The sequence below is a fragment of the Nelumbo lutea genome, chromosome 3 (assembly GCF_056320005.1).
Source record: "Nelumbo lutea isolate HS-2025 chromosome 3, American lotus-T2T, whole genome shotgun sequence".
In the NCBI taxonomy this organism is placed as follows: domain Eukaryota; kingdom Viridiplantae; phylum Streptophyta; class Magnoliopsida; order Proteales; family Nelumbonaceae; genus Nelumbo; species Nelumbo lutea.
The window spans coordinates 48,903,587-48,964,534 of record NC_142686.1 but is presented as its reverse complement, the minus strand read 5'-3'; the positions used below and the strand labels follow the sequence as shown (position 1 = coordinate 48,964,534).

Below are 60,948 nucleotides of genomic sequence, written 5' to 3'. Positions count from 1 at the left end.
ATTAAACTATCAATAAAAGCTAAAATTCATTATTAAAATATATAATAAATATCAATGTTAGAGAACTGAACTGGGCATTGACTCGGAAAAAGGAGAGGTTCATAGGTTAGAGATTCAACCGAGGTCAAATTGTGATGGCATAATATATATAAATATATATATATATATATATATATATATATATATATATATATATATATATATATTCAATTTTTATAAGGCACCTATATTGAAAAGTTACCCAAAATAAAAACAAAGGTAATCCTAACAGGGCATCTGAGTGAAAAGCTATGCCCTTTAGAAGTTCGCATTAATGTGCTAAAACAATTTAAAAAAATCTGGTTTTCTAAAATCAGGACTGATTCACTAATTTTCCAGTTTGACTAGTCAAGTTAATAGTTTTGGCCAATTTTTTTACCCAATATAGTCATGGTCCAACCTGTCCAATTGGCCAATCGGTCCTATTTTCTAAAAAATGATAAATATTAATACAAACTATATTGATTCCTTAAAAACTATGGTATGCGTGCTTACACAAACATTTTAATCCTTTCATCATTTTTCAACAATTTTCAATTATGTCATGATATTTCACACTTTGTATAAATCATTGAAATATGTTTTTTTTTTTATGTTTAAATAGCTTCTTTATAGTCATATAGAATTCATATTTATTGTAATTAATATAATTTTTTAAGATTTATATGAGTTTCTTAGTGTATCCATGTGTATTTTATTGTAATTAATATAATTTTTTAAGATTTATATGAGTTTCTTAGTGTATCCATGTGTATCTTAATTTTTTGTCCGTATCCATGTATATCCTAAGCATATCTTGATACATCTCTTAAAATTGTCTTTTTGATACACATTGTATTTCTGATAGTTTGAACCTTTATATGTTAGTTCAATCTTTTAGGTCAAATGGGTCAACCCATTATGTCATAATTAGATAATATTAATTAAAAATAGATAAAATTTAAGCTATAGAAATTTTGTAAAAAAATTACACAAATTTTAATATTATATATTCACCATATTAAAAAAATAAGCATGACAAATAAGATCAATTTCTATCAATGATAGAAATGAAATACAAAATTTAAAACCAATTTAGAAACGGAAATGTTTTCCTGTTTGGATGGCAGGTTAATGGTTCAGCCTTTTAGGTCAAATGGGTCAGCCTATGGCATCTAATTAAATAATGGTAATAAAATTTTAAATGATAGAAACGTAACATGAAAAATTAGGGTAAATTACAAGACCCCGTTTACTATGGGGTCAATGAAAAATTCCCCCCTAAAATGCAAAATGTAAAACTAATTTTGAAATTAAAATGTTTTCTTGTTTGGATGGTTGGTCAGTCTATGACACCATATAATTAAATAATAGTAATAAAAATGTAACACATAAAACTGGGATAAATTTCAAAGATCCCATGTACTATGGGGTCAATGACAATTACCCCCCTAAACTTTCATTTGTGACAAAAACTCCCTTATACTATGGGGTCAATGACAATTACCCCCCTAAACTTTCATTTGTGACAAAAACTCCCTTATACTATGGGGTCAATGACAATCACCCAAAGTTTTTAAAATCGGACCAGAGAAGGAACCATTTTGGGGTTCGATTCCCGAGTCAAACAGTCTTACCATCTATTCTGAACAGACAACCCACTTTGACAAAAAATAAATAAATAAACAAATAGCCAAAAACTGTTGTTTGGGTTGACAGTTTGACGGTTCAACTACCTGAGTCAGCAGATCACTGATTAAATCAATGGTCTTTGACCAAAAGATGGTTTTGGGGTCAAACGGAACTGGTCAGGTGACCAGTTCCTAGTTTTTCCGGTCCGACCATCTGGTTTTGTAATAAATACCTCCCTTTGTTAGAGTTTTGTTAATGAATGTTGAAATAGATTCTTATTCAGCTGTTTAAACTTTTTAAATCCCCTAATTACCCTATCCTTATTTATTTGAACCATTTATATTTGATTAATTTTTAAATATAATATTGAAGTGCCCTTGATTGCTCTAATAGATCCTTGCAGATTTTTGGTTGGATTCAATATTCAAATGAAATGGTAGAGGTTTTTTTGATTCATATAAATTTAAGATTTCCTTTTGTTTTGTGGATATTCTTTATATTTTAAGATGAAGAGTGACATTCATGTTAGTTAAATGAAATAAGAATTTAAAGAAGCTTGTTTTCTATTCTAGTGAAATGATTCTTGTTAGGTGTTACTTTAATAGGTTTCATTAAAATGGGGGTAATTTTTGGGTCAATTAGGGTTTAAGAGAAAAAGCAAGGAAATGAAAATAAGGAAAGATCATGTGGGTATTTTGGTCATTATATGCATTCTATCATCTTACTTTACAACTAGGGGATATTTGGCATAAAGTAAAAGTTCATGGTGGTCTTTGTTGCAAATGAAAATTTAGGGGGTAATTGTCAATGGTCCCATAATACATAGTGATCTTTGTCGCAAATGAAAATTCAGGGGTTAATTATCACTGACCCCAATCCCCATTGTGTAGGGAGGTCTTTATAATTTACCCAAAAAATAAAAAATACAAAAATTGCATGAAAAAACATTTGGGCACATTTTGAATATTATATATTGATAATATAAACAAAAATAAGGTGATAATTAAGAATTCTTTTTATTAATAATAAAAATAAAATACAAAATTTAAATCGACCAAGACACCATTTATCGATTACTTATCTTTGTTCATGAGTTATGATAAAGGCATTATTATTAATTATTATTATTATTATTATTATTATTATTATTATTATTATTATTATTATTATCATCTGACATTTTCACATGCAATGCACAACCGGCAAGAAAAAGTGGGTGGATGGGTTCATAAGTCATTAAAGCAATAAATGAGCATCATCATTCTACTTTTCACTAGGTAATAACTTAATAGGATAAGACCCACCCGGTGGTGGTTACGATCTTGTAATATCTACATGATACTAGAAAGGTATGATACCAAAACTTTGATCAATCAAAATCCACATGAATTTTGATGAATACAAGTTGATTGATTACCACTTGATTGGTTATAAGTTTTTCAGGTATTATGCTTTTTTTCTGTTTCATAGTCGAAGTTCTAAAATTAATACATGCCAGGTGACAAGTTGTGCAGCGCTAGCCCATAATGTTACTGTGTCTATGCTCTATTACAAAAGTTGTATTTTTTACAATTGTTGTTTCTACTTGAAGCTTTTTAGCTTGAACAATACAAAATGATGAGAGATATGTATTGTATTGTCTATTTCAGCTCTAATTAAATATTCTATTAATCAACACAAACCTATCAGGTGGAAATATAGAAATCGGATTTATTCCTCACAGAGTATCACAGGCGTCCAATGAGAACATCTCCCTATACATAATGTTACTATTCATGGGAAGTGAGGAAGATATTCTCAATGCACACTTACCATTCGCTGTGAAACATGTGCAATGCGAGTCTGAACTTATAATATAAATGGAAAAAGTACCAAACACAACCAAAATAACCAACTTGTCAAACTCAGACCAGCCAGACCAAAACCGGGACCTATACTTCCAAACTTATTAAGTTTACTAATCAAACTTATATATAATATATATATATATATATATATATATATATATATATATATATATATATATATATACACTTAAACTGACGGATAATGTTATATAAATAACATTAATATATATTACCAAAATATCTTTTAATTATATAGTAAATTTTTTTATATGGAATATAAACCATTAAAATATACATACATTGGAGAGATAGCACTTTTTAAATTAAACAGTAAAAAATATTTTTAACAAAAAAAACTTAGTTCAGCATAAATGAAAACATGAAATGCATAATATAAAAAATCTAGAATCAAAATATAGGGTTAAAGAAACTTACTTATTTAGTGTCAAAAGCAAAACAAACTTAGTGGTCTATAAAACAAAGAGAATTTGCAAAACAAAAAAAAAGAAAATAGTATATATGATAAACAAATTTTGATTAATTAAGCATTGCTGATGTAGTATGTTTAATCAAATGTCACTAATATATTTTTATTTTATATGCATGTAAAAATCTATTACCTGTTTTTAGAAATGTTAAATTGGTTAATTTTATTTATTAATTTGGAGGTGTTAAAATGTGGCGTAGCGTGGAAGCAATGAAAACCGGGCTGGCTATGCAAGCATCGGGCGAACACCAGCTTTTAGCGAAACTAAACCTAAATCTCTAGAGGAGAGAGAAAAGGTGGCAAAAAACTGAAGTGTGTTATTAGCCTGGAAAATAACAATATTTATAGTACATCTGGAAACTGTAGAATAACTAGGAAAGAACAATTGTGATAGATCTCTAATTTGCTAAGATCGAACCCTTCCTGATCTTGATCTTTGTCTTGATAGGATCTAACACCCTTGGGCTTGATCTTCACTGTCTGATCTCCCTGGATCTTATCCATGCATGGGTTATTCTAATGTTGGTATGAATCTTGGATTATCTTGAATTCTTGGATTATCTTGGACTCTTTAATTCTTGATGGGTCTTGGATTCTTGAATTCTTGATGGATCTTGAATTCTTGAATTATCTTTATCCTACAAGTTCCCTTATCCTATGAACTGCCGCCCATATGGTGAGATGGGCCTCCATCAAAATGTACCATATACCTTATTATTGTTTAATTCTATTCAAATAATTTTTTTTGTAAATGATGAAAAATAATATTAAAAGATAATATGTAACTATTTTACTTTTATATTCTGTTTTTGTAAGGGCAAATTTCTTAAACTATTCCTACTATTTAGTTAATTGACTAACTCTATCCTTGCTGTTTATATGTTGTCTTAAAGTACCCTTATTGTTTCTAACAATTGTCATGACCACTGAATGTTAATGGAAAAACTGAAATATCAAATTTACCCCTTATTATTTTTCAAAATTTTAAAATAAAACCTAATTGATGAAAAATATTCATGAATCTCTTCGAGCTTCTTTATCTGTGTTAATCTCTCCAAGAAAAGTGAAGACACAGAAAAGGGTATTTCTTTTAATCAGACAGCCCTGTATATGATACTCTTCTGCAATTGTCATTGGTGCACTGCAACCCAGGTGGTGGACGGTTTCTTGAATCGGGAAAATAGGGAACGGAAGGGAGTGGAACGATGACTGAAACTTGGATTAGTTTCAATGGTAACTGCAGAAAAAGAATAGGGGGTGGAGGGTTGATCTTGGGTTTATTCAATCGGGACTGAGCAAGGATGAGGTTATAGAACCACTTGTGGGCACAGAAAATCAAAGCTCAACTTGAACAGACAAGGTCGAAGGCCATGTTTACCATGTTCGTTCACCGATTAAGGTCGAAATCCCCTCTTTTGTAGGGGCAGTGGTGGAGAGAAGAAGCAGGAAAAAACGTATTTTTATATACCTGACACATTGAAGGTTTTCTTAGATTCCAAAGTTGAATCTTCTTGAAGGTTTTCTCTCTTAGACGAAATAAGCCTTAAACCAGTAGATCTGCTTCTGATGGGATTTTCTCATGCCTTAGGACTGAACCCATTTTGAGATAGCAAGCACTGACACACCCCCTACGTTTCAGACAACAAGCACTGGCACCCCCCACATTTCAGATGACAAGAACTGGCAAGGGGTGAAGATGAGGGTATTACTGTCACTTTATCAAAATATAACAGTTATGTGGTGTGGCATGTGAGTAGATTATGACGGATTGTTACGGAACACTAATGGTAAGGGAGTAATTATTCAATGGTTATAAGTAATAAAGATACTTTAAGACAATATATAAACAGTAAGGGTAGAGTAATTCAATTATCTAAACAGTAGGGATAGTTTAAGAAATTTGCCCCTTTTTAACCATGGAATGATTGAACCATTTGACCTATAACTCAATCACTAAAATTAGGGTTGTCAATGGGGGTCAGGTTGGGTTTTTGAAGTTTTTGGGCTGGGCTTAGGCCTAGCCCTTAGATAGCTTGAACTCAACCCAAGCCTGACTGGATCTTATCCCAACTTAAGCCTGGTCTACTTATATACATGTATATAAGCAAATATAGACACATATTTACATGCATACATGTATATATGCATAGTTTTAGTAAACAATACATATACACATACATGTATAAATATATGTCTACATGTATATCAATTTTTAGTGTGGGCACCAACTTGAGCTCAAGCTAGGCTCGAGCCCAACCTGAGTGCATCAAATTTTAGTGTGAGCCGAGATCAGGTTGGATAATTTGGGCTGGCTCAGGCTTTGGGTTGAGGGTTGGACTTTGGTTGAACTAACACTTGACCCAACCCGCCTGACTTGCACTGTCATTCAAAAGTTATTGCTTGTCCAAAATTACCCTTTTAGAGATATATTATTATAAATATTACATATAAAACCAACAAACCATTAGAAATTTAGGCATTTAATATATTATATATATGTGATATAATCGAGAAACAAAATTTGAAATTGGAACCAACCCAGTGGTATAAAACTTGGAACCACAACCATTATAATCGATTCAATTGGCCCAAGTTTGTTGGGTATACTTGGCTACACATTGATAGCTAAGACTAAAATGACTATCTAGAACATTATCCTCTATATTATATATAAAAGTGCATATGCAGAGTAGAAGTTTTTTAGACTAAAATTATCCTCTATTTCTTTGTTTGAGTGAGGGTATAAAAGTCATTTTATTATAGGTTTAATTTCAACTTTAATAGATGCTAAAATGCCCATATTTGTCTATTATTTAGTCCATCTCTAATTGTAAGGATTGAAAATGTAACTTAAATTATTAATTTCCACCACATTTAAACCCCCTCATTAATGGCATGTTCGTTTGCTTAGAAGTCACATCTAAAAATGCAATAATTACATTAAGAGGTATTGGAATTGGTGAACTTTTTCCCCTCTAAACTCTGAATGTAGAGAATGTTGTTCTGAATTCTAAAAATTATCAAAAATCCATTTTAACCCCATATATGAGAGATTTGTTCATCTTTTTGAGGATATCATTGGAAAACAAAAAGGTCTATGATTTCACTTTAAGAAATAAGAGATAAGCGGAAATGAACACCCATTTTTCTCTTAAGTTAAAAGATTCATCTTAAAAGATAAGAGTTAAGAGGAAATGAAAATGCCCTAAGTCTTATAATTAATGTATTAACTCTCATTTTCTCTTATTAAATTCTATATTTATGTTATTTTTCACTAATAAGTGTTATTCATTAGATATATGACAATATTTTAACATACAAACCCATGTGTTTTAAAATTGACTAAAAAATAAAACCATTCTTTATTCAAGTGGTGGCTAAACAATTCAACCATTTGAATCAAATTAATCAACCTATAAAGTCATAGTTGGGTAATAAAAAATTTATAATATAAATAAATATAAAAAATTACAAAATGTAGAAAAAGTTAGACACATTTATGATATTAAAAAAAATGTAATAAACAGTAATTAATTTTTATTGATAATGAAAATGAAATACATAATTTAGAACTAGCCAAAAATGAAATTGTTTTACTGTTTGGCAAAGATCAATAATTCAACTTTTGGGTCAAACGTGTTAACATTTAATGTTATAAACAAATAATAAAAATTAATAAAATATGAAAATGAAAAACATAATTTTTGCAAAAAATAAAAAACAATTCAATCACATGTATAATATTATATAATTATCATATTAAACAAAAAGTAAGTGTGATGTATCAAAATTATTTTTACACATAGAAACACAAAATTATAGGAAATTTGAACACACGTCTATAATTCTATATTTATAATACTACTAAAAATATGAATAAGATTATAGAACTTTCTTTTGACTACAATACTTATTTTTTATTTTAGTCCCTATTTAATTGTGATGTTTAAATTGTAAATTGAACTTCTACTTTTCACCTCATTCAATTCCTTTTATTTAAATCTTACATTTCTTTAATAGTTGAACAAATAAAAAGATACACCAAAAAGATAAAACATTACAAAATAAGAATCTAACCAAGCAAACAGGCCCATCAATGATACTTGAAACTTCACAACTTGATCTGATTATCACATATTTTGATGAGATGTTTATGTAATCAAATTTGGATTTTGCAATTTCTATTCGATTAATAATAAAAAATAAAAAATAAAAAATACATATTTATAGAAATTTTTTGATACATTATTACCATCATTATCATCATTTAGAATTGCCACATACAAAGCACATGCACACTTACTAGTTTTCCAAGTGGCAATTTCAACTCTAGATTTATTGCCTAGGAGCGAGCAAATGGATAGGTTATACCCAAAACTAAATGGAACCAATCCTGTATTAGTCTTAAAGTGACCCTACCCAATTTGTTACTAGGAAGGATCTGGTTCCAAATGCTTAGATATAACCCCCACCTAGGCCAGTTTCAGAATATAGGAGTTTATCTTACCTAAACTAACCTAGATAACCAAACTTGATTGGTCTTCATGAAACCAACATGTTAAAATAAATTACCAAGCATTCATGATAAGTTTTGAAATAATTCTTATTATTATTATTATTATTATTATTATTATTATTATTATTAGGTTCTACCTTAGAATCGATCCATATTAACCCCTACTGCCCACGAAAACACTGTCCATCAAATATTATATACATAATCGGGAACATCTGCTCATAATTGACACGATGGTCCTGATGTGCCGCTGCATATCATATCCATCCTCAACGGTCTGGACTTTTTTCTTCTTTGAAATCCAGTGGGATTTATAATTTTTCAACGCTGCATGATGGTCCCCTCTTCAACCTCTCCTTCCTAGATCTGCGGATGAAATGAGGCCCCACCAAAGTCAGATATTAGAGTGGTTGTGAGATAGTTGAAGTGGAGATTTATTATTGGTTAAACAGCCCCAAACACAGCCGTCAAATGTGACTCCGGATGAAGAACAAACAAAGACGTGTACAAGTGGGGCGTTTTTATTGGTTAAACAGTCAGGAACAAAGCACACAGCCATCTGGTGCATCTCATCCGGACTCCTAAATCCAAGGGTAGAAAGCTCGATAGTCATTCCAGCTGGTAGATCATGGATCTAATGATACCAGTGATACAGTATGATTTTGTACCACTTGATCATATCTTTTGCTGTTTCAATAAAACTGTTTGTTGGGGTAGTTGTATCCTCCCATCTCCCTTTCCCCTCCCATGGTCACACGCCCTTTAAATCTTTTGTCACCTCTTCTTTCTCTGTCCAAACTCTCTCTCTCTCTCTCTCTCTCTCTGGTGTCATTTTTCTGAACAAACAGAAATGGCAGAGAAGAAACAAGAATCAGAAACGGAAACGACAACATTTCAATTACCTCAGAGAAGTAGAATCAGTAAACTTCCCGACTTTCTCCTATCTGTGAAGCTCAAGTACGTGAAGCTTGGATATCATTACGTGATCTCCAACGCTATGTATCTCGTTGTCGTAGCCCTCTTTCTTGTTGTCTCTGCACATCTCTCCACTCTGACCTCCGACGATATCATCCAGCTATGGCGCCACCTGGAGTTCAATCTTGTAACAGTGGTCAGCTGTTCGTCTCTCTCGGTTTTCCTTGCTACCCTTTACTTCATGAGTCGTCCGAGGAACGTCTACTTGGTCGACTTCGCCTGCTACAAGGCTGATCCATCTAGAATTTGCACTCGAGAAAGGTTCATGGAGCTGTCAGTGTTTGCAGGGACCTTCACAGATGAGAATTTGGCGTTTCAGAAGAAAATTCTGGAGCGGTCGGGGTTGGGCCAGAACACATACTTCCCGGATGCGGTGTTGAGGGTACCGGCAAACCCGTGTATGTCGGAGGCGAGAAAAGAGGCGGAGATGGTGATGTTCGGAGCCGTTGACGAGCTGTTGGCCAAGACCGGTGTGAAGCCCAAGGATATAGGGATTTTGGTGGTGAACTGTAGCCTCTTTAACCCCACACCGTCTCTCTCCGCCATGCTTGTTAACCACTACAAGCTCAGAGGCAATGTTTTAAGCTACAACCTTGGTGGAATGGGTTGCAGTGCTGGACTTATATCCATTGACCTCGCCAAGCGCCTCCTCCAGGTCTCTCTCTCTCTCTCTCTCTCTCTCTCTCTCTACATTATATTGGGTCAATCGATTTTGGTCATGCAAAATCGATTTAAATATGAACAGACGAATATTCCATTGATTTTTTTTACCGAATAATTGATCATATCTTTAAGGTTGTTTTTTGTTTGATAGAAAACAAGAGAGAAATTGAGAGTGAAAGTTCTCAACGAATTTTGTGAAACTTCTTAAGAACTTACCCTCAATTTTCTGTTTATCTCTTATTTCAGTCAAACCAAACACAGCCTAATTGTCAAAATCAAATTATATATATGCTAGAACAAATACCATACCATTCCTTGGACTGTTAATTATCTACTAGACCTTGGGAAACATTCTTACCAAAAACACAAGTCCTTGGGAAATAGTTCTAACACTAGAAGGTTCAATTTGATGAAATAAAAAGGTAAAAAAGAAAAGCTATAAAAGAGGAAAGTAAGTAATCTAATACGATCCAAACGATCCAATCCCACAAAAAGAACACAGCTCCAGAAGCAGTGATAGGCTGATAGCTATAGTTTGTGAAACCCAGAAAAAAAATGACTACTCTGGAATACCCAGTGGAAAAGTCTAGGATTTTTTCCCTTTCTATTCTTTTTCTTTTTCTGGGTAGGACCCTTTTGTTATCTTTGTATATATGCAGAAAACCCTTTTAAAAAAACAGTTCAAAAATAAAAGTTAAAAGAAAAAACAAATTTAAACCTAGGTAATTATTACTCCTGGACCAGAAATCTGGTGTTGTTCTTATATATGTTTCCAGGTTTTCATCTCACTTTGATCCCAGAAGCCCAGTTTCCTCTCATTATTAACTCGTAGAGGAGCTAGCTAGCTAGCTAGCAATTGTGTCTAATCTCTAATGTGAGTTAATAACATATCTTGCTTGTAATTAAAAAACAGGTGCAACCCAACTCCTATGCTCTGGTGGTGAGCATGGAGAATATCACTCTGAATTGGTATTTCGGCAACAACCGCCCAATGCTCCTTTCCAACTGCCTATTCCGCATGGGCGGAGCAGCCATCCTGCTATCAAACCGGCGAGCAGATCGGCGCCGCTCCAAGTATCAGCTGGTCCACACTGTACGTACACACAAGGGTGCCGACGACCGTTCCTACAACTGCGTCTTCCAGGAGGAAGATGACACCGGAAGAGTAGGAGTGGCCCTGTCCAAGGACCTCATGGCCGTCGCCGGTGAAGCCCTCAAGACCAACATCACCACGCTCGGACCCCTCGTGCTCCCCATGTCCGAGCAGCTCCTCTTCCTGGCGACCCTAATAGGGAGAAAGGTATTCAAAATGAAGATCAAGCCTTACATCCCCGACTTCAAGCTCGCATTCGAACACTTCTGCATTCATGCCGGAGGGCGAGCTGTGCTGGATGAACTGGAGAAGAATCTTGAGCTCACAGAGTGGCACATGGAGCCCTCAAGGATGACTCTCTATAGGTTTGGCAACACTTCTAGCAGCTCCTTGTGGTATGAACTGGCATACGCAGAGGCCAAGGGGAGGATCAGGAAGGGAGATCGGACCTGGCAGATTGCATTCGGGTCGGGTTTCAAGTGCAACAGTGCAGTATGGCGTGCACTGAGGACCATCAATCCTGCTAGAGAGAAGAACCCATGGACGGATGAGATTGATGGGTTCCCTGTTCCCGTGCCCAAAGTGACACCCATTAATCATACCTTAAACCCCACCAAATAATCCATTAATGTGGTAAATGAAAGAAGGTCCGGATTACAGTACTGGATTTGAATGATCCCACTCCCACCATTTCATGATAATTAAGGCCTTCTACATTTTTGGAAAATTGAATTAATAATTATCTCACCATATTCTTAGCAGAAGAGCTTTGATCAGGTGGGACCCATTGAATGGGGATCCTGCTCCACACCATACACAATTATGATCTAATTCCACACCACAACTATGGTTGGAAAATGCAATCTATATGCATGTCAAAAGGCCTGTAATCCATCTCTATTATCTTTTTAATTTCCAATGTTATTTCTTTGTTTTTGGTTTTTCATCATTGCTAATGCTAATGCTGTGTTTTGGTTTGAGCAAATCAGCTAATAGCTATGTGATTAGTTCCTTCAAATCCATTCAAATGAAGGGATCGGATCTCCCACCACTTCCTCCTTCTTTAGGTTCCATTTTTTGTGTTTGTGAGTTCAACCATGTGAGGGTTATCAATCTCCTGTACGAAGTGGGCAATTAAAGCCCTGTCAAATAAGTAGGAAGTTGTGTACAAGTTGGTTGATAATTATATTTGATGGAAAGCAACTTCATTGAGACTTGTATTGTTTTCAAGGAAAAAAAAATTATAGTGCTTTTCAATTTAGATGAACCTGCAAATTAAATGTGGTTGTTGATATTTAATTAAGGTGGATACAACTTGGTTCGTTGTTAAGTTAAACCATGCATTGTTATCTTTTATTAAAATTAGAATTTAATTAGAAACTACTTGAGACCTGTGCGATGCCTTTGTTAAAAGTAATTGTGGCAAAAGGAGCCTTGCAACAATCCCAGTTGGGTCATGTAAGATTGAGTCCAATCCAAATACTATATTTTTTTTATTATGTATTGCTGGTTAAATTAGTTTTAAATTTATTTTTCTGTTAATTTAAAACTATTTTTTTTAAGTCAATAATTTTTAAATATATTTATTATTAATTATAATTTTTAGTTTATTGTTATTATATTTATTGATTTTATCATTACTTTTAAATGAAATTTTAAGGGATACAAATTATAAAAATTAATTCCAAAACTAATAATTTCTTATATATTTTTTATTTTATTAATAAACTTGTATTAATTAGAATTAAAATGGATGGAAGATAAGTAGTCATGATCATGGGAAAGCTAAATCGGCCCAGGCTAGACTTAGTACATGTGATATCAATGTTTTAAAAGCAACTCGGATTCAGAACCGTTCTGGCCATCGATTTCTAGGTCAACAATTCAATCGTCCGGTTAGAACGGATGGCCCATTCTGACAAAAAAACTTAAAAAATAATTAAAATAAAAAAAAAGACCAAAACCGTTGAATGGGTCGAGTGGATTGATGGTTTGATTGTCCGGATCAACGATTCATTAACCAATTCAACGGTTTTTTGCCAAGGACAGGGTTTGGGATAAAACATAACCAATTGCCTGGACGGTTCCCTGGCCAAAGCGGTTCAACTGTCCAAGTCAATGGCGGTTCAAAAACATTGTGTGATATGGTTATGCCAAAAACATAAGGCCGTACCCAATCCTACATGGGCCTAGCCTAATCTTAGCAATTGTAATAAGGGTTATAGCTTAGGCCTGAATAGGTCCAGCCTTAAATTTGAGCCTATGATTTTTTTTTTGTATAAAATAATGAAATTTTATATTATATGTCATATAATATGTATATAAAATTATTTTATACATATTATAATAAAAAATATCATATTTATATGTATTATAAGTATGTATAAATAATATAAATATGTGTGAGCAATGGGGGGCCCGGGCTAGGCTTGAAGTATTAGGCCCAAACTAACTTTACAATTTGTTGTGCTAATATAGGAATAGACAGGAGAGCCAGGCTAAAAGTGATTTCCCCTAAATCTAAGTGAATTTTAAAATAATAATATTAATTTTAAAATAAAAAATTTAAATCTTATATATTTTTTATTTTATTAATAAACTTGTATTAATTAGAATTAAAATGGATGGAAGATAAGTAGTCATGATCATGGGAAAGCCAAATCGGCCCAGGCTAGACTTAGTACATGTGATATCAATGTTTTAAAAGCAACTCGGAATCAGAACCGTTCTGGCCATCGATTTCTAGGTCAACAATTCAATCGTCCGGTTAGAACGGATGGCCCATTCTGACAAAAAAACTTAAAAAATAATTAAAATAAAAAAAAAGACCAAAACCATTGAATGGGTCGAGTGGATTGATGGTTTGATTGTCCGGATCAACGATTCGTTAACCAATTCAACGGTTTTTTGCCAAGGACAGGGTTTGGGGTAAAACATAACCAATTGCCTGGACGGTTCCTTGGCCAAAGCGGTTCAACTGTCCAAGTCAATGGCGGTTCAAAAACATTGTGTGATATGGTTATGCCAAAAACATAAGGCCGTACCCAATCCTACATGGGCCTAGCCTAATCTTAGCAATTGTAATAAGGGTTATAGCTTAGGCCTGAATAGGGCCAGCCTTAAATTTGAGCCTATGATTTTTTTTGTATAAAATAATGAAATTTTATATTATATGTCATATAATATGTATATAAAATTATTTTATACATATTATAATAAAAAATATCATATTTATATGTATTATAAGTATGTATAAATAATATAAATATGTGTGAGCAATGGGGGGCCCGGGCTAGGCTTGAAGTATTAGGCCCAAACTAACTTTACAATTTGTTGTGCTAATATAGGAATAGACAGGAGAGCCAGGCTAAAAGTGATTTCCCCTAAATCTAAGTGAATTTTAAAATAATAATATTAATTTTAAAATAAAAAATTTAAATCTTATATATTTTTTATTTTATTAATAAACTTGTATTAATTAGAATTAAAATGGATGGAAGATAAGTAGTCATGATCATGGGAAAGCCAAATCGGCCCAGGCTAGACTTAGTACATGTGATATCAATGTTTTAAAAGCAACTCGGAATCAGAACCGTTCTGGCCATCGATTTCTAGGTCAACAATTCAATCGTCCGGTTAGAACGGATGGCCCATTTTGACAAAAAAACTTAAAAAATAATTAAAATAAAAAAAAAGACCAAAACCATTGAATGGGTCGAGTGGATTGATGGTTTGATTGTCCGGATCAACGATTCGTTAACCAATTCAACGGTTTTTTGCCAAGGACAGGGTTTGGGGTAAAACATAACCAATTGCCTGGACGGTTCCTTGGCCAAAGCGGTTCAACTGTCCAAGTCAATGGCGGTTCAAAAACATTGTGTGATATGGTTATGCCAAAAACATAAGGCCGTACCCAATCCTACATGGGCCTAGCCTAATCTTAGCAATTGTAATAAGGGTTATAGCTTAGGCCTGAATAGGGCCAGCCTTAAATTTGAGCCTATGATTTTTTTTTGTATAAAATAATGAAATTTTATATTATATGTCATATAATATGTATATAAAATTATTTTATACATATTATAATAAAAAATATCATATTTATATGTATTATAAGTATGTATAAATAATATAAATATGTGTGAGCAATGGGGGGCCCGGGCTAGGCTTGAAGTATTAGGCCCAAACTAACTTTACAATTTGTTGTGCTAATATAGGAATAGACAGGAGAGCCAGGCTAAAAGTGATTTCCCCTAAATCTAAGTGAATTTTAAATTAATAATATTAATTTTAAAATTAAAAATTTATTTTTTAAATTTTACTAATTTTTTCTATAATTCATGTTATATTATCAGTTAGTTAAGATTAATTAAGTTATAGTTAATTATATACTTCATTTTTAAATAAATTAGTTATCATGTTATGTTTTATTAATAATAAATTTAATAAATGTTGCCTATTGATAATACTTGATTTGATTATATGTGAGTAATAAATTATCCTTATACTGCAGAAAAAGCAATTATTAGTATCCAATAAAGGACCTTTTGAAAAAGTTACACCCACCAGTGCATCAAAGAAATTCTAAAAGAATGGGTCATTTTATACCCTCAATAAATGACTCATTAATTTTCCATTAATCTCTTTTTCTAAAGGGAAATTGTCTAAAACTCACAATGAGTTTTCAACATTTCCCTTAAACTCACCACAACTTTTCAAGATGTCTAAAACTCATAATGTCAACAAGTTATTATTTTCTAAAACCACCTTCCGTTAGTGCACTGTTAATGCTTCTTAATAGAGGTATCCATGTCAACACAAATAACAATTTTCATGACCAAATTACCATTGAATGGTGAGTTAAAGGAAAAATGGTCTTTTTCGGTTTTCAATTTTCTTGTTTTTTTTGCATTTAGTGTTTTGCTATAATTTCCAATGTTTTTTTTATAATTTCTGCTTCTTTACATTTTCTATTTTCTACAATCTATAAATTTTTCTGTATTTTCTGTTATTTATTTGTAATTTCTGTGCTTTTCTATAATTTTTGATATTTTTCTATAATTTTTATTTTCTGATTTTGTTTTTCATTTTCTATAGTTTCTATAATTTGAAAATAATTTTTTATTTTGTTTGCAATTTCTATAATTTTTTATATTTTTTGTAATTTCTATGTTTTTATGTATTGTATATTTGAAAATATTTTTTGAACCTTTTCCTTTTTTTCATGTCTAAATATTAAAATGGTAATATATTAACACCCATTAGTCTGTTTAACGTAAGTTAGTGACATGATGAGTTTTAGACATTTTGAAAAGTTATGATGAATTTAAGAAAATGCTGAAAACTCATGGTGAATTTTAGAAAATTTTCCTTTTCTAAACTGATAAGTTTCACCCCCCTAAACACAAAAGTCTCCATTACATGGAACTATATCGAATTAGAAAAAACCAAAAATCAAAAACAAAGGAGAAAAAAGATGGAGGCCACGTTAGACCGTTCTGTTTTAATATAATTTTTTATGTTATGCACAGGATGTTGTATTTCTAATTTTTTATGTAGAATAGCAGACAAAATAATTTTCTTTTCTTTTTTAGTAATTGAGCTTCAAACTTTCCTTTTTATATAGCTTATATATTGTGAGAAGTATAAACCAACTAATGGTGGCTCAGTTGATACCTTATAAAGCCAAAAAATGTGCTTGGCATGGAATTAATAACCAAGTTATAAAAATGATTTTAAAGTTGAACTGATGAAGATAACCAAAGATTTACGTTAAGTTCTTTCTTACTACATTTTATTATTGAATCATAACAATCCATGAAACAAATCTACATTAAATTAAAATAATAAAAACAGATGGAAAAACTTGAACCCAAGGAAAGGAACAAAACAGAGGGAAAAACCTGATAATCCAAGGAAAGGAGCAATGATTTGTTTACCCAACCCATCTAATTTATGCCCTATTTTATTAGAGAGAACGAAAAAGGGATAAAGAAATATTTAAGAGGAAAATAAGGATTTAATGGAGAGGGGAGATGTTAAAATAATAATTTATAATTTATAAAAATATATAAAAATTTTAGGATACTTATCAACCGCATATTTATATATTTTAAGTACTAAAATAATATTCTATTATTAATATTTTTTGTATAAATTTCTTTGATATTAAAAATTATTTTTGGATATAATTATGGATTTGATATAGTATTTATTCCATTAGTTATAAAACATCAATTATGAATATAATTCTTTTTAATTTTTAGTTGGAGTTATTGAACATACATATATATATATATATATATATATATATATATATATAGGTTTTTCTACCTTTCCAATCTTTTCCCTACTTTTTCCTTCAAACCAAACATAACCTTAAGGTTTGGATAAAAAAGCGATTTGTATTTAATTCACTCTAGGAGGGCATTTTTTTTAATAGAGAAACGGGACACAGGTGCATGGTATCATATTGATATTTCAAACGTTGAGTGCAAAAGAATTTCAGAATGTTGATGGGTTCAATTTAACTACAAACAAAAAATTATATGCATAATAGAAATAAAGGAATTTTGAGGAATGCATTTGGTTTAAAAATTGGTCAAAATATCTATTTATCATTTTTTTTTTTTATGTTTTGTGTTATTTAAATCCAAAACTACATTGGTGAGTCCTACTTGATATTATTTTAACTATAAAATTTGAACATATACAAAAAATTTACAAAAAGAATTGGTGCATCTCACATGTGAAATTTGAACATAATTGATGGGTTGTACATGAAGATGGAGGTCTATTATCCAACATTTTTCTTTATTAGTGTTAATAATTTGTTGGATGGCGTCCTCATCCACTTCTTTTTCGACATTATTATGGGCTTACATGTGGTCTTGGGCCTACAGCCCCAATCAGGCCCATGAATAGGACTACCTTATACTAAATACAAATATTTTGTTGTTATTTTTTAGGGGAGTTTCTTGGTCTGGGCCGGTGTAACCAATATATGTTTTGGAATTCACAACATCCTGTTATGTCTCAACAGATCTTGTTGCTATTATCACCAACCAGATTGCATTGCTAAATCTATCAATGGTTTACCATGATATGTGGCAATGAGTACTACGGCGCTTTGACAGTGTAATTACCAGTTTACCACTGACTTTTATCATCTAAAGATATTCAAGTTTAGGAAAAGTCTATGATGCAGAAAAGATATGATATGGAAAAAGTTTTCATCAATCAAAATTCACCCATGAATTTTGATATATAACACCTTATTTGTTATCATGTTTATGATTTCAGTTTATTGATCAGTTGTTTTTCCCATATCATATAAAAAAATATTATATTATCTTAATCATGTGAATAAATGCCCTAATTATCAACCATTTGCAATGTTGTCAGAGCTTTATGAACACCTATGTGGAAAATAAAATTTACCTGAAAAAAGTTTAAGGGATTACGAACAATGTCTCACCACTTAGAGAGAAATTATTAATGGTTTGTTTAGTTTGTAGTCAGAATTGGAATTGGAATCAGAATCAAAATCATTTGGAATTGGAATTCAAATGGTCTATTTGGTTCAGACAGAAAAAGAAATAAAAATTGGAATCAATAGGAATGGGATTTCATTCCAAAGGGAAGGACAGGGAATGGCCATTCCCTCAAATGGGGGAATGCCATTCTAGCAGGAAAAGGAATTCATGGAATTCCAATTCCATCCAACCAAACAGTTGGATTCTGATTCCAGACCCCTATTCCTATGAATTAAATGAGGCCTAATTAAGGGTCCATTTGGTTTGCAGTTGAAATTGGAATCGAAATCCTCCAAAATTGAAATCGAAATGGCCCATTCTCATAATTTGTTTGGTTTAGACAGGAATAGGAATGAGAATTAGAAACAGCAGGAATAGGATTTCATTCCTAAGGGTCTGTTTGATTGTTGAGAAAGGATGGGATGAGAAGAGGAAAATTTATTTTCTCAGTTAGTTATAATGTGTTTGTTTGCCGAGAAAATTTTTGTGAGAAAATCCACTTTCTAGTGTTTGTTTTGCAAGAAAATTTATAGGAAAAAAATCATGCTAAACTAGAAAAACTGCATGTAATTTACTTTTATGACAACTTGCACCCCCCAAATGTATGACACATATGATTGAACTTGCCACGTGGCATGATAGTTTTATTAAACTTGCTCATTCAAAAATTTTACTTAAAAAGAGTAAGAAATGCTTAATTATTTGGACCTGCTCGTTCATCATAGAATTTGTTCATAGGTCTATTCAATGTATTCATCCATAAAAAACCTATGCATGCATTCATAATAGAAACTACTAGGAACTAAAATTGCTCTATTATTTGGACCTATCGGTACATCAAAGAAGTTGCATTCAATAACATATTTCATTCAAAAAGTCATACATACATCAATAAAACATTTGAATTTGTCTTTAACCTGTAATTAGTTCATCAATGCCAATAGTTCAACCTATTCATTCCATGTAGTCATAATCATCCATATACCAATAAATCCATTGTGGTAAAATATAACCATTCATTCCACCTAATACAAGTACATTGACCATCGCAAAAAAAGGGACAACAATCAAATTGCCAATGCATCTCCAAAAAACTATACAAAATGGACGCAAAGGCTCAACCATCAAAACAAGTTTTTGTCATATAAATTAGTACTTAGTTTGTTAATAAATGTGAATTATAATAGTTTAAGTCTTTTATCCATCCCTTCAATATGGAGGCCCTAACTTCATAATCCATACAAGTTGTATATTTTAGCATCCATTTGTATATTGACCTGTTTTGATTCATCATCCATTTGTAGCTAAAATTGGGTGGAGGTAATTAGAAACAATTGGGCGGGGAAGAAAGCTGTAGAATCTGAAATGGAAGGGAAACAACTGAGAAAACTGGATAGGACAGAACTCCCCCAGGAAGAGAAAATTTTAAGAATAAAAATTGAAGCAATAGCAATATCAACTACTAATTCTGCTACTATTTATCTGTTTGGTGAATAGGGCCAAGAGTCCATTACAATCCATGTGCAAAAATCAATGTTTTTTTTTTTTTTTTTATCAACAGTATAGGATTGTTAACCCCGAAACCTTGTTATGCTCAAGAAAAAGGTTAGGTGGAAGACACCAACAGAATTCTTAATAATGTAAGCATGGCACAACCTGCGGTATTAATGATAGGTGAACATAAGTCTACATATGATTAATGTCAGCCTGCTTCTTTGAAACATCTATGGGCACAAAAGCCACTATTCTTAGTCAATGGGAAACTAGAGAATGCTAATGTTGCATAAAGTGCTATAGATAATTGATGAGGTAGAATAGACCTCAGAAATGTAAAAATAAAAGCAAGGCATAGTAAGCCATTCAATCCTCAAATATGGTTATGGAAGTGATACCCCATCCATAAGAGACAAATTCAAAGTCACAAAGGACATAAATATACAAATATGCAGGTTATAGTGGTCAAAGGATCGACACAAAATTGAATTAAGTATGGATGTTCCATGGGAATGCAAGAACATAGGAATGAACAGAAACCACAGTTCTGCCTCAATAATAGGTTCAGTAAAACTGTAGAATAAAGTGGATACAGGAGCAAAGGTAAGTAGACAAGAATCCAAATGAGAACTTCAAGGAACCATTTAGTCTAAAATGTATCCTATAAAGTAATACCATAAAAAACAATAAGAGACTACATTTTCATTGCCAAGAGGTACTTTTGGCAAACATACTCAATTATGCAACAATATAGCACATCGATAGAGGAATTCCAAAAAACTGAAGACTTTCTATGTTTCTATGCCCTTCTATGGCATTAACTACTGAAAATACGAAGTCAGTTAGAAACTGACTTGCGTTTATAAATACAGGTGATTGCACCCATTGAGAAAAATATATATAATAAGAGAGACTCCTCCATCAAATATCATAAAAAATCAAAAGACAGACTCATGAAATGCTTATGAAGCTTGGACTTAAACAACATGTAAAGAAGGATTAGGCATGTCTATCATGCAAATAACAATAACAGCTTATTAAAAACCAAAAAAAAGACATTCTTATGTCAGGACAAAGCCCACACACACTTTCCAACTAAACTCAGCCATAATCCCAACCATGTAGGATCGTCTATATGAATCATGTCCTATCACTCCGCTCTATCAAGAACCTCCACCAGCATTCTGAGTCAAATATATGAATAGAATCTTGACAAAGTAGAAAGAACCTTGTCTATACATGACTGGCGCTGACCAATCAAGCCCGATGCATTGGAAATGCAAATAAGATGAATATTAAAAAGACAAAAAGACATAAGAAACCTGTAACAAGGAACTGCAACCAATGCACATTATGATATTCTGAGAAAACAACAACAGAAAACTACAGAATTGACAAGGAAGCCAAGAGGAGGGTTGAATATATGGCCCTACAACAATTAGATGTAATAATTGCAGAGATTATTCCCAATTAGCTTTAACAGGAACATGATGAGTCCAAATGACAGAACTCCAAAGCTCTTCATAGAAGAAGAGAAGGAGCAATCAAGAGCCCACATCAGACTCTAAGGCTGATGGAAAGAACAGAAAGACAAAAAGTAGATGAATGAAGCGCAATGAGAAAACCCATGGAATCATGGACACATGTGAAGTTTAGAAGTTACATTATAATTAAAATAGAATAGCATTCAAGAAACAGAGAGAGGGCAATCTCTCTGACCACTCCCATTTTGACCAAAGCAATCCCAGAAAAAGAACACATGAAAAAGATATCATAAAACAACATAAGAGTAACTCAAAACAATGATACTACACTTTGAAGGCAATATCCAAAAACCATAATAGGGGTATCAGATTAAAAAAAAGTTACAAAATCAAGAGAGTTTTCACTGTACAATGAACGGGGAGTAGTTTGTAATTTGTACAATAATATGCTTCATTGCAGAGTGACAACAAGGCTTAATAAGTCATTCAGTCCCGAAAGATGGTATTTTGGGTACTGATATCATCACTGGCAACGCCATTTAACCAACAAAAATTCCAAAGCACTTTATGCTCCACTGATATCTGATACTATCCGATTTGAATCCACCAAACTGCTCGAGGATCTCTGTAGTAGATCTAGTAGATCTAGTAGATCTCGTCGCATAAGTCCTTTTATCTCCAAACAAGGATCTCTCTAGTAGATCTAGAGCCAAAAGAAAGCCAAGATCTTCTATTTATAATCATCAAAAACACATCCAAAAGGAAGCCAACATCTTCTAACTACATTTAACCTTCCGAACAAAAAGAAAAAAAAAAAAAAAGAAAAAGAAGAAGAAAAACTTGCCTGCGACGTGGAAAAATGTTCTTCGATTCAGCCTTCCGCTCTTCCTGCTAGAGAGAGAGAACTATTCGCTGAGAAGGGGCGGTGTTCAGCCTTCCGCTGTTCCTGCTCAGATCAACAATGGCATTAGAACACACTTCGTTGAGCAAGAATCATAGATCAAAAAACAACAAAAAAAAAAGGGTAAAACAGGACCGCTAGAGAGAGAGATTGATGGATCTTGTGTTACCTTTCACAGAGATGGCCGGAGAAGGTATCGGAGATATGACCGTTGGATTGCTACTTCAAAGGAAGAGGAGGTTATCGACGTCTTACTCTGACAAACCCAAGATATTTTCTTAGCCTTTTCTTCTCTCCGGGGTCGCACTGTTTTGGTGCAACCCCGCTCATTTAATTTTGGAAACTCACATCCCTCTTGTTTCTCATCCCAAAATACTGTTTACCCGTAAACAAACACAAGAAATGGAGAATCATTCGAAAATATTCTTTTTTTTCATCCCTTTTCTCAGCAATCAAACAAACCCTAAGGGATAGTTAGGAAATGACCATTCCCTCAAATGGGAGAATGTCATTCTAATACAAATGGAAATAGGATTCCGATTCCCCCAAATGAAACAGTTGGAATCGAAATTGCCCATTCCATTCCTTTGGCCGAGTTTTAGAAAATGGGCCCATCGTGAGTTCAAAAACAATTAAAGCAAAATTCCCTTCTACAAAACAAAGACGGGATCGCTTGTATTTTGGATCTGGGTGTTCTTCAACCCATGATACAGGTTCGACAAGGCATTTCTTCTCCATGGCTGAAGCAAACATTATGGGTGAGCTTTGTAGACAAGTCAAAAAAAAAAAACAAAGGAGAGAGGGAGGGAGAGAAAGTCTCCAAATACATAACTTGTAGACCCGTGGATTGTTAAATCCGTGGATTGTAGACCCGTGGATTGTTAAATCCGCCCACCAAAAAGTCTCCAAATACATAACTTGCTACGGGTTTAAGCATTATGGTCGCGACATAAGCAAGGACCTGCCCGCATGGAGAGTTTGATATCCATAGCCTTAGCTTTTTAAAAAAAAAGTTGGAAGAGACAAACCCAGCAAGGGTTTTCTTTGATTAGTGAGATACATTTACCCTGAAGTCTTTGGTTACACACTCAACCATGGGTTAGGCATTTCAGTCCTACCGCAAGCATGAACCAGCCCTCGTCGGAGGCATAACAGTGACCATTTATGCATGGATTCTCTAAAACAAAAAAATAAAGGGATAAGTATTCTGCAGCCTAATGCAGAATTCTGAAATTACAGCCCCATAGTCTACTAGTAACCCCCTTATAAACAGTAATCCACGGTTAGGATTCATTATTCATTCCTGTAGGGTGGGGCTAAAATATTCCAAGATGGGTTGATCAGTCATTCTCCCAAAAATAAACCAGTAATTGTGTACGGGCAAACACCATCACTCCCATCAATTCAAACCACAAGTTAATATTAAAGTAACTCTCAAAGAAAGAAGAAAAAAACGAAGGGAAGAAGTAGCTTTGCTTGATAGTCGTTGCATGAGTTGATGGCATCACTTTTGTCCAGCAAGATAAGAGAATAGCAAAAACAATACCTGATCTCTCAAATATGTGGCTGTTATGGCAAAGGATAGTGTCAGTCTACAATGCAACTAAAAGGAGGATGCCTAGTGAGAGAAGAGATTCAAATCTCAAACATTAAAAAAAACAGAAGTCATAAGTTGCGCTCAAAGCAGGGTGCAACAACACCACTACTTAATATAAAGTCCCTCCAAATCCTAAAAAGGGTAGTTGTAAAAAAATATAAATAAATAAATACAAATAGAAAGTGAATCTCTCCCTTCCATGTTTTTAGAATATAACAATTCACATTCAAAGCAAGTCGGTAGGGGCATTGCTAATTATAATGACAACCACCGACTTGCGGGCATCTGTTGATAAAAAAAAAAAAAGGAAAAGAAAATAGGCATATCAACTAGAAGAAATTGTTGAACCGATTAAGAAAGAGATAAGGTGGGACCCTATGTAATGGCCCATTATCCCAAGGAAACGTTACTACATGGGTTTCAAATTTGTGGTGCAATGATCTTATGAAAAAAGGGAGAAAAGCCTAAATCTTAGATTGGGATATAATTAATCCCATTTAGCAGGAAATCAGCACACAAGGGGGGCTTGATTGATCAACCGAATTTGGCGATCATGGTCATCCAAATAAGCTAAGAGTTGCATGGGCCCAATCTCTTTTGCCAAGTGGCACTTGGCTTTAAATAAGTGGGTGACAAATCCAATTCATTCTCCTAATTTGCATTTAAACAGGGATCATAAAGTGATCACTAATATGACAATTTAGTGGGCCACATTTTAATCAATATTAAATGGTGATTAATTGAATTGAAATTATGATTGGTGGATTCAAATCGATTCAAATCTTTTAGACCACCTCATCATCTAATGGTGAACCTTTATAAATAGAGGAAAAAATAAGAGGAAGCATTCTTCGCTTTTCTTCCTTTGGCTCCTAAACTATTTTGGGTTTTCTTGTTGTAGAAAAAAAAGACGAGGATTCTATGTCTTCAACATTTCAAGCTTCGAAAATTACTACAACTCCATACCATATCAATTGGGGGAATTCCGATCTTCAAGTTCTTGCAGTCAAAAGGCCATTGTCAATTTACTACAAAAAAAAAATCCTTTGTCCAAATTCTTACAGCCAAGGAAGCTTCTAGCAAGTTGCCACATCCAAAAGAAAATTCTTTTCCAAGTAAGGGTATTTCGTTCATGTCCCAATCATTGATTGATCGTGAGGAAAAAATTTGCCAGTTATTGCTTGCTTCTCATAATTACGAGTTATTATAGCGATTTTGGATTTTGTCCAAGACAAAAGAATCAGATGGTTTTCTTTGCCAAAAAAAAAAATAAAAGAGTTTGTATCCCACTTACATTTTTTACAAAAAAAAACATTAAATTTCTATGGATTTGTCTACATTTTTTTGTTCTCCAAATTTATGCACAAATTTTGTGTTGACAGATACTTTTAATAACTATAAGTACTGATTCAAAGTTTAAATAAGAAAACTTATGCAATTTAAAATTACTTTTAGATGCAGAGAAAAGTACTTCAAATTTAATTAGTATCATTGTAAACTACGTCTTAAAATGAATTTTTTGTGGCACTCTAATTGTCTCTATCAATGATCATTAACATTAGTATTTTAAGGCAGCCACATGTTTCTTAATATTTCATTTTTGGAAAGCACTTATTAGATGTACTTCCAATTATCAATCAAGTGTCTCCATAACATGTAGAGGCTAGGCTTTGGAGGTAACTACTTGAATTATTCATCTTATTTTTTTTAGTGGCATTATAATTATTTCATTTTAGAGATATTTATAGCTACTTCTTTAGATACTTTTTCTAGTAGTGGCATACCTTGAAAACTCAAATCGATCTAAGTGAATATAGATAACTCAAATAATAGACAGTTTGGGTGGATGGTTCGATGATGATTTGATCGAACCTTGATTTATTTATAGATGACCAGATAAAGATTGAGTACAATACAACTATTAGAGTTTGAGATTGTGTACAACACTCAAGGTTAAGAGATTAGTTTAAGTTACAACAAAACTCTATCAAATAGTCTATCAAGAGGAGGAAACGATTAGATCATGATAAAGTTCATCACGTGTAGGGATCATGCGATGGACTTTATCATGAAGTCTATCACATGTCTCTAATAATCGTTAATACTCCCCCTCAAGTTGGGGAGAAGATGGTACAAACCAACTTGGACTGAAAGCCTCTTTTCCCAAGGGTTTGATGAATATATTAGCAATTTGTTAAGAGGAAGAAATGTGCTGACAACGAAATAAGCCACATAGTATCTGTTTCCGTATGAAATGATAATCTATTTCGATGTGTTTAGTGTGCTCATGAAATATAGGATTGTTAGCAATGTGCAAGGCTGCTTGATTGTCACAATGAAGAACCACTGATTGTAAGGAAGGGCCAAGGTCGCGAAGGAGAAAGAAAAGCCATTGTATTTTGCACAATGTCATGGGCACGGTACGGTATTCGGATTCGACAGAAGAGCATGCAATAGTGGATTGTAGATGAACAACCTCCCCAATCGGAATCATAGTATGTATTAAGAGTAAGAGGGCCACTAGAACTGAGAAAAATGCCATGTCCGGCAGTGAACTTGATGTAACGCAAAATATATAAGGCAACATTCCAATGTAGCTCATGTGAAGCGTTCATGAACTGACTAAGGGAATTAATAGAGTAAACCAAATCTAGTTGAGTAATAGTGAGATACTGCAAGCGACTAACCAAGTGATGGTAAACAGAAGGATTGGCGAGTGGTGCGCCCATGTTTTCGTGTAATCTTATGTTCTACTCCATGGGAAATTCAAAAGGCCAACAATCTAAATACCCAACATCAGATAATATATCAAGCGCATACTTGCGCTGTGACAAAAAAAATGCCTGAAGAATTTCGAGCAACCTCAAGACCCAAAAAGTATTTCAACGACCCAAGGTCTTGATGTGAAATTGGGAATGCAAAAAATCTTTGAGAGATGCAATGGCATTGGAATCATTGCTTTGTGATTATCTGATGATATCATCAACATAAACTAGGACAACAGTGAAGGAAGAAGTAGAGCCCTTTGTGAAGAGTGTGTAATCAGCTTTGTGAAGGGATGGAGAGATCCATCATATGGATGGCCGAACCCTGCAGGAAGGTTGGGCGAAATTTTAAAATTTTTTCTCCCATCCGGGAATCGCATTCCCTAATTTAGAAAATCTCATTTTCAAGGTTCGTTCTTGAATCCAAAACCAGACCAAATCTGAAACCAAAAGGGAGGAGAGGGATATACCTGATACGAAGTAGCAGTAACTCCCAATGAAAGTGTTCACGCCCAAGGAGAAGAACAAAACCCGCCTCCATTAAAGATGACAGTGTGTGGGGAAGCATGATCAATAGGATGACTCTTCAGTAAAAACTGAAATTCTTCAACAAGAATGAAACAAGGGCTGGTGAGCATGACTTCAAATTGTTTCTTCAACCAAGAAACATTATCAAGAACCTTTCTTGATCAGATCCATAAGTGGAGATCAAATTAGGTAGGGATGGCAAGAACAAGAGAGAACTCTGTATATTGTTGTGTATAAAACTGAGGAATTCGCCCCTATTTATAGTCTTCTTTGGATTGGCCTCCTAATCTAATTAGGAGAGAGTTTCTTGATCCAAGTCTGAAGATTCTAAACTAACACAAGCCTCATAAGCATCCGGTTTAAGGGTATTATGCAAAAACATACCATAATAATATGAATCAATTATGCACTCTATTCATTTACAATAAATGACAATAAGTACATCAATCTGATTGGAGCTAAGGGCGTACACTATCTAACACTTTGGACTAAGAGAAGCCGAATGCAAGGAGTGCATTAGAGAACTTTGAAAACCAGTTTCGAAAAGCTTGTTTTAAACCATAGAGGGTCTTGTGAAGTCAACAAACCATGCTCTCCCCCTTTCTGCTGAAGCCAGGAGGGAGTTGGATATAAACTTCTTTGTCGAGGTCACCATGAAGAAATGCATTATGTACATCAAGTGGAAATAAGCACCAATTCTTAATGGCTGCAATAGCAAGCAGCGAACGGTGCCCATTTTAGTAATTAACGCAAATGTGTTGGTGAAGTCCAATCCCTCAACTTGTGTGAAGCCCTTGGCAACCAAACGAGCCTTGTAACGTTCAATGGTACCATGTGATTTGTATTTTATTTTGTAAACCCATTTACAACCAATTGCTTTGTTGCTAGTTAGCAAATCAGTGAGAGTCCATGTACCATTGTCTTGCAAGGCACACATTTCTGTAGCTATGGCATCACACTAATTAGGGTCATTGACAACTTGGGAATATGAAGTAGGTTTAGTGTGGTGAGAGTGAGGTGAGAAATGCCATGTGAGATGGTGATATACGGTGGTAGGAGAGAAGTGTACCTTGTGACAAGGACGGTAACGGAGAGGGGTGTCGATCAGCGGAATAGCAGTAATCCTTCAAATAGGAAGGTGCGAAGCCTTGCCTAAGGGAGCGGTGTGGGAGATGTATCTGTATAAGAGGAGAAGGGAAAGACATCTTCATTGAAGATGGCATCGCAGCTGGTAAAAATGGTGTGGGATTGGAGGTCAAAGAGTTTTGTAGGCCTTTTGTCCCTTGGGGTATCCAATGAAAATACATTGCGTGCATGAGCATCAAATTTATTAGAGGCAAGGTGGTTGGTAGAAGTGAAGCACAAGCATCCAAAAACACGGAGATGGGTCTAATTCTGTGCGGTACCGAAAAGAAACTCATGTGGAGTTTGGCCTCCTAATGGTGGGGTGGTTGTTCAGTTTATTAAGTAGGCAGCAATTAGGACGCATTCACCCCAAAAGGCAAAGGGAAGATGAGCTTGAAATGGTAAAGCACGTGTAACATTTAAGAGATGTCTGTGTTTACGTTCAACAACACCATTTTGTTGAGGAATAGAAAAACAACTGTATTCATAAACGATCCCACATGGTTGATTTGGAGAAGAATTTGAGGAATGGACGATCCCACGTTATTAAACTTAAAGGAAGGAACATGAAAAACATCGGTGAGAGTTATGTGATTATTTAGGGGTGTGGTCCCAATGAGGGAGATGGGAGTGGAGGTCCCATAAGTAAAGTAATGTAGGAAGAGGTAGTAGGTGGATGAGTGTTATGAATGAGGGTGGGGTTTGAGACCATGTGGTTCGTAGCCCTAGTGTCAATGACCTAAGATGCGTCTGACCCGAATGAAAGAAGATTCAAATGGTTACTTGCGAATTTGGCAGCAAGAGAAAGGGGCTTCGTGTCTTTGAGCAATTTGAGAAGCTGGTTGTACTGCTCCATAGTTAACTGAGGTGTAGATGGTTGATTACTGTCACTGGATTCTGGCGCAGACTGCTTGGGTCGTGAGGAATTAGAACAACGACTGCCCTTGTGGTTTGGAGGGCAACCATGTAATTTGTAGCAAACATCCCTTGTATGACCAATAATGTTGCAGTATGTACAACGATCCTTAGAGCGAGGCTTGTTGTTTGGAGGTCATTCTGCAGAGGTAGTAGCAGTAAGATGCATTGGGTCAATTGTGGCATTAGATCCTTGGAGAGCAGCGACATCAATGGCACTAGATTGGGCATGAATAAGCTTGTGGGATTCATCTTGAAGGACAAGAGAGTAAGCCTTACCAACACTAGGCAAAGGGTCCATCAATAGAATCTGAGAGCGCACATGGGCATATGATTCGTTGAGGCCCATGAGGAACTGCATGAAATGTGATTGTTGTTGGTAAGTACTGAAATTTAGTGCATTGTAGTAAGTGGCAATAAACAGAGAATATTGGTGATGTGTAGCATTGGCACGCTGGAGCAGATAGATTCGAGGTCCGTTGCGGAAGGAGAAGCGTTCCCGAAAATCCTTCCGGACAGCAGATACAGATTTAGCATATAAGACGCTGGGGCAAGGTCTTTGTGCAACGAATTGAAGATCCACGACAATACCATGTTGTTCACCCGAACCCAAGATGAAAGTAGAGGGTTTGTTGATGCTGGCTTGGTTATAGAACCATCAACGAATCTCATCTTGTTCTTGGCTGATAAGGCCATAATCATGGCACGTTCCCAGGTAACGTAGTTGTTACCGGTGAGGGGAATGGTGACTAGTACTATACCTGGGTTATCCAAATGGTGTAGAAAGAATAGACTGTCAATGTTGTCGATGGTCGTTGACTCAGCCGACATTCGAGTGTGAGACATCGAGGTGGCAGGAGTAACGGAAGCCATGAGAGCCAATGTCTAGGAGCTAGACAACCCGAATAACAGAGAGTTTGGATGAATGATTCGCTGATGATTTTGATTGAATAAATGACCAGATAAAGATTGAGTACAATACAACTGTTAGAGTTTGAGTTTGTGTACAACACTCAAGGTTAAGAGATTAGTTTAAGTTACAACAAAACTCTATCAAATAGAGCTTATCGGAATAAAGAAACGATTAGATCATGATAAAGTTCATCGCATATAGGAATCATGCAATGAACTTTATCATGATCGCAGGTCTCTAATAATCGGTAATATACCTCTCACCAGGATACCTAATAGTTTTTTATGTATATATCAAATTGGTTTACCTACACCTTCAATGGCTTATCACCCATATAAAGGCAAGCCTCCCTTTACTTTTCTACCAAAAAAGTTTCCTTATTTTTCTTACCTAAAACTCAAAATCGAACTAGTTTACTAATAGTTTCCATCCCACTAGATTTCCTTTTCATCCCTCTTAAATTATCATTACTCAACTTCTTACAAAAGTAGCTCAGGTAGGGGAGACGATCTAAAGACAAGTCTAAGTTTTTGGGAAAGAATCATAAATTTCATAATGTTGACTAAGTTGGAAAAATCTAACAACTTCAATGTTGGTTGTATAGCTTTGGTAGGGGAGACGATCTCCGACTCTGTATGGCATCAACAACTTAACTTGGTCATCGAGTCTTAAAATAACAAAAGCTGATTATGAATCATTTTTGTGGTGATTGTCAATTAGGGATGAGTCATCAGCTTTCTTTTCTGCTAGCTAGTGCTTCTATTATTTCTTATCTATTGGAACTTATTTTTGGGACATTAGGGGGACCTGCCTTGATTTTTTTTTTTTTTTTAATGGTATATATATAAACATTATGTTGATTTTGTGATGCCTATAGTCATTAGACATGGATCTTTCATGGCCTGTGACTTCTAAATCTGAACTTTGTTCTATTTTCGTGGAATTCAAAGAAAACTGTGAAGAATCTTTTGAGTTGTTCGGTTAAACAATTGAAAACAGATTTGCTGAATATAAATCTCTTACTCCTATATATTTTACTTGAGTTTGGTATTTCTCATATAGAACATCTCTTTGCCCTTACACTCATGGAAGCTCAATTGCCCCACAAAACTGAAGGTCTCTCTCTCTTCAGTTGATTAATAAGCTTCCCTCGAAAATTCATCTTAGACATAGAGGACTTATTATTGACCCCAGTTAGCTATAATTACTTCTGCTCTAGTAACAGTTGGTGTTCAGTGGCGGCAGTAGCAAGGAACCATCTTGGTAAAATATTGGATTCAAAGGATAATCTCCACGTATTACCACGATCAAAATAGCGTGGACAGTTTGGGAGGCGCACAATTAAGGATGTCAACGGGTGGATTTGCCATTGGTTTGCCTTAACTTTAATCCGACTCTCTAGTATCCTAACCCAAAACCAATCCAATCCAGCTTAAAAATGCATGATTCTCGACCCAACCCGATAGGGTTTAATCTAATTTGGACTCAACTTGACTTGTATAATTTTAAATGTATTTTTTAACACATTTTGAAGATCTAAAATACATTAATTTAAATAAAGAAATTGTTTTATAGATTCTAAGGTGTTATTTTTTTTATTTAAAAAAGAAGAAAATTAAAATCAATATATAAATAAATTATGAACTTTAAACCTATAAAGTTAGAAGTCAAAAAATTAGAAGAATACTTGATATATATGCAGAGTATTATGACCTAGTGGGGTGGATCAATTAAAACCTGAACCCGACTCAGGATTAAAAACATGTCTTTAGAGAAGCTAAAAAAGTGCATTTCTCTATTTGTGGATCTGCCTTCCTTGATCATTGTAAGCTCCCGTGGGATTTAGATTTCATCTGTTTTTGTGATTTATGGGGACATACCATCACCCATCTTGTGTATCCTCTCTTGGTTCCATCAAAAGAAAAAGTAGGGTTCTGCAGAGTGAAAGTATGAATATTTTGAGACAGGACTTACACTACATTCCACAAGCCATCTCCTATGTAAGGTAATCTCTGTACATTAGAGAAATTGTTTGGTTCTTCAGTGTTCAGACTATTTCTTTTCAGAGTTCTGTAAGTGTGCTTGTTGCCCTTATTTGAAACCATTTAATAAGGATTTTTAACTAAACTAAATGTGCGTTTCTCTTTCATGGTTTTATTTCTCATTATTAAAGATATATATGCCTTCATGTTAAATCAGACCTCATATATTTCATGAAACTAATAACTTTTGCTTTCAAGCCTTATGCAGATGTGCTTCTTCCATAGGGTACACCTATTGGGCCATTATTTTTTTACTTGTATTATATCCGGTCCATAAATCAGATTTGAGATCATAGGTAGCAAATGGGTGAATTGGGTTGGGTTAGGTTGGGTAAGGGTTGAATACTAATTCATCCATATTAACCCATCAACCCAGGATCCATCATCAATTCTCGTTAATTGGTCATAACCCATCCTAACCCTGACTCACCATAGTGACCAATTCACCCATATTAATCCACTTGATCCATCCATATTGACTCTTATCTACCCTCACCCATGTGATCGATATACCCTCACCTATAAATGCAGATCGGGTCAACTAACAACCCGAATATCAAATATTTAAAAGACCCGAGCTTTCATTCCAATGTTCCTTATTTTGGAAGGCACACATATCCAGATCGGGTTAGCCCATATACCCAAATATTAATAAATTGAAAAAAAATACAGAATTTGAAGAAATTGATAAAAATGCAAAAGTTTGTATAAATTTTTTGTAATTTTATAGAAATTTTGCATAATTTTATAGAAAATGAAAAAAGCTTACAGAAATTTGAAGAAACCAATAGAAATTATAAAAAATATATAAATTATACTGCAATAAAATCATAAAAAATGTATAAAAAAGAAATAGAAATTATAAAAATACAGAATTACAACAATATGTAGAAATTGGAAAAAGCATAAAAAATTATAAAAATCAGAAATTATATATAAACACTGAAAATGCAAATAAAATGTAAGGGAAAAGATAACAAATAAGAAATATATAAAAATTGCGAAAAAAACAGAAATTATAGACTCATGGCAAAGTGGGTAGTGGGTACAGTTTGCTGAAATGTGGAATGGCGGAAATCATTTGTTTCGCACGGTGAATCTATTTCTCTTGCAAAGGCGGAAATCGTGTGTTTCGTGTGGTGAATCTATTCTCTATGCAGTTGCAGTTTCCATTTCCCAGAGCAAAGGCGGAAATCTTCCAGCAAACCATGAATCTGGAAGAAAAAACAGATCCCCCATGAATCTGTCTCGGTGTCCAAAGCTCAAAATCGTCTGTTTCTCTTGGACCTGCAAATTTCATAATCCTCATTTAGTAGCAGTTTGAAATTCGATTTGCTAAAATGGGGAGGAAAATGAATAGACGATGCGACGACTACAACTACGAAGAAGAAGAACGTAACAATCGCTCGTGGTTAAGTTCACCAATTTCTGAGAATAACAGATGTGAAAAAAAAATTGCAGAAAAACTAAGAACAGAAGAGAAACATTCAAACCCTAAAATCCTTAACCTTCGAACCAAAAGTGACTGACCAGCTACCCTCATACGACCCTCTCAACCCTCGACCCTCATATGACCCATCTAAACCCTTGACCCAACTTTACCCTGACCCTTTTTCCCTTACCCGGGTCATTTGACCCATAGTAACCCCACTATAATGGGTGGATTTTAAAGAGGGTGGATTGAGGTCAAAATTGTCAGGCCAAACTATCACAGAATATGGCCCATCCATCAGATTTGAGTTATAGCTTCTCCTGCCTACGAGAACTCTGCCCATATTTATCGGAGCCATATATGAAGAATATTTCATCCTTTAGATAGTTTTATGCAGAGGGAGATGTTCCCAATTCGCTGAAGGTAATGTATTGTGGATAGGTGTGGGCAGAATTCTCATGGACAGGTGATCCGGACTCCATTGGTTGTGCATCTTCAACAGCCACCCCTGCTTCTTTAGGTTCACAGGATGAGGCTGGTCCTTTTGATAATTTGGCTTATGATCTCTCCTCTCCAGCCCATGTTTCATCTGTTAGGTCCATGAATCTTCTTCCATGACTCCCATGGAGGATCCATTTGTTATTGTCGTCATCTCAATTGAGCCGTCACATTTTCAGGCTATATGAAAACGTTCAAATTGGGTATTGTGAAATCTAATCTCAAATATGGTATTAGCCCTCGTTAAGAAAGTGAACCTCTACTTTCTACTTACAGTAAAGTTCACACAAGTCTAAAATCGTATATTGCCATGGATCTTGGCCTCTCCTAAGTGTTGCAATATAATTGGTAATAGGTTGAAAAGGGCAGCCTAGGGCACAAAGTTCCCAGTAATGCAAGGTCTGGGGAGAGATAGAGATAGATGTATGCCGCCTTACCCCTATACAAATAGAGAAATTGTTTCTAAGATTTGAATCTTGATGATCATCTAGGTCATGATGGAGCAATCCAACCTTTACGCCAAGACCCAGCCTCATAATTGGTAATAGGTGTGTTTATAAAATAGGTATAAAGACTTAAACCTCCCTAAGTGTTTTCATAAATACTAATATCTCTCCTCTATTTTCTAAAACGACTTAAACCTCTCTTGTCAGTAGACAATGCAATTAAATTTAATAGAATCAATGGAATGACTTTCTTAATTACTCTTAATTTTTCTTCAAATTTTCAAAAAGAACTACTGAAGCAAGAATTTGTTTTGATTAATACCTCATCAATAAACGTGTACAGATCAAAAACCTTCCAAGGGTAAGCATCTGGCTGCCTGTACAAAGTGTCTTGACGATTCTCCTTAAGGATTTGAGTTTTGTTTTCATGTTGTTCAAGTATAGACATCGTAAGGTAATGCAACTCCATTGTTCATTCAAACTAACAGAATATCTGCATTTTTTTGTTTTCTTTTTTTTTTTTTGCTTTACTCAATGCTCCATTTTGATTGGTTCATAATTGATGAATTTTAAATCCCGATCATTAATTATTGCCTGTTGGTAAAAATTTGGATTAATTTCATGAATTTAGGATAATAAACAGTATAAAAATAGAAACTGTAATAGTACCTATTTTAATACAGAGAGCTTTGTTTTGTTTTTTGTTTTAATTTTTCTTTCACTCCTTATGATTCTTGCAAATCAAGAAAGAAATAGATAGCAATATGTTCCATTTCTATGACATTTCCGGAAAAGAAAGCAAAATGATGAACACATTTGGAATCTCTCCAGGGCTAATGTTTGGCATACTCCAAAGGATGATGCACTAAGATTCAGGATCTATGCTTGGCCAACATCCAACTATTCTTTCTTCACATCAGCTTGACATCGGCAGCTGATTGAGGACATTAAGAACAACAAAACTGGTTATTCTTCCAATGGTAAAGCCCTTGGAATACCATCATATGATGAGAGGGGAGGTTTTTGTCTTATGACATCATATATGATGAGAAGGGAGGTGTTTGATAGGAGATGTTTTAGAATTTAGGTGATATCTTAGGGGAGGTTTAAGGCTTTTTAACCTATAAAATAAAATCTAAACCGGAGAACAGTACTGTGGTTATCTGTCATATGCTAATTTATGTGGATGATATTCTTAATTAATTATCAGAAGTTCAAATTTAACTCTTTTCAAGTCTATTATTTCTGATGTGCACTCTTCTTTTGCATTAAAAGTTTAGGCCCATTACACTACTTAGTATTTAGTTGAAATTGAGGTCCATTATCTTCCATCTGGATTGTATTTATCACAAATTCACAACATAAGTACATTTAGGCCATGTTTGGTTTGAAGGAAAAAGTAGAGAAAAGAAACGAAAGGCAGGGAATTCACAACATAAGTATATTGGTATATACTTAGAGTATATTGGTAACTCTTCTTTTCCCTTTCTTTCCCTACTTTTTCTTTAAACCAAACATAACCTTAGAGTATATTGGTATATAGCAAAATACTAAACCGAGCCGAACACCAATCTCTTCTTCTTCTCTCTCTCTAATGGTGGTCCTTTCGTAGATATCTTTCTCTATTGTATCATTGTTGGGGCTCCTTTCAAAGATGTCTTTCTCTATCATGGCATTGTTTGGGGCTCTTGAATATATACCCCTCACACGCCCCTGAATAGCCTTCTCTGTCAACAAAGTCTATCGGTTTATGAAGTTTTCTGCTCATGATGAATATTAGGCTACTGTCAAGAGAGTTCATCGATACCTTAAAAACACAGTAATTCAAGGAATTGTTGGAAGACCTTGTTCATCTCTTACTTTGGATGCATTTGTTGATGTTGATTAGGTTGGAGGTTTGAATTATCATTTATCTCATGGTGGATTCTTGTCTTTCTTAGGCCAACATCATTTCATGGAGTTGAAGCGTTATAATTTCTTAGGGCCCGTTTGATTTGCGATTGGAATTGGAATAGCCTATTTCGCTTGGTTATTTGGTTCAGACCATATTTAGAATTGGATGCTGATTTATGCCGCTTGGTTTATTAAGAGACTGGAATCAGAATCAGCCATGATTTCTGATAAGGGCGGATTTGGTCCTCCAATTATATTGTGACACATGGCACCTCAGAACAAATAGGTGACACCTGGAACCATTTTGGCAATAACTTGCCTTATCCAAGTTGATGGTGTCCCACCTAGTGGCCTAGGCGCCGCCTGGCGGCCTGGCAGCCTAGCCTTGGCGCGACCTGGTGGCCTGGCCCTTGCGCAACTTGGCGGCCTAGCCCAGGCGCGACCTGGCAGCCTGGCACAGGCGCAACCTGGCGACCTGACACATTCACCGATCTAGCGACTTGCAAGACGTGCTCGCTGATGAATTCGGCATGCATATCCGAACACTCCCACGATCCTTGGAAGTTGGCCCACATGCCAAACGATCCGGAGGGTGGTCAACGTGCATGGCGGTTACCTCCACGAATCTCGAACCACTTAGATGACCTTGCAGAAATCTCGGATATGGTGCGTGAAGCCCATGCCAAACAATGCCTATATAAAGGCACCAACCTCAATGGCAAGGGGGCAAGCAAATAAGCAAGTTCCAGCTCTCAGACTTTGTGAATTTTAGTTCGCAGTCTACTATGAAAGTACTAACTTAAGCATCGGAGCGACCTCACCAAGTTAGCTACCCCGGGTCCTTTGACATTTGGTTCCTTGCAGGTCTCTAAAGAGCAATGAAGCTCATCAATTCAGCTCGCCACTAGGCAGCTTGGCACCTTACAGGCAGCTCAGCACCTGATCAATCCAACACCTCACAGGCAGCTTGACACCTAGTTAGCCCAACACCTCACAGGCAGCTCGACACCTAGTCAGCCCAACACCTCACAGGCAGCTCGGCACCCCACAGGTAGCTCGGCACCTGGTCAGCACGGCATCCAGGTCCTCATCCAACAAAAGTTCACTTCGGCCTCTAAATCATCGGCCACTTGGAAGCAAATCAAATGACGAGGTACTTAGCACAAAAAATTGGCCATGACAAAAAATTGATTCATCAATTGGCGCCATATGTGGGAAACACTACAAAAGGCTAAGTTCTCATCCTCCGAAAGGTTAAGTCCTCTTCTTCCAAAAAGCTAAGTTCTTACCTTTTAGAAACTAAAAGCTCTCACTTTCTAGTTTTCATTTTTTATGAACACAAAGACTGCAGGAATTTGATAGTTAACAAACGAACCAGCTCTACCAAATTTACTTTCAATTCAGATAAAACCTCATCAGTCCTCTTCGCGAGTTCCCCTCTACAAAGATGAGATCTTTGTGGCTTTAGCGGGTGTTAGCGGCCAATAAACTACATGGGTGCCCTTGCTGGTCAAGCCTTCCAAGGCTCCCGTGCGAGCTGGCGACCTAAAGATAGTAGTGCTGCCCCCGAAGGTCGAACTCCTAGTAGCTTCTTGTAGGAGTGAGTGACTGGCATCACGAGGCTGATGCAGCGCAATCATAGCTCTAAGGTGCCCACTCGGCAGCCTAGCAGCCTGGCACATGCGCCGACCTGGTGACCTGGCCCAGGCGCAAACTAACGAATTAATAAAAGACCTCGGTACCACATATGACTTAGTCACCTCTTCGGCATGGGCAAGATAAAGGATAGTGGACTACGAGTCACTCCCAGAGCTTAAGGGCTAAAATACCGCATAAGACCTAGTCACCTCTTTGGCATGGGCAAGATCAAGGAGAGTGGACTACAAGTCGCTCCCAGAGCCTAAGGGCTAAAATACCACTTAAGACTTAGTCGCCTTTTCGGCATGGACAAGATCAAGGAGAGTGGACTACGAGTCACTCCCAGAGCCTACGGGCTAAAATACCACATAAGACCCAGTCGCCTCTTCGGCGTGGGCAAGATCAAGGAGAGTGGACTATGAGTCGCTCCCAGAGCCTAAGGGCTAAAATACCACATAAGACCCAATCGCCTCTTCGGCATGGACAAAGGAGAAGACTACGAGTCACTCCCAGAGCCTAAGGAATTGAATCGATGCTTACGAGCTCATCGAATTATTCATTCTCAGCCAAAAGGAGAAATCTACTCCCTTCGCCAAGTTACTTTCAGCTCGAGAGTGGGGGGCAAATGATGAGGGTGGATTTGGCCCTCCAATAATATTGTGACACATGGCACCTCAAAACAAATAGGTGACACCCGGAACCACTATGGCAACAGTTTGCCTTAGCCAAGTTGATGGTGTCCCACCTGGCGGCCCAGGCACGACCTGGTGGCCTAGCCCTGGCTCGGACCGGCGGCCTGGCGGCCTAGCACGGGCATGGCTTGGCGGCCTGGCACTGGCGCAACCTGACAGCCTGGCCCAGGCACGACCTGGCGACTTGGCACATGCGCCGACCTGGCCACTTGCAAGATGTGCTCGCCAACGAATTCGACATGCATATCCAAACACTCCCACGATCCTTGGAAGTTGGCCCACGTGCTGAATGATCGGAGGGTGGTCAACGTGCATGGCAGTTACCTCCAGGAATCTCGAACCACTTAGACGACCTCGCAAAAATCTTAGATATTGTGCGTGAAGCCCATGCCAAACAATGCCTATATAAAGGCACCAACCCCAATGGCAAGGGGACAAGCAAGTAAACAAGTTCTAGCTCTCAGACTTTGTGATTTTTAGCTTGTAGTCTACTATGAGAGTACTGACTTAAGCATCAGAGTGACCTCGCCGGGTTAGCCACCCCGGGTCCTCTGACATTTGGTTCCTTGTAAGTCTCTAAAGAGCAACGAAACTCATCAGCTCGCCACCAGGTAGCTTGGCACCTCACAGGCAGGTCGACACCTAGTCAGCCCAGCACCTCATAGGCAGCTCGACACCTGGTCAGCTCGGCAACTAGTCAGCACGACATCCAGGTCATCATCCAACAAAAGTTCATTTCGGCCTCTAAATCATCGACCACTTGGAAGTAGACCAAATGACGAGGTACTTAGCACAAAAAATTGGTCATGACCAAAACTTGATTCATCAATTTCCAATTTTGTACCTAATAAAAATAAAAAAGCAGCAAATGCATGAAAATACTCAAATTTTGTAGAAATTGCAAAAAAAAATGTAAAAAGATTGCCAAGAAAATGCATAAAAGAATTCTATTAAGAGGTGTCTATTAAGTGGGGTCCATCTTCTCTTGTAATAAGTACCACATGGTAAGTATTAACTCCAAATGGGGAGAGGATCCGTTGGCTGTACAGGGTCCAATACCACCAGCTCTTTGCAACTACAAATGTCTTCAACATTCAATAATTGCAAGGGTGTGTATAACATTTTGGTAGCATGAAACACGACATGGGAATGGCATTCCTTGGGGTGGGGTCGGGAATGGACATTACCCTATATAGGAGAATCGTATTCTGCCTAGAATGGGAATGAGATTCCCATTCCATTTAACTAAACATCCAGAATGGAAATGAACCATTCCAATTCCAATTCTGGACTCCCATTCCCTGGAAGGAAACGGGCCCTTAGTCTAGTACAAACACATTAGGAATTTTGAAGGTGACTGAATGAAATTACCCTTACTGTTGATCTGATCAGAAAACTACTGACCGGGAGAGTTGAACCATTAAATCATTTGACTTGGATAATGATCGGTGGTTCTCTCTCTCTCTCCATATGACATCACAATTCCATCCAAACAGTTGAACTCCTGACAGATAAACTGGAGGCAAAATCCAGTTCGTAGGCCGATTTTTAAAGCATTGATCAAATCAGAACATTAGAAGACTTGCTTTTGTTGCTATGTGAACTTGGGTTTCATCCCTTCCTTCACTTCAACGTTATGATGTAACAAATTGGGAGCTATTTATTAAAGCCGATCTCATTTTTCATGCTCAAACCAACATATATATATTGAATTGAACTTCCATTTAATTCAAAAGTGGGTAGCTAATAAATCTCTTGGTGTTTATTTCATACATTTTGTGGAACAGGTAGTAGATATTCTCACTAGGCCCTTGGCCAACCAATAAGTTTTGATGATTTAACTCACAAGCTCATGGTTTGTCATCTACCCTTGTAATTTATTGGCTGGGCAACAATTTATTAGTAAATACACTAGTGTTTCATATGCATGAGGTGTGGATTTCATGTGAGCCCCATATATACAGAATACTAAGGTGTTCACTTCTCAGCTTGCTGCTCATGATTTTGTCTCGGTCTTAGATATTTTCTTGTACGTATTTTATACAAAAGCAACTTTCACTTACAAGTACAAAGTAGTTTTTTTCTTGGTAAACTTGCTTAAAGGCAGTCCGTGAATGCATGATACCTTTACAGGGTTTACAAATACAATTAATGCACCTGTTTTTCAACAGCTTCAGCTCAACTACATGATGTACTTACCGTCTAGGTTGTTGAAATTCTGGTGCATTAAGAGCAAATGTATTGAATGCTTTTGGACCAGACTGAGAGAGTCGTAAACAAATAAATTAAGGGTAAAATAGTTATACCTCCCCTCATTTTTTAAATGTTGCAAAGGCCTACCCTGACCTTTTGGCATAAAATCTGCTACCCTTTCTGTGAGTTGTACGCTAAAAATTTAACAGAAATATAAATCTATTGGTCTGAATTTTTTAAAATACACAAATTACCCATAAATCATTACTGGGTAAAATATTTATACCCCCCTGACGTTTCCGATAAATACTTAAGCCTCTCCTCACCTTTAAATGTTGCAAAGACCTCCCCTGACCTTTGGTGTAAATTACTTTAAAATTTGAACTAAAGAGGAGAGGTCTTTGCAACGTTTAAAGGTGAGGGGAGGTTTAATTACTTATCGAGAACGTCAAGGGAGTATACCTATAAATTAAAGCATTCATTGATTAATACTACCAATTTTAGTTAAATGTTTTAGGTGAGAAGGAAGTAGCGACTTTCCCTTTCTAGACGGACTAAAAACCTCTGTTAACTCTATCTAGTTGATCGCTCAAATACCCCATCCTAGTCCTATATAGCTTCTATATATCTTTTCTGTTTACTCCTCGATCTCTCTACACACACTGAAGAACTCATTCGATTATAAATCAATCATTGTCTTGTTTTATGGAGTCTCATTCATCACTGCGGCTCGATTTAAAATAACTAGTGCTCAGAACTTATTGTGAACAGCTAGCTACATTACATACCTTAATATTGGTCTGACTTCAACCTCTACCATGTTAATTTTCTGGCGTGAGCAACACTCTTTGGTTGTTCAAAGTGGATGCGCTGTCTTAATAGCAAATAGAGATGGAATTAATATATGTGCAACTGTTTACGGACAACCATTCTATATATGTTAGGTTATTCATTTAAGATGTCACCAGACCCACAACCATTTGTTAGTTTTGATGTAGAACGGAAATCGTTGTTGAGTTTGATATCGTGTAAGTTACATGTTGATAATAAAAAACCTAGAATTCACTAGGTTGAAATTCTAGTAATGCACGGAAAAGTAACAGAAACTCTCTGAAATAATTGTATTTAAAATTCATTACCTATAAACAAAACTTAGGGTTCCTTTTATAGGCCCTGAATTATAAACTTATTCGAACTAGGAAACCAATTCTTAAGGAAACAAATAGAAAATGAGACAATTCCTACACATTTTCTAACTAATCTTAAAATAAAACAAACAAATAAGAATTCTACTAAGACTAGAAAATAAAAAAAAAGAAACAAATAAGAAAATTAGGAGTGTTTCCGTAGGACTATGCATTTTCATCATTTCATTCCTTTTTAGGCAATTTCTTCTTATACAATTGCTTCATGTATTTATTTGCAAGCTACTCCACATCATTCACCTCCACTTAAAAGAAACTCGTCCATGAGTTAATGTCTGGATAAGATGGATCATTAGATAGAAAGTACTTGTACAAATTAACAACATTGAAGGTTCTAGAGGTATTCATGTCCTTAGGAAGATTAACAACATAAGCATTGTCATTGATTTTCCTTAAGATCTGGTAGGGACCATACTTCTTTGGCTTCAATTTGTTGTAGGTAGAGGTGTAAATTGGGTCGTGCCGCCCGCAGCCTGACTTTGAACCAGCCTGGCACGGCGTGGCCCGTGAGCCGCAAAATGACACAAATGCCCTTAACAACTTTATAATAGCTAGTTTATGGGGGCATTTTTGGTAAAGTGATAAATAACTTTACAATTACCAAAATACTTCTTCCAACAATTATAAAATGGCTAGTTTTTAGGGTATTTTGGGCAATTGAGTTATTTTCAATAACTATAAATAATCCTATCCTCCACCATTTTCATCACACTAATTCAACAATTCTCTTAATCTCTTCTCTCATATATTCTCTGAAGTTTGAAGTGATCTGAACTCTGATTGACCGACTCTCCAATTCTTAACTTTATTAAAGTTTCAACAAGAAGAAGGTGTGCTCAACTAGATCAACTATCTCAAGTTAATTAGCAATTTTGGAGGCTTGGACTCCTGGAGTTGAAAGGCTTCAACCATTGAAATCAAGTTGGGATTTCGAACCAGCAATCCGAGTAACTCCAATTAAATTAATTTTTATTATTTTATAATTAAAAAAATGGTTGGTTCCTCCTGAAACCAATTCCCCAACATGTTCAATGTCGACGGTATTTAGTCGCATCATGATAGTGTTAGCACCGTATGGATGCTATTGATATTAATGGAACTTCCACCCCTAGTACTGATACTAGGGGAAAGAAAAAAATGGCCTCTAAGTTGATTACCCGGTTTGAAAAATATTTAAAATAGAGGAGGTTGAGGAGAAGGGAAAAATGACTTGTTTGCTAACAATGTAGAAAATACTTAAGCTATTGTAGCAAAGGTGACACTAGCCATATGAGTAGACATTTTCTCACCCATGAGAAAGAAGAAAAAGAAGAAATGATAGAACAACACAAACACAAATTGGGCGGGGGGTTTTGGTACATTTAAATATTCTCAAGAAAAATGAGGCAAGAATTAACAAAATACATTGTACATGCTGAACAACCAGTTTTGTTAGTTGAAGATACTAAACTTGAAAAATAGTTACGTAGTTCTATAAATCCAAAATATAAAAAAGTTTCTAGGAATACTATTAGATTAGATGCTTTAAACATTTTTTATTCATATAAACAGAATTTAATTTATATGTTATCAAATCTTAATTCTAAAGTTGTAATTACTTATGATGTTTAGACTTCTAAATTTAACATAAGTTATATTTGTATCACCGGTCATTTTATTGATGAAAAATGACTTTTAAATAAAAGAATTTTAAATTTTACTAATCTTGAATGGTCACATACTAGCCTAGCTATTGTTGCAAGCATTTTAAATACTTTACATACTTATGGAATTGAGGATAAACTTTTTTCTATTAAATGATAAATTATTTCATATAAGATGTGCATGCTACATCTTAAATTTATGTATTCAAGATGCTTTAAATATTATTTTTACTCATATTTCTAAAATTAGAAATTGTATTATATATATTAAAAGTTCTAGAGCAAGAAAACAAGAACTTAAATATTTATGTCAAAATTATGGTTTAAAATATAAACATTTTATATTAGATGTTAAACATAGATGGAATTCTATCTATGCTATTGCTATGTTAGAAAGTTGTATTTTTCATAAACAAATTCTTATTAATTTTTATAATGCAAAAATGTTTAATGATATTATATTTGAGGAAGATTGGGAAATGACAATTTGTATAAAAGATTTTTTAAAACATTTTTCTGATGCAACTAATGAATTATCAGGTATTTATTATCCAAATAGTTGTAATTTAATTACCTTATCAATTAATGGTGATTAGTATTTACCTTGCAAAATATAAAAATAATCAACAATTTAAAAGTATTGTTAAAATAATGGAAAATAAATTTAAAAAAAATATTGAGAGAACATTTTTCCTCTTTATTGCTTAGCTACAATATAAGATCCTAGGATTAAGAAAGATGGTTTAGATATTTTACCTGAAACATATTGTGAAAATATGAATATTGAAACTAGAAATATAAAAGAAGAAATTAATAGTTTATTATTTGAAATGTACAGTTTATATGAATCTAAAATAATAGGAAATAATTCTACAAGTTGTACAGCTACATCTTGTTTTTGAACTCGAGCCTAGTAATAGAAGAGAAAAACTTTTTTATTTAATAAGTTGAAGGCAGAAATCTACTACTTCAACAAGTTCATTTACTGAACTTAATTTTTATTTACAAATAATTTTGATATTTTAGCTTGGTGAAATGAACATTAAAAAAAATTATCCAATTCTTAACACCATGGCACGTGATCTACTAATCCCTCCTGTGTCTACAATTTCATCAGTCTTATTTTAGTGCAAGTAGTAGAGTGTTGGACGACAAGAGAAGCTGTATGAATGATGAAAGTATAGAGATGCACATTTACTTTAAATATTGGTTTGATGCTGAAGACAGATTACAAGACAAACGAGGGAATGACACTACACCCGATATTTCACCTTAAGAAGATGAAGAAAGTCATGATTCATGAACAATAGTTGTATAGCATTTTTTTCAAATTATTGTAAATTTTGTTTTAATTTTATTTTAACTTTTTGCTATTCTTTTAGCAATGTAATTTTGTATTTTCAATTTGTAACTATATTGTATTTTTTATATTTTATTAATTTAATCCATTTTCCAATTTTCATATTTCATTCATCCAAGTATCAAACCATTGTATGCTTTGTAATTTGAGGGATCTGCTCCTCACATATGGTGCCTCACACGTGCCTCACATGCACATCCTACCATGTATTGGGAATATCTCCCATACTTATAAGTTATTATTCATGGGAGATGTTCCCAATGCACGGTAGATGTGCATGTGAGGCGCCCAAGTGTCAGGAGCAGATCTTGTTCCTTGTAGTTTATATCATTCAAATTTAAATGAAATAAAATTCCTATTTTTCTTCTGATGTGTTATTCTATTCTTATTTGTTAAGCATTTTTTCATTTATTTGTTAGATTTGCCATTTCTTTTTTTTTTTAAATAGTTCCCAAAGCCCAAAGGAATGTTAAATATTTTAGTTTTACACTTTTACTTAGCAAAGAAATAAAAATAAATAAAAAAAAAAAAAAAGGTAAAAAACCACTCTAACCCAGTTCGGTCCATGCCTAAGGCCCGACCTGTGGCCCAGCTCAACACGGCATGGTACGGCATGGGCCCACATGGGCCAACCCCCCAAGTTATTCCTGGGGAGGGCGGCATGGCACAACCCATGCCATGTTGGCCCAACATGGCCCGTTTTACACCTCTAGCTATAGATACCAATAGGAAACCACTCTTTATGCAAGAACACCATCACCTGGTCTCCTACATCAAGTACCTTCGCTTGCCAGCTGCTACCTTGTACTTGGAATTGGATTCTTCTTGGTTATGTTTCACCTCTGCTATAGTAGCTTGGTAATGTTCAGCCATGTCTCTAGCCATGACAATTGTGCCAAAAACATTAGGCAACTTTACTAGATCTAGAACATTCTTGGGCTCCTTCGTGTAGACAATGGAGTATGGAGATCTCACCGTTGAACTATGAATAGTGTTGTTCAATGAAAATTTTGCTTGAACCAAAACATTGTCCCACTGTTTAGGCTTGTCACCATAGATGCTCCTAATCAAATTGCCCAGAGTTCTGTTTACTACCTCAGTTTATCCATTCATCTGAGAATTTGTTGTGCTACTAAAATTAAGTTCAGTATTGAACTATTTCTATAAAGTTAACCAGAAGTTAATTAGAAACTTATTGTCCCGATCTGAGATGATGGACTTAGGCACTCCATGCAGGCGCACAATCTCCTAGAAGAATAATTTTGCTACATGCACAACATCAGTAATCTTGCGGAAAGGAATGAAATGCACCATCTATGAAAACCAATCGGCTACCATAAAGACCTGGGGTGTTCTAACAAAAAGTCCATTGATAAATCCTCCCAATGTTCTGACGGCACTGGTAGAAGCATGTAAAGACCTGTGTTTTGAGATTGCCCATTTGCAACTTGACAGATAGGGCACTTTCTCACATAATTTCTAACATTCTTCTTCAATTGAGGCCAATAATATCTTTCTTCCATGCTACTGATTGTCCTGTCTCTACCAAGATGGCCACCCAAACCTCTAGTATGTAATTCATGAATCACCTTGTCCCATAATGATGTTTGAGGGAGACACAACTTGTTTCCCTTGAATAGAAAACCATCACGTACAAGAAAATCACCCATAGGTTGTCTAGTGATACGTTTTTCTCATATGTTGCCAAAGTTCTCATCGGTTTCATAAAGCTCCTTTAATTACTCGAACCCAAAAACTTCATTACTTATAGGGATGAGTAGAGTGGAGTGTTTTCTCAATGCATCAGCTACACGGTTCGAAGCGCTGGATTTATGCTAAACAACATAATGAAACTACTCTAAAAAAGTTGCCCACCTGGCATGCATCTTGTTGAGGTGCCGCTGATTTCTCAAATACTTCAGTGATTGGTGGTCTGAATAGATCACGAACGCCCATTGAATCAGATAATACTTCCAATTCTTAAGAGCTCAAATAATTGCATACAACTCTTGTACATATTTTGACCACTTCTATCATGCCTCGTTTAATTTCTCACTGAAGTAGGCTATTGGTTTACCTTCCTTCCTGAGATAGAACACCACCGATTCCAACCCCATTGGCATCACACTCTAGCTCGAAGACTTTGTCAAAGTTTGGTAAAGCTAGTACCAGTGTAGAAGGTAACATCTCCTTGATTTCAGCAAAACTTATTTCAACCTCTTTTGTCCACTTTCTTCAAAAGTGGTAAAACCATGAAAGTTGTGTACTTCCATCATAGTCTTTGGAAATGACCAATCCCAAATAGCCTGGATATTTTGATCATCCACATGTATCCCATCAATACCAACTAAATAACCAAGGAATTTCAATCTACTGGTCATGAAGTGGCACATTTTTAGATTGACATAGAGCTTGTTCTCCTACAATACCATCAGTATTTCTCGTAGATGTTGATTCATTAGCCGCATGAACATGCTAGGAGCATTAGACAATTTGAAGGGCATCATCAACCACTTGTATAAGCCTTCCTTAGTTTTGAACATTGTTTTCCATTCATCACTAGGCTTGATACGGATCTGATGATATCCGCTCTTCAAGTCAACTTTGGAGAACATCTTGGATCCTCCCAAATGGTTCAACATATCATCCAACTGAGGGATGGGAAATCTATATCGAATGGTGATCTTGTTGATGGCACGACTGTCAACACACATCCTCTAGCTTCCATCATTCTTTGGTGTGAGCAATGCAGGTACTGCACATGGTCTGATGTTCTCTCGAATATGCCCCTTTTGTAGTAGCTCCTCGAATTTCTCTCTTAGGATCTCGCTTTTCTTTGGGCTCATTCGATAATGTGATAGATTTAGCAAGGTGGTACCAGGAATCAAATCAATCTAATGCTAGATGTTATGCATAGGGGGTAGATGGTCTGGTTCAATAGTTAAGACCTTGAACTCGTCCAACAAGGGTTGCACCTGCTCTAGAACTTCATGGTCGGGCTCTGCCTCTCCCTTGATCACCAAACCAAATGTTTCCTTGGCCTCCTTAAGATCTGCAACAAATTTAAGTTCCGATGAAGATATTGAAAAGAAAGATTGCCCCTCCACTTTAGAAGCTTTGGGTGGGCCTCCCTTTGGTACAAGAGCAATTCTCTTGTTCTTCCATCTAAACACATACATATTTTATCTACCCCTATGTGTAGAATCAACATCATATTGCCATGGATGCCCCAATAGCACATGGCATGCATCTATATCTACTATGTTACATGTGACAATGTCTTTGTAAAATTTACCCAAGGAGAGAGGAACCTTACAAATTTTTGTAACCTTAATGGCAGGGCCGGATGTGGTTCTGTTGTCAACTACATGTGATCAACTAGCGCCTTGGACACATAATTCTCATAGTTGCACCTGTCTATAATCAGGTCACCGACCTTTTGGTTGATTGAGCACTTGGACTGGAAAATCTTTCGCCATTATGAGATCTCCTTCTTTAGTGTGCAGAAGATTCGCTGCACCACACAAGTAAATGGTTCACCATCCTCTCCATCGACCATATCATCAAATTCACCTTCATCCAAGTTTGTGTCATAATCATTGTTGTCTTCCTCCTGATCCTACTCATTTACCAAGTGAACAACACCCTTCCACAGAGGGCAATCACTAGATCTATGGCTGCACTTGTTGCACTTGTAGCAAGGACCATTAGGCACTGGCTTGGCATAAGGGTTATTGCTGGCCCTACTAGTAGAAGCTCCAACCTAGGGTTTTGAACCATTTCCTGTTTGATTCTTTTTAGATTCTGCTCCAGATAGTTATGTCTGATTAGTAACATGGGTTGCTTATCCTTAAGGGTAGAAAAATTATGGGACTCCGCTTGTGTGTGCTTATAATTCTATGTTCTGCTTGTTGATTGAAGCACTAGCAACCTCTCCTCTCTAAGTGCCAAATTGTGGACTTCATCAATCGACCATACAATATGCATCCCCAATTTATCTTGTATGGCATACCTCAGGCTATTGATGCATCTGATAGCCTATTGATCTTCTATCTCTCAAAGATTGCAGTGGGCTTGCATTCTTAGAAACTTCTCTATGTATTCTAGCATTATTCACTTTCCCTATACATAGTTCTAAAATTGTTGGAACAAAATCTATTCATGATTTGCAGGCAAAAATCTTTATCTCAATAATTGCTTCATCACGTGCCACTCTTATATGGAACGCTTCCCTTGCAATGCCATGTTCTCTTGATGGTGCTGCCACCAAGTTCCTACCCCTCCTCTTAATCTGTAAGCAACAAGGGGAACATTTTGATCATCTGCTATGGCCATGATGTTGAAGAATTTCTCTATCTCGTACAACCAATCAAAAAAACCTTTAATGTCTAGACTCTTGTTGAAAGTAGGAACCTTGGCTTTGATCTTGTATTTCTCAACTCTTCATGGCCTGACCACTTCGTAGGGCTCTTCAAACTCTCCTTCATCATCAAAATCATCCTCTCAGACTAGTTATTGCCTACAAACAAGAGCACATCTCTCTACAAGTTGATTTCTCTCATGAGCATTACCTCTATCTTCGCGTCCTCTGTTGTCAAGGCCAAGACTTGTAAGGGTAGACTATAGTACATATCTCTTCTAGCAATTTGGTTGTGCGGTCCAACCTTTCATTCGTTCAACGTTCTTGAGCATCCAACGCATCCCATTGAGCTTCTACTACATGTTCATTCTTAGAGTGAGTGTCTTCTCTGTAACTAGCCATCAGGATAGTAAAGAGCTCTAATGAAAAAGGTAGGATAACCTACTCTCATACCAACTAACACAGGATGGAAATCATGGTTGAATTTGATATCGTGCAAAGCTATAAGTTGATATGAAAAGACCTAGAATCCACTAGGTTGAAACTCTAGTAATGCATAGAAAATAAGAGAAACTCTTTGAAGAAATTGTATTCCAAATTCATTGCCTGTAAACAAAGGCTTATTGTTTTTTTTATAGGCCCTGAATTACAAACTTACTCAAACTAGGAAACCAATTCCTAAGGAAACGAATAGGAAAGGAGACAACTCCTATACCTTTCCTAACTACTCTAAAAGAAAATAAACAAATAAGAACTCTACTAAGACTAGAAAACTCAAAAGAATAAATAAATAAATAAATAAGAAAGTTATGAATGTTTCTATAAGATTGTGCAATTTCATCCTTTCATTCCTTTTTAGGTAGTTTTTTTATCCAATTGCTACATGTATTTATTTGCAAGTTGTTCCACATAAGTTCCTTCATTTTTTTTTCATAAAAGGGGCATGCATTATATTCACATGGAAATGGTGTATATTTAAATATTTGCATAACAGATCCTATTTATTCTTTGGTAGAAAGGTTTCAAAATGTACAATTTATATTTAACAATTTTAAGCTTACTTTTTCTTTCCTTTTGGTTTATACTTATTTTCTATTTATAGTTTTATATTGTCTCTATTCTTCCTTCAAACTTGGGTTAGCTCTTAAATTTCTTCAAATTGAATACTTAAAAGTATCACCAATTGATCCTTAATCTAATGCAATTCATGGATTTTGGTCACCACCAAAATTTTATTAATATTATAAAAAATGGAGGTTGGGGGGATGTAGAAGGTTTACGCCTTATGCCCTATTCGCTTTTCGGTAAGTTACTTATTTAGGTAAATGCAATTACCTTGGTAAGTTTTTCTTGGGAAACACCTATCCAGGTAAGTGCATTTACCCATGTTCTTTTATTTTCTAGGTAAATAAGGCAATGACCATTTTACCCATAAAAAATCTATTATTAAAAGGAGCATTCTTGTCTCGTTCAAGTGCTAGCAACTTTCCTCCTATGTGGGAAAGTTATTTACCCACCCAGGAGATGGGTATCACTTACCCCAGGAAAATAAACTATCATTGGTCTCCACATAAATCTAAAAAAGGAATATGGGATTCTTGGTTAATGGGAACCAAAATCCAATTGACCAATTTTCCCCCTCTCAAAATTCAAAAAAAAAAAAAAGAAGTCCCTCTTAACACCTACTTACCAGTAGACCTGTTCATGGGTCGGGCCAGGCTTTTGCTCTTTATTAACATAAACTTTTTAGGCCCGAGCCCGAGCCCAGCCCGACCAACGGGCCTAAAACTTGGGCCCGAGCCTGGCCCTCAGAAAAGCCTGAAGTCCGGGCCCGAGCCTGAAGCCCAACTTGGGAGTCTGAGCACCGATGCCGTCTGAGAGAATGGTGCATGTTGAGTTCGCCGATTCCTAGGAGTCTGAGAGTGAGAATAGAAACCCAGAAAGTGAGAAAATAGAAGATGATAGCAGTGCCGGCTAGAGAGAGAGAGAGAGAGAGAGAAAGAGAGCTCACCGCTCGAGAGAGAGAGACGATCTAGATCTGGTGGTGCCAGCCGCCGATGTGGCGGTGCCTGAGTTCATAGAATGAAAACGGTGCACCTGGGCTCTGGTGGCGCCGGCTGGAGAGAGAACTAAGAAGATAGAAGACCTAGTTCTAAGAAGAAAGAAAACTGAGAATGAGAAGAAAGAAGATGAAAATGGTGCCAGCTAGAGAGAGAGAGAGGGGAGAGAGAGAGAGAGAGAGATCACCGCCAAAGAGAGAGATGACTAGTTCTGGTGGAGACGGCCGTCGGTGACTGAATTCGCAGGTGCAGTTGGGTTCACCAGTTCTGAGAGTTGAGAGGGAGAAATGAGAGCTATTTCTGAGAGTGAGAGTGGGAAAGGAGAATGAAAAGAAAAACTTTAAGTATTTAGGGTTAGGGTTAGGTAGTTTAGGAAAAGTCGGGCCGGGTCGAGCTCGGGTCGGGCTTTTTTAACAAATCCCGAGCCTGGCCCGTAAAATAGTCGGACTCGGGCTTTTAGGCCCGAGGTCAAACCCACAGGCTAAAACACATGCTCAAGCCCGTCCATGGGCCGGGCCAGCCCATCGGGCCACCCGGCCCACGAACAGGTCTACTTACTAGACTGATCTCTATTATGATGTTTTTATGGATTAACTAGAGATCAGTACTAATAAAAATAAATAATTGAAGGCATTGGTTGAGTGTTGTCGAGATCGATCTGACTCGAGTTTGGAGCATTGTATAATCAGCTAGGTAGAAGGAGATTCCCAAAATTTGCAAGAATGGTTGGCAAACCTCTGCTTGCTGATTATTGTTATCCCCGAAGGTATGCATCATTTCATGACTGACGGATCCTAATTTATTTCTCAGTTCATACCATATTTATATCACATAGACACAAAAGTCAGATCACGTAAATCTTGTTTACTTTTATTGGAGAAGGAGAGGGTATGATATTGGAAGAGCATTGATCCATCAAAACCCTAAGTTGAATTTTGATGAATAGATATTGATACTAGTTGATTGGTTGTAAGATGTTGAAAGAGTTTTTGATCAGTCAAAACCCCACGTGAATTTTGAAGAATACAACGTAAATGGTTAGTATTTTTATGATACTAGTTGATTGGTTATAAGGTTTTCTATCATGACTTCCCGTAAAACCTTTTTCAGAATAATGAATTTTGGAGGGATCTTGCATTTCGTAAACTAAAAAAATTTGTAGAGAAATAAAGAGAGAATACAGAGTTCGCATCAGCGCCCGACGGGTGCCCCACACAAACAGGGACACTTGTCCTCCTGCACGAGCTCCAACTTTATGCGTGCAGAGCTAACACATGCAAGATAACGGGGATCCCATTCCAGCTTGACCCCTTTTTTGACTCAAATTCATAGGAGAACCCCTGTTTACCGTCCTTCTTCCTCCGATCGAAATCTACTGATTTTTCCCACACTGGCATTCATTTCGGCGGTCCACCGTCGGAAGGTAGTCACTCCTGTATTCTTATTATTATTTTTTTTTCTTTCACTGCAAGACATATGAGGGAGGGTTTTTCACCATTGTGAAGGTGGAATCAACTCAACCCCTGTGCTGAAGCACCGCTTGCCGTTGTACCAATGATGGAAGCTATAATCGAGAAAAGAGAGGAGAAACTAAAGAGCTCAACCCCCTGTGTGGCAAAGCTATGAATTGTTCAGATCCACGTGATTTGGTTAAGATTGCGAAATTCAATCTCAGGGTCTTCATGTCAAATTTGTTCTTGGATTATTAGACATCGGATAACGGCTTGAAGCCTAATGAGTGTGACATGATTTGGAGGTTCCGGAATAAGAAGAACAAAATCTTGGAACAAGTACAGGAACTTTAGGAGATTTAGAATCGGCATTAAAGAAGATTGTAGCTATGTGGTTGCCGGGGCAGGCCGGTGGCATTCCGAGATCAATGCAACGCTACAGAGGCCTAAGTTGAATTTGACAATGAGCACGGGAGGTCCTAAGAATCCGAATCCTCCACTAATTCGAGACGACGAGATTAATGACACGATCCCAATGGTGGTCGCCGGTGGTGAAAAAACCCTCCCTCATCTGTTTTGCAGTCAAAGAAAAAATAATAAGAAGAATACAGGAGTGGACGTGTGACAAAGATGAGAGAGACAAAGAGTTGATTACCTTTTGACGGTGTGACCGCTGGAATGAATGTCAGCGTCGAAAAATGATGAATCAATTTTTCGTGCTAATTAATTCGTCATTTGGTTTGCTTTCAAGTTACCGATGATTCAGAGGTTGAAGTGGAGAACTTTCGCTGGATGAGGACTTGGATGACGGGTTGACCAGGCCGAATTGGGGGCAGATTAGGTGTTGAGCTGACTGGGCCGAGCTGGGCAGGTTAGATGCCAAACTAACTGGGTCAAGCTGGGCAAGTTAGGTGACAAACTGACTAGGCCGAACTGGGCAGGTTTAGGTGCCGAACTAACTGGGCCGAGTTGGGCAGGTTTAGGTGCCGAACTAACTGGGCCGAGTTGGGCAGGTTTAGGTGCCAAACTGACTGGGCCGAGCTAGGCAGGTAAGGTGTCAAACTGACTGGGCCGAGCTAGGCAGGTAAGGTGTCGAATTGACTGGGCCGAGCTGCATATTAGGTGACGAGCTGACCAGAGGGCCGAGCTGCTTATTAGGTGCCGAACTGACTAGAGTGTCGAGCTGCCTATTAGGTGCCGGGCTGATTGGCGGAGAGCTGGACTGATTGTTAAACTTTGTAGTTCTTTAGAGACCTGGAAGAAATCAATGTTAGAGGACCCGAGGTGGCTAACCCAGCGAGGTCGCTCCGATGATTAAGTCAGTACTCTCATAGTAGACTGTGAGCTAAAAATCACAAAAGTATGAGAGTTAGAACATGCTTACTTACCCCCCTCATGTCATTGGGGAAGGTGCCTTTATATAGGCATTGTTTGGTGTGGGCTTCATGCACCTTATCCGAGATTTCCGAGAGGTCGCCTAAGTGGTCCTAGATTCCCGGAGGCAACCGCCATACACATTGACCACCATTCGGAACGTTTGGTACGTGGACCAACTTCCAAGGATTGTGGGAGTGTTGGGATAGGCATGCCGAATCAGGTCGGCACACCCTCGAGAGAGGTTGTACCATGTCGCCAATTCGGCACCTGTGCCAGGTCACCAGGTCGGCACCTGTGTCAGGCCGCCAGATCGCCATCATCTTGGCTCAGGCAAATTGTTGCCTAAATGGTTCTTGGAGGGCCAAATCCGCCCTCATAAAAAAAACAATAGATTTCGATCAGAGATAGAACAATGGTAAACAGGGGTTCTCCTCTAAAGCCAAGTCAAAAAAGAGGGTCGAGCGGGAAAGGGATCCACGTCAGCTAGAAGCCTAGCATGCGTTAGCTCTGCACGCATAAAGATAGAGCTCGCATGGGAGGACAGGTGTCCCTATTTCATTGTGGGGTACCTGTGGGGCGCCAAGCAGTGGGGCACTGATGCGAACTTGAGAATAGAGCAGCAAAAGACAATACACAAAAAAAAACAATACACAAAAATTGTGTGGGGTTCCCTATTTCTCGACTTCTACACATCAGCCACATCGCTTCACACCCTTTAACCTTTCCCACCCCAAGAAAAACAATACACAAAAAAATCAGACTTGCCTCATACAACCAATCCTAACAAAACAAAAGACACACTTTCTAGACAACTTTGGGTACCCCGACTGCCTCCCTCCACCACCCATGCCTCTTCCCATGATTGATTTTCACCTTCCTCAAGTCTACTTTAACAGATAAACTCACATAAAAATCCACAACCTTCGTAGCTTTTTTTAGAGCTATAAAATGGTTCGTGTGTGGGCCTATGTTGTGCCATGCCATGCCATGAGTTGGGCTGGTCTGTGGGCTGAACCTTATGTCAAACTGGACCATGGACTGGGCCAAATCTATTTATTTAAAAAATATTAAAATTTTTATTTTTTATGAATTTTGATTATACAAGTGTTTATATATACAATAATTAAACAAAATAATTTAATAAAATTGAAAATAATTATTTATTTTATTAATATATTATATACTATATATTGTTATATAATTATAATTTATATAATATATAATATATTATATATATGGGTCATACCACGGGTTGAGCCGTGTTTGGCATGCAAACCACAGGCGGTACAACCCACCTGGTCGTGCCTTGCCAGCCCAAGCCAGGTCGGCTCAAAATCGTTTCAAGCGGCAGCCTGGTAAGATTCAGAGCTCTAGCTTTTTTTTTTCTTCCTGGTAGACCTTCAAATCCAAAGCTCTTTACGAGGGACGTTCCTTTCCCACCTGTCTTCTTCGTCACTTCTCTTTTTTCTCTCTTTGCGCTTCTCGCTCAAAGTTTCTCAAAGGTTCCCTAACTCGGTTCCCCCTTCCCCACCCCCCAAGGGAAAAAAAAGGCCACATGACTTTACCAATTGGATTTCTTGCTCTATAAGATCCTCCGCTGACCTCAAGCTTTTTCCTCTGAAGATAAAGAGGAAGCAACCTTACCAAAAACCTTACCTTTCTTGCTATTCCAACACCTCAACGTCCAACTTCTTACTTCTAAAATGCTTGGTGGATTCCCTTCGAACTCCCTTAAAAGGCATCTACAGACTGCGGAGCTGGCATTCTCTTTCCTTAACTCCAACTCCTCCTACGCTCACTTGTAGCCCAACTTTCACAACACAGACTAATGCCTCTCCTTCCTCTGAAAAACCCAATGACAACATTGGAAAAACCTAAATCACATGTTTTCACGTTGACTCTTATTAGGGAGTTTGAATCTGATTGAACTCTTCTTGAGTTTGAATCTGATCAATCTCTTCTTTTCTATGAGTTTAAATCTGATCTGTCTCTCTCTCCTCTCCTAACCCTAACTCTAATCTCCTTATCTCCTTATCTCCTGTCTCATTATCTTTTTGTTGTACTCTATCTAGAACTCTCAAAGAGTCCTATTGTAATCATGTTTACTAACTCTATAAATACAATAAGGTGTCGGCCTGCCATGGTCACCCATTTCATCTTGAGTTTATTCTATAGTGCAGTATTTCTTTAACTTGGTATCAGAGACAAGACACTATGGCTTCCAATGGTGACATAGCTTCAGTCCAGAACTCGGCATAAAGCTCTCAGCCAAACACCTCTCCATCTGGTGGAACGACTTCTTCTTCAATTTCAACTACGTGGCACTATCTCCTAATCAAATTAATGGGAGAAAACTACCATTTATAGAAAGCACAGCTACTTCCAATCTTCTATACATAGGGTCATGGGTATTATCGACGGAACGACCAAGGCTCCTCCAAGTGAAATTGTTGATCCGAATGATCCTAATAATAATATGCCAAATCCTACCTTTGCCAAGCTGTTTCAACAATATCAACTTGTTCTCAGTTGGATTATCTCCACACTCGTCGAAGGGATTTTCTCTCAATTGGTAGGCCTTCGGTCTTCTCATGAGGTATGGACTGCACTTGCGAAATCTTTTTCTATACACTTCCGTTCTCATATACTTCAAATGCGTAGAAAATTGCAGAGTCTTAAAAAGGGGTACTCTCTATTACTAAATATACTAATCGAGCCAAATGTCTTTTTGATAATTTATCTACTGTAGCCGATCCTATTAGCTCTACAAATCTTATACTTTATGTTCTAGATAGACTAGGTCTAGAATATGAACCAGTTGTTACCACTACGACCAATTGCTAGTGAGTGCAAATGTGACAAAAATTACAACTTTTGTATTGGGAGAGGAGTAAAATCATAGACAAATAAATAGATGCGAAATTGAAGTATAGATCCAAGGATTACGTGGTCCTACTACTGGTGAGAGAATTATATTGTTCTATTTTTTTCAGGAGAAAGAAGGTTACTTGGTTAAATAAACTGGTTGCAAAGGATGGTGCATGGTGTGTTGTTTTGAAGAAGAGTCCAACTACGATGTATTTTGAATATTTTTTGCAAATTAAATCAAAATTTCAAACAATCGTGTTAAATATATAGCATGTTTTATTTACTTTCCATTCAGTAGTTTGAAGTTTCACAAGGTATACTTACCACTAAAGACTTTAATGATGTTAAAGATTCAACTGTGATGCTTACCACTAGAGACTTTACTAGGGTTCATGTATTTTGCCTGATGTCTTTAGTGGGTGGATGAGATTCAACTGTGATGCTTTTGCCTTCAAGGATTCCCTAGAGCCTGTTGGAAGGGAAGCCTTCTTGTAGAAGAGGTTCAGAGCCTCATCAAAGCGTAAAGGTTGGAGGTTGTAAACATAAACAAAAGATCGTGAGCAGGAATAAGCTACATCAGTTTTACAACAACGACGGACCTAGGATTTTTGGAGGAAGGAGAAGCATCTATAAGAAACTCGAAAATCAATGTAAGAATTATTGTTGGTAGTAGATCAGAGGAGAGCATTATCCGTTACAGATCTTAAGAGGTGGGTGGAACTAGCCAGCTAGGCTAGGGCAAATCAGGGGCGGAGTTCACAGATAGGTGAAGGCGGTGACATTGATCGAGTCAAGTTCTTCTTACTACAATGATTTCCAAACCTTGCTAAGAAGACGGAGTTCGGATTTAGAGAGGTAAAATTTTTGCAGACTTTCAAAAGTGGAAGGTCTGGTGTTAGGGACTTGCTCTTTCACATTTGGAGTTGGAATGTGTTTAAAGAATTAGGAGACCTTTTGGGAGGATTCGTAGACGTGAAAGTTGAGAACCTCCAATGAAAAGACGTTGAATTGGTTCATTTGACAATTTGGGCTAGATCTCCCAAAGACGATTCCGGTGTTGGTTTAGGGGAAAATCTTTGCAGCAAGGGTAGTGGTGGAGGGACCGGAGCGACTGGAGATAAGTAGGCTTCATTACCTGAGGATTGTGAAGGTGGATTCAGGGAAAACGTCCTTTGAGCAGTCTCTGAAAGAGGTTTCAAGGAGGAGGAGGTCCCGGAACAGAGGAAAGAGGTCAGGAAGTCATCGAGTTTGGGTCTGGGTGGGGGCTACACATTCGTTTTTCCTCGACGTTTTGGCAAGAAGAGTCAAGGGGGTTGTCGACGTGGAAAATGACAGGTGAAGGCTACCTTCAGTGAATCAGAGGGCAAGCGAATGAAATGGGAGACGGCCAGACCAGAGGAGAATAGCATAGGCATAGCATGTGCCATGTGGTGCCAACGACGGCTTAGGTGGGCCCCGCACCAAACATCTCTCCTGGGATTGTACCGTGGCCCGTGGGGGTGACCACCTTTTAAATTATATCGCTCACGAGTCACGACCCGAATAGGAACCCATTAGTTAGGGTGGATTTTTTGAGACATGGTGAGTTGTTATGTAATGTGTACGGGGAGATATGTTCGCAATGCATGGGGGTAGTGACTGCTGAAGGTCTCGTGGATCAGGACTCAATTCAATGGAACTGGGCCTATTGCTACAAGGGTTTTGACTTTTGAGAGAACCTAGGCCACTCGAAGGAGGTGCCAATGACTAGCACTTTGGGAGAGTTTAAATTTAAAAGAACAAAATTAAATTACAACCACAGTGATTAGAGAAATGTAAAGAATTTAATCATGTCAAAAGGGATCTATAAGAACTAGAAGTACGAGTCGAGATTATCATGCAAACGTTCCTCGGACAAGGACTGGGTTACGTGGTGGATTTTCGGAAAGAAAGGACTACAAGGGCTGGGGACCTGGGGTGGAAGGAGTTTGGCTTCCGTCAGGGCAATGCCCGTTCGACCAGCCTTTACAGCCTTGGGAATATCCCCTATTCATGTGTTTTATTTCAAGGAGAGATATTCCCAATACACAGTTGCAAGAGGCCGTTGGGACGGTGTGAGAATGAGCTTGCCCTGCCCGATGCCAATCTCGGGTGGAAGAGGACGAATGTGTCAATGGGGAAGGAGCTTGCAGGAATGAAGAAAAAGGGGTTGAAGAGTTGAACCAATAGGAAAAAGTGAAGTGAACAAGGCTCAAGATGTCCATCAACCTTCCTCAAATGTGGAAGAAGCCTTTTAGTAGAAGGTGGGAGTTTAGAGAGCAGTCGGTGGTCCTCACTAATAACAGGGTTAGCAGTTTGGCTACTGATATGGCCAAAACCGACCACTAGTTAAAAACTGCCAAGTGGCAGCATGTTAGGAAGCAAAGTTGTCAATTAAGAAGTAACCTAGTTGTGATGTAATGATTTGACACCAACTCCATGCAAGCCCCCAACTACCTACCATGTGTGCACACTGTTAGACAGTTTTTAACTACCTACCATGTGCCCAACCCGAAACCGACTGGTATGGATGCAAACCCGGACGACTCGGGTTGGGTCAGTCTGGGTTGGTCGGTTTGGTCGGGTTGGGCATTCTTATGAACAGCCCTAGACAAGAGGTCAAGAAATAGTTTGGGAGAAAAATTAAGACCCTTCGATCAGATCGAGGTGGCGAGTATCTCTTTGACGAATTCAGAGACTACTTAAAGGTCAATGGGATAGTATCACAGTTAGCTCCTCTTGCTACACCACAACTAAACGGTGTTTCAAAGAGAAGGAACCAGACTTTATTGGATATGGTCTGATCACTTCTCGTACACTTAGAGTTACCCACATCCTTTAGGGGTTTTGCATTAGAGACTGCGATATACGTGCTGAACCAGGTTCCAACCAAATCAGTTTCGAAGACTCCCTATGAGCTTTGGACCGGAAAGAAACCAAGTGTAAGACATTTGAAAATTTGGGGTTGTCCGACACATGTTAAAAGAACGAGTGTAGACAAATTGGAATCCAAGACCAGTCGTTGCCTATTCGTAGGCTACCCCAAAGGCTCTGTGAGTTACCTATTCTATGGCCCTAGAGAACAAAATGTGTTCTGTAGTCGAAATGCCCATTTCTTGGAAGATGATTACATCATGAACAATCATCTTCAAGAAGTTGTTCTTGATGAGGAGAGCTCAGGGGTAGTGGGAGGTGTCCCAGAAGTTCTAGGTAATGACCAACCTAGAAGATCTACTCAGGTTTTCAGGCCTCCAATCTGTTTCAGCTATGACTAGGTTAGTTAC

General features: G+C 36.7%; 2 protein-coding genes, 2 long non-coding RNA genes and 1 other non-coding gene across 5 annotated transcripts; 1 reads left to right on the top strand and 4 right to left on the bottom strand.

The window, feature by feature from the left end:
• The first annotated feature begins 9,246 nt into the window (after positions 1-9,246).
• On the top strand, positions 9,247-12,216 carry LOC148864841 (3-ketoacyl-CoA synthase 11-like). The gene is made up of 2 exons (XM_088981621.1): positions 9,247-10,130; positions 11,052-12,216. Exons 1-2 carry the CDS (start codon positions 9,351-9,353, stop codon positions 11,850-11,852), a joined length of 1,581 nt encoding a protein of 526 aa, XP_088837747.1. The 5' UTR covers positions 9,247-9,350; the 3' UTR covers positions 11,853-12,216.
• Positions 12,217-22,085: 9,869 nt separating this feature from the next.
• LOC148864839 (uncharacterized) lies at positions 22,086-24,330 on the bottom strand. Its single transcript, XR_016110822.1, has 3 exons — positions 22,815-24,330; positions 22,589-22,690; positions 22,086-22,447 (listed from the first exon to the last, which is right to left on the bottom strand). It is a non-coding gene; the product is annotated as an uncharacterized LOC148864839 (long non-coding RNA).
• LOC148864840 (small nucleolar RNA SNORD96 family) lies at positions 22,191-22,277 on the bottom strand. The gene has a single exon (XR_016112059.1). It is a non-coding gene; the product is annotated as a small nucleolar RNA SNORD96 family (small nucleolar RNA).
• Positions 24,331-29,711: 5,381 nt separating the features above from the next.
• Positions 29,712-30,406, bottom strand: LOC148864838 (uncharacterized). The gene is made up of 2 exons (XM_088976340.1): positions 30,167-30,406; positions 29,712-30,083 (listed from the first exon to the last, which is right to left on the bottom strand). Exons 1-2 carry the CDS (start codon positions 30,404-30,406, stop codon positions 29,712-29,714), a joined length of 612 nt encoding a protein of 203 aa, XP_088832466.1.
• A 3,128-nt stretch (positions 30,407-33,534) lies between these two features.
• Positions 33,535-34,082, bottom strand: LOC148864837 (uncharacterized). The gene is made up of 2 exons (XR_016109272.1): positions 34,039-34,082; positions 33,535-33,817 (listed from the first exon to the last, which is right to left on the bottom strand). It is a non-coding gene; the product is annotated as an uncharacterized LOC148864837 (long non-coding RNA).
• Between the last annotated feature and the right edge of the window lie 26,866 nt (positions 34,083-60,948).

Excerpts from the sequence above, each read along its gene's own strand:
- LOC148864841 (XM_088981621.1), top strand. The coding sequence starts at position 9,351 with ATGGCAGAGAAGAAACAAGAATCAGAAACGGAAACGACAACATTTCAA. Across the intron at positions 10,131-11,051 it reads TCGCCAAGCGCCTCCTCCAG|GTGCAACCCAACTCCTATGC; the intron begins GTCTCTCTCTCT and ends ATTAAAAAACAG.
- LOC148864838 (XM_088976340.1), bottom strand. The coding sequence starts at position 30,406 with ATGTCGGCTGAGTCAACGACCATCGACAACATTGACAGTCTATTCTTT. Across the intron at positions 30,084-30,166 it reads GGGTTCGGGTGAACAACATG|GATTTTCGGGAACGCTTCTC; the intron begins GTATTGTCGTGG and ends GCTGTCCGGAAG.